The sequence below is a fragment of the Triticum urartu genome, chromosome 6A (assembly GCF_056163025.1).
Source record: "Triticum urartu cultivar PI428250 chromosome 6A, HENAU_Tu73, whole genome shotgun sequence".
Taxonomy (NCBI): Eukaryota; Viridiplantae; Streptophyta; class Magnoliopsida; order Poales; family Poaceae; genus Triticum; species Triticum urartu.
Window position 1 is genome coordinate 80,982,433 of NC_141878.1, and position 70,808 is coordinate 81,053,240.

The 70,808-nt window shown below is 45.2% G+C and overlaps 6 protein-coding genes across 14 annotated transcripts in view; 1 reads left to right on the forward strand and 5 right to left on the reverse strand.

Moving 5' to 3' along the window:
- Nucleotides 1–12,238: 12,238 nt before the first annotated feature.
- LOC125513116 (uncharacterized) lies at nt 12,239–17,000 on the forward strand. Of its 3 annotated transcripts, XM_048678159.2 has the most exons (8): nt 12,239–12,390; nt 12,586–12,687; nt 13,631–13,736; nt 14,512–14,697; nt 15,045–15,518; nt 15,633–15,716; nt 15,867–15,959; nt 16,632–17,000. In XM_048678159.2, the coding sequence occupies exons 2-7, from the start codon at nt 12,631–12,633 to the stop codon at nt 15,932–15,934; spliced, it is 975 nt and encodes a 324-aa protein (XP_048534116.1). In that variant the 5' UTR covers nt 12,239–12,390; nt 12,586–12,630; the 3' UTR covers nt 15,935–15,959; nt 16,632–17,000. The 3 variants fall into 3 exon arrangements, with proteins under 3 accessions (XP_048534116.1, XP_048534117.1, XP_048534118.1); XM_048678160.2 differs by lacking the exon at nt 15,867–15,959; XM_048678161.2 differs by lacking the exon at nt 12,586–12,687 and having other exon boundaries at nt 12,262–12,390.
- Nucleotides 17,001–27,454: 10,454 nt separating this feature from the next.
- On the reverse strand, nt 27,455–28,552 carry LOC125514338 (BTB/POZ and MATH domain-containing protein 1-like). The gene has a single exon (XM_048679647.2). The coding sequence runs from the start codon at nt 28,550–28,552 to the stop codon at nt 27,455–27,457; it is 1,098 nt and encodes a 365-aa protein (XP_048535604.2).
- Nucleotides 28,553–38,285: 9,733 nt separating this feature from the next.
- Nucleotides 38,286–48,058, reverse strand: LOC125516002 (peroxisome biogenesis protein 5-like). 6 transcript variants are annotated; one of them, XM_087526708.1, is made up of 13 exons: nt 47,804–48,058; nt 46,945–47,070; nt 46,718–46,871; nt 46,437–46,630; nt 45,937–46,227; nt 44,981–45,100; nt 44,098–44,238; nt 43,253–43,422; nt 42,786–43,029; nt 40,138–40,225; nt 39,641–39,756; nt 39,160–39,362; nt 38,286–38,465 (listed from the first exon to the last, which is right to left on the reverse strand). In XM_087526708.1, exons 1-11 carry the CDS (start codon nt 47,918–47,920, stop codon nt 39,734–39,736), a joined length of 1,668 nt encoding a protein of 555 aa, XP_087382834.1. In that variant the 5' UTR covers nt 47,921–48,058; the 3' UTR covers nt 38,286–38,465; nt 39,160–39,362; nt 39,641–39,733. The 6 variants fall into 6 exon arrangements, with proteins under 6 accessions (XP_087382834.1, XP_048537441.2, XP_087382833.1 ...); XM_048681484.2 differs by having other exon boundaries at nt 39,160–39,376; XM_087526707.1 differs by having other exon boundaries at nt 39,160–39,756.
- Nucleotides 48,059–54,945: 6,887 nt separating this feature from the next.
- LOC125514565 (cytomegalovirus UL139 protein) lies at nt 54,946–57,371 on the reverse strand. Of its 2 annotated transcripts, XM_087526709.1 has the most exons (2): nt 56,661–57,371; nt 54,946–55,706 (listed from the first exon to the last, which is right to left on the reverse strand). In XM_087526709.1, the coding sequence occupies exons 1-2, from the start codon at nt 57,276–57,278 to the stop codon at nt 55,668–55,670; spliced, it is 657 nt and encodes a 218-aa protein (XP_087382835.1). In that variant the 5' UTR covers nt 57,279–57,371; the 3' UTR covers nt 54,946–55,667. The 2 variants fall into 2 exon arrangements, with proteins under 2 accessions (XP_087382835.1, XP_048535860.1); XM_048679903.2 differs by lacking the exon at nt 54,946–55,706 and having other exon boundaries at nt 56,372–57,371.
- Nucleotides 57,372–60,372: 3,001 nt separating this feature from the next.
- Nucleotides 60,373–61,449, reverse strand: LOC125514598 (BTB/POZ and MATH domain-containing protein 2-like). The gene has a single exon (XM_048679933.2). It carries the CDS (start codon nt 61,432–61,434, stop codon nt 60,373–60,375), a length of 1,062 nt encoding a protein of 353 aa, XP_048535890.1. The 5' UTR covers nt 61,435–61,449.
- A 9,244-nt stretch (nt 61,450–70,693) lies between these two features.
- Nucleotides 70,694–70,808, reverse strand: part of LOC125513046 (BTB/POZ and MATH domain-containing protein 1-like) — a 6,402-nt gene continuing 6,287 nt past the window's right edge. The window contains exon 2 of the mRNA XM_087528666.1: nt 70,694–70,808. This exon is cut by the window's right edge and continues 413 nt beyond it. Within this exon, the coding sequence (XP_087384792.1) occupies nt 70,694–70,808 (115 nt within the window).

The following is a 70,808-nucleotide window of genomic DNA, read 5'->3' on the forward strand; positions in this document are numbered from 1 at the left end:
CCAAGTGAAAAAGGAAATAGCTTCAATTTAACAACATCATTATTGACATCTTTTTTCTTTTGCATATCACATAAATCAACGAAGTTATTCAGATCAGTAGCGGCATCTTCACTAGGAAGGCCGGCAAATTGATCTTTCATAACAAGATTCAACAAAGCAGTATTAATTTCACTAGGAAGTGCCACTCTACACGGTCATGAGCTTTCATCATGCCCAACTTGATTGCACATGAAAAGTTTTTCCCTTTCTTTCGTCTCTTCATCGTATGGACACTTTCAAATGCCACAAGCACATTATCCGTGATCAAACGACCTGGGACGAAAGCACTTTGCTCCTCGCTGATAATCTCATCCATGCATGGCCTCAGCCAATTGGTTATGACCTTGACAGTGATATTGTATAGAACTGGGCATAAAGCAATGGGACGATACTAGGAGATGTTCTGTGGATAACGTACCTTAGGAATAAGCGTGATAGCAGTATCATTTAGTCCAGCAGGTAGCTCACCACCATTAAGAAAATCAAGCACCGTCGAGACTATGTCATGCTTCAATAGCTCCCAGTGACGTTGATAGAAACCAGCTGTAAATCCATCCACCCCTGGTGCTTTGGATGTGGACATCTGAAATAAAGCTTCTTGAACCTCAGAGGCTTCGAATGGCTTACATAACATATCATTCATGGCTGGCGTGACCCGGTTTGATACATGCGCTAACAATTAATCGCTGTTGCTGTACCCTTGAGATGTATAAAGAGCCTAGTAAAAAACAAGGATCTCTTCCTTGTCCTCATCTCCAGATGCGCAAACAGAGCCATCTGATCACTGCAAATTGGCGATCTTATTTATATGTTTGCGTTGTCTAGCTTGCGCCTGGAAATAGGCTGTGTTGCGGTCTCCTTCGCGCAGCCAAGGGACATGTGACTGCTGCTTCAACCATATCTCCTCGAGTTTAAGCGCTTCTCAGAGCTTTGACATGGTAGTTGTTTCTTCCTATGAAGGCCCCTGTCCGACTGACTGGCAACGAAGCTGTCAAGTCGCTTTTGAAGCTGCCGGACTGTCCTTGTTAGGCATCCAAATTCTCAGACCCCCCAAGGCATGAGCTTGCGCTGCAGAGCCTCGAGGGCATTCATTACACCGTGCAGACCTGGTTGCCTGGCTTGTGCTCTCCAAGTTTCGGTAACCAGCTGATCGTAATCATTATGATATTGCCAAATATTCTCATAACGAAAAGGTTTTGAAGTATGTGAGTTGTTGTTGGGAGGTTGTTGTCGCAAATCCGCTAGTACAAAGCAATGACCCGACTCGATGGAGCAGACATGGCGCACTTTGACATACTCGAATTTTTGTCTGAATTCCTCATTAGCAAACACTCGGTCTAGCCGAGCTTTGACATTGGCATCACCAGATTGCCGGTTATCCCATGTGTAGGGGACACCAGACCAACCTAAATCCTGCAGCGCACATTCATCAGTGGCTTCACGAAATGCTCTCATTTGCCATTCCGGTCTCACGTCGGCCATCCCCTAGCTCCGTTGCCACCCTAACTTTGCTGCTATCTTGACCCCACAACTGCACCACCATTGGCACAAAATCCCTCCTCGCCGCCCATGACATGATTGTTGTCTTGGACGTTGTCACAATATGTCTTCCTCCCCCGGTCATACACTTTTCCTTCCCTACATTTGACAAAATGTCTGAGCTAATTGTTTTAATTCTTTTGTAGGTAAACCGGTGGATTCTTGGGATGGGGAGTTTCAAAACAATCAGCTTGGTGAATTCATTCAAAAAGAGTTCGTCATTTCGTCAGATGATTAGCTCATGATGATGATGAGCATTCATGAGGAAATGGAACATTTTTTGAACTTCAAGGATTCGATCAAAATACGGAGAATTGTACACCATGATAGGAACATTGGCGCAGAACTGCTCTACGACGACTACTTCCAACCCGAACGGGTTTTTTCGGCGTCGCTTTCGGATGCACAAACCCTTATTCTTGCGTGTGGTGGAGGGCGTGGAGACATATGACCCCTAGTCCAGTCTCCGAAAGGATTGTTGCGTACTCTCCTCTGTAGAAATGCACAAACCTCTCTGATAATGATTGCATTAGGTACCACCGCAGATGATGTTGGTGAGATGGTCCGGATCGGGGGAAGCACATGTCTCGAGGTCACCGTCAAGTTTGCCCGTGCTGTGGTAAAGGTGTTTGGAGCGGAGTACTCGAGAGAACCAATTGTTGAAGACACCGAAAGGTTAATGTCAATTGGAGCGTCAAGAGGTGTTTCAATCGGCTCAGTTGATTGCACGCTGCTACCTCTTGAGCTTGTGTTGGATTTCCCCGAAAAGGAAAGGATGATGCAGCAGAGTAGCGTAAGTATTTCCCTCAGTTTTTGAGAACCAAGGTATCAATCCAGTAGGAGGCCACGCTCAAGTCCCTCGTACCTGCACAAAACGATAGCTACTCGCAACCAACACGATTAGGGGTTTTCAATCCCTTCACGGTCACTTACGAGAGTGAGATCTGATAGATATAATATTTTTTGGTATTATTGGTATAGAGATGCAAAGTGAAAAGTAAAAGACAAAGTAAAAAGCAAATCAAGATTAAAGTGGAGGAGATTGATATGATGAGAATAGACCCGGGGGCCATAGGTTTCACTAGTGGCTTCTCTCAAGAGCATAAGTATTCTACGGTGGGTGAACAAATTACTGTTGAGCAATTGACAGAATTGAGCATAGTTATGAGAATATCTAGGCATGATCATGTATATAGGCATCATGTCCGTGACAAGTAGACCGAAACGATTCTGCATCTACTACTATTACTCCACTCATCGACCGCTATCCAGCATGCATCTAGAGTATTAAGTTAAAAACAAAGTAACGCTTTAAGCAAGATGACATGATGTAGAGAGATAAATTCATGCAATATGAAATAAACCCCATCTTGTTATCCTCGATGGCAATGATGCAATACGTGCCTTGCTGCCCCTTCTGTCACTGGGAAAGGACACCGGCCATGATGACGGCCCTCTCCGGCGGAGTTCCGGAACAGGCCCCAAGATGGGATCTCGTGGATACAGAAAGTTGCGGCGGTGGAATTATGTTTTTTGCTCCTGTTCTGATCGTTTGGGGGGTACGTAGGTATATATAGGAGGAAGGAGTACGTCGGTGGAGCACTAAGGGGCCCACGAGGCAGGGGGCGCCCTAGGGGGGTGGGCGCGCCCCCACCCTCGTGACCGCCTCTTTGACTCCTTGGAGTAGGGTCTAAGTCTCCTGGATCACGTTCGGTGAGAAAATCACGTTCCCGAAGGTTTTATTCCATTTGGACTCCGTTTGATATTCTGTTTCTCCGAAATACTGAAATAGGCAAAAAAACAGCAATTCTGGGCTGGGCCTCCGGTTAATAGGTTAGTCCCAAAAATAATATAAAAGTGGAAAATAAAGCCCAATATAGTCCAAAACAGTAGATAATATAGCATGGAGCAATCAAAAATTATATATACGTTGGAGACGTATCACACGCGCTGGCAATGGAAGAACTGCCCCCAAACATTTGCGCGGGATGCACCAAGGTCACGCCAAAGAGGCCACCATCATATTTGAAGAAGTCACATCAAAGGACTTGTGAATTTGGCATGCTTTCTTTGGCGTGCTTGGTTCTCACATTGATATCAATGTGCTCTAGCGATTTTCACTGTTTAAGAGACTTTCTGATGTGGATGTGATATCTACTACACAACCTTCTTCTTGTAGACGTTGTTGGGCCTCCAAGTGCAGAGGTTTGTACGACAGTAGCAAATTTCCCTCAAGTGGATGACCTAAGGTTTATGAATCCGTAGGAGGCGTAGGATGAAGATAGTATCTCTCAAGCAACCCTGCAACCAAATAACAAAGAGTCTCTTGTGTCCCCAACACACCCAATACAATGGTAAATTGTATAGGTGCACTAGTTCGGCGAAGAGATGGTGATGCAAGTGGTATATGGATGGTAGATAAAGGTTTTTGTAATCTGAAAATATAAAAACAACAAGGTAACTAATGATAAAAGTGAGCGTAAACGGTATTGCAATGCGTTGAAACAAGGCCTAGGGTTCATACTTTCACTAGTGCAAGTCCTCTCAACAATAATAACATAATTGGATCACATAACTAACCCTCAACATGCAACAAAGAGTCACTCCAAAGTCACTAATAGCGGGGAACAAACGAAGATATTATGGTAGGGTACAAAACCACCTCAAAGTTATCCTTTCTGATCGATCTATTCAAGAGTCCTTAGTAAAATAACATGAAGCTTTTCTTTCTGTTCAATCTATCATAGAGTTCGTACTAGAATAACCCCTTAAGACACAAATCAACCAAAACCCTAATGTCACCTAGATACTCCAATGTCACCTCAAGTATCCGTGGGTATGATTATACGATATGCATCACACAATCTCAGATTCATCTATTCAAACCAACACAAAGTACTTCAAAGAGTGCCCCAAAGATTCTACCGGAGAGTCAAGACGAAAACGTGTGCCAACCCCTATGCATAGGTTCATGGGCAGAACCCGCAAGTTGATCACCAAAACATACATCAAGTGGATCAATAAAATACCCCATTGTCACCACGGGTATCCCATGCAAGACATACATCAAGTGTTCTCAAATCCTTAAAGACTCAGTCCGATAAGATAACTTCAAAGGGAAAACTCAATCCATTACAAGAGAGTAGAGGGGGAGAAACATCATAAGATCCAACTATAATAGCAAAGCTCGCGATACATCAAGATCGTATCACCTCAAGAACACGAGAGAGAGAGAGAGAGATCAAACACATAGCTACTGGCACATACCCTCAGCCCCGAGGGTGAACTACTCCCTCCTCGTCATGGAGAGCGCCGGGATGATGAAGATGGCCACCGGTGAGGGTTCCCCCCTCCGGCAGGGTGCCGGAACGTGTCTAGATTGGTTTTCGGTGGCTACGGAGGCTTCTGGCGGCGGAACCCCCGATCTATTCTGCTCCTCGAAGTTTTTAGGGTATATGGGTATATATGGGAGGAAGAAGTACGTCGGTGGACCTCCGGGCTGTCCACGAAGTAGGGGGGCGCGCCCAGGGGGGTGGGCGCCCCCCCACCCTCGTGGGCAGCCCGGGACTCTCCTAGTCCATCTCCGATACTTCGTGGGCTTCTTCTGGTCCAAAAATAAGTTCCGTGAAGTTTCAGGTCAATTGGACTCCATTTGATTTTCCTTTTCTGTGATACTCTAAAACAAGGAAAAAAAACAGAAACTGGCACTGGGCTCTGGGTTAATAGGTTAGTCCCAAAAATAATATAAAAGTGTATAATAAAGCCCATAAACATCCAAAACAGATAATATAATAGCATGAAACAATCAAAAATTATAGATACGTTGGAGACGTATCAGCATCTCCAAGCTTAATTCCTGCTCGTCCTCGAGTAGGTAAATGATAAAAACAGAATTTTTGATGTGGAATGCTACCTAACATATTTATCAATGTAGTTCTCTTTATTGTGGCAAGAATATTCGGATCCATAAGATTCAAGACAAAAGTTTAATATTGACATAAAAACAATAATACTTCAAGCATACTAACAAAGCAATCATGTCTTCTCAAAATAACATGGCCAAAGAAAGCTATCCCTACAAAATCATATAGTCTGGCTATGCTCCATCTTCACCACACAATGTATTTAAATCATGCACAACCCCGATGACAAGCCAAGTAATTGTTTCATACTTTTGATGTTCTCAAACTTTTTCAATCTTCACGCAATATATGAGCGTGAGCCATGGATATAGCACTATATGTGGAATAGAAGGGTGGTTGTGGAAAAGACAAAAAGGGAGAAGATAGTCTCACATCAACTAGGCGTATCAACGGGCTATGAAGATGCCCATTATTAGATATCAATGTGAGTGAGTAGGGATTGCCATGCAACGGATGCACTAGAGCTATAAGTGTATGAAAGCTCAACAAAAGAAACTAGTGGGTGTGCATCCAACTTGCTGGCTCACGAAGACCTAGGGCATTTTGAGGAAGCCCATCATTGGAATATACAAGCCAAGTTCTATAATGAAAGATTCCCACTAGTATATGAAAGTAACGACATAGGATACTCTCTATCATGAAGATCATGGTGCTACTTTGAAGCACAAGTGTGGTAAAAGGATAGTAGCATTGCCCCTTCTCTCCTTTTCTCTCATTTTTTTTGTTTTTGTTTTTTTGGGCCTTCTCTTTTTTATGGCCTTTCTCTTTTTTTCGTCCGGAGTCTCATCCCAACTTGTGGGGGAATCATAGTCTCCATCATCCTTTCCTCACTGGGACAATGCTATAATAATGATGATCATCATACTTTTATTTACTTACAACTCAAGAATTACAACTCGATACTTAGAACAAGATATGGCTCTATATGAATGCCTCTGGCGGTGTACCGGGATGTGCAATGACTCATGAGTGACATGTATGAAAGAATTATGAACGGTGGCTTTGCCACAAATACAATGTCAACTACATGATCATGCAAAGCAATATGACAATGATGGAACGTGTCATAGTAACGGAAACGGTGGAAAGCTGCATGGCAATATATCTCGGAATGGCTATGGAAATGCCATAATAGGTAGGTATGGTGACTGTTTTTAGGAAGGTATATGGTGGGTTTATGATACCGGTGAAAGTTGCGCGGTACTAGAGAGGCTAGCAATGGTGGAAGGGTGAGAGTCTGTATAATCCATGGACTCAACATTAGTCATAAAGAACTCACATACTTATTATAAAAATTTATTAGTTATTGAAACAAAGTACTACGTGCATGCTCCTAGAGGGATAGATTGGTAGGAAAAGACCATCGCTCATCCCCGACCGCCACTCATAAGGGAGACAAACAATAAATAAATCATGCTCCGACTTCGTCACATAACGGTTTACCATACGTGCATGCTACGGGAATCACAGACTTCAACACAAGTATTTCTCAAATTCACAACTACTCAACAAGCATGACTCTAATATTACCATCCTCATATCTCAAAACAATCATCAAGTATCAAACTTCTCATAGTATTCAATGCACTCTATATGAAAGTTTTTATTATACCCATCTTGGATGCCCATCATATTAGAACTAAATTCATAACCAAAGAAAACTACCATGCTGTTCTAAAGACTCTCCAAATAATATAAGTGAAGCACGAGATTTCATCTATTTCTATAAAAATAAAACCACCACCGTGCTCTAAAAAGATATAAGTGAAGCACTAGAGCAACAACAAACTACTCCGAAAGATATAAGTGAAGATCAATGAGTAGTCGAATAATTATGCAACTATATGAAGACTCTCTAACATTTAAGAATTTCAGATCTTAGTATTTTATTCAAGCAGCAAGCAAAACTAAATAAAATAAAATGACGCTCCAAGCAAAACACATATCATGTGGTAAATAAAAATATAGCTCCAAGTAAAGTTACCGATGAACGAAGACGAGAGAGGGGATGCCATCCGGGGCATCCCCAAGCTTAGGCTTTTGGTTGTCCTTGAATATTACCTTGGGGTGACTTGGACATCCCCAAGCTTAGGCTCTTGCCACTCCTTATTCCATAATCCATCGAATCTTTACCCAAAACTTGAAAACTTCACAACACAAAACTTAACAGAAAACTCGTAAGCTCCGTTAGCGAAAGAAAACAAAACACCACTTCAAGGTACTGTAACGAACTCATTCTTTATTTATATTGGTGTTAAACCTACTGTATTCCAACTTCACTATGGTTTATAAACTCTTTTACTAGCCATAGATTCATTAAAATAAGCAAACAGCACACGAAAAACAGAATCTGTCAAAAAACAGAACAGTCTGTAGTAATCTGTAAGTAACGCAAACTTATGGAACCCCAAAAATTCTAAAATAAAATGATGGACGTGAGGAATTTATCTATTAATCATCTTCAAAAAGAATTAAATAAATAGCACTCTCCAATAAAAAATGGCAGCAATTCTCGTGAGCGCTAAAGTTTCTTTTTTTTACAGTAAGATCAACAAGACTTTCCCCAAGTCTTTCCAACGGTTCTACTTGGCACAAATACTAATTAAAACATAAAAACTCAATCATAACAGAGGCTAGATAATTTATTTATTACTAAACAGGAACAAAAAGCAAGGAACAAAAATAAAGTTGGGTTGCCTCCCAACAAGCGCTATCGTTTAACGCCCCTGGCTAGGCATGATGATTTCAACGATGCTCACATAAAAGATAAGAATTGTAACATAAAGAGAGAATCTTTAAGAATATTACTAGAACATTTAAGTCTAACCCACTTCCTATGCATAGGGATTTTGTGAGCAAACAACTTGTGGGAACAAGAATCAACTTGCATAGGAAAGCAAAACAAGCATAACTTCAAGATTTTAAGCATGTAGAGAGGAAACTTGATATTATTGCAATTCTTACAAGCATATGTTCCTCCCTCATAATAATTTTCAGTAGCATCATGAATGAATTCAACAATATAATCAGCACCTAAAGCATTCTTTTCATAATCTACAGGCATAGAAAATTTATTACTCTCCACATAAGCAAAATTCTTCTCATTCGGAATAGTAGTGGGAGCAAACTCAACAAAATAACTATCATGTGAGGCATAATCCAATTGAAAACTAAAATCATGATGACAAGTTTCATGGTTATTATTATTTTTAATAGCATACAAGTCATCACAATAATCATCATAGATAGCAACTTTGTTCTCATAATCAATTGGAACCTCTTCCAAGATAGTGGAATCATTACTAAATAAAGTCATGACCTCTCCAAATCCACTTCCATAATTATCACAATAAGATTCAACATCCTCCAAAATAGTGGGATCATGAGTTCCTAAAGTTGACACTCTTCCAAACCCACTTTCATCAATATAATCATCATAAATAGGTGGCATGCTATCATCATAATAAAATTGCTCATCAAAACTTGGGGGACAAAAATATCATCTTCATCAAACATAGCTTCCCCAAGCTTGTGGCTTTGCATATCATTAGCATCATAGATAGTCAAGGAATTCGTACTAACAACATTGCAATCATGCTCATCATTCAAAGATTTAGTGCCAAACATTCTAATGCATTCTTATTCTAGCACTTGAGCACAATTATCGAAATCCTTATTTTCATGATAGATATTAAAAAGACGAAGCATATGAGGTAACCTTAATTCCATTTTTTGTAGTTTTCTTTTATAAACTAAACTATTGCTAAAACAAGAAACAAAAAGATTCGATTACAAGATCTAAAGATATACCTTCAAGCGCTAACCTCCCCGGCAATGGCGCCAGAAAAGAGCTTGATGTCTACTACACAACCTTCTTCTTGTAGACGTTGTTGGGCCTCCAAGTGCAGAGGTTTATATGACAGTAGCAAATTTCCCTCAAGTGGATGACCTAAGATTTATCAATCCATAGGAGGCGTAGGATGAAGATGGTCTCTCTCAAGCAACCCTGCAACCAAATAACAAAGAGTCTCTTGTGTCCCCAACACACCCAATACAATGGTAAATTGTATAGGTGCACTAGTTCGGCTAAGAGATGGTGATACAAGTGGTATATGGATGGTAGATAAAGGTTTTTATAATCTGAAAATATAAAAACAGCAAGGTAACTAATGATAAAAGTGAGCGTAAACGGTATTGCAATGCGTTGAAACAAGGCCTAGGGTTCATACTTTCACTAGTGCAAGTCCTCTCAAGAATAATAACATAATTGGATCACATAACTATCCCTCAACATGCAACAAAGAGTCACTCCAAAGTCACTAATAGCGGAGAACAAACGAAGATATTATGGTAGGGTACAAAACCACCTCAAAGTTATCCTTTCTGATCGATCTATTCAAGAGTCCGTAGTAAAATAACATGAAGCTATTCTTTCCGTTCAATCTATCATAGAGTTCGTACTAGAATAACACCTTAAGACACAAATCAACCAAAACCCTAATGTCACCTAGATACTCCAATGTCACCTCAAGTATCTATGGGTATGATTATACGATGTGCATCACATAATCTCAGATTCATCTATTCAAACCAACACAAAGTACTTCAAAGAGTGCCCCAAAGATTCTACCGGAGAGTCAAGACGAAAACGTGTGCCAACCCCTATGCATAGGTTCATGGGCAGAACCCGCAAGTTGATCACCAAAACATACATCAAGTGGATCAATAAAATACCCCATTGTCACCACGGGTATCCCATGCAAGACATACATCAAGTGTTCTCAAATCCTTAAAGACTCAATCCGATAAGATAACTTCAAAGGGAAAACTCAATCCATTACAAGAGAGTAGAGGGGGAGAAACATCATAAGATCCAACTATAATAGCAAAGCTCGCGATACATCAAGATCGTATCACCTCAAGAACATGAGAGAGAGAGAGAGATCAAACACATAGCTACTGGCACATACCCTCAGCCCCGAGGGTGAACTACTCCCTCCTCGTCATGGAGAGCGCCGGGATGATGAAGATGGCCACCGGTGAGGGTTCCCCCCTCCGGCAGGGTGCCGGAACGGGTCTAGATTGGTTTTCGGTGGCTACGGAGGCTTCTGGCGGCGGAACTCCCTATCTATTCTGCTCTTCGAAGTTTTAGGGTATATAGGTATATATGGGAGGAAGAAGTACGTCGGTGGACCTCCGGACTGTCCACGAGGCAGGGGACGCGCCCAGGGGGGTGGGCGCGCCCCCACCCTCGTGGGCAGCCCGGGACTCTCCTGGTCCATCTCCGATACTCCGTGGGCTTCTTCTGGTCCAAAAATAAGTTCCCTGAAGTTTCAGGTCAATTGGACTCCGTTTGATTTTCCTTTTCTGCGATACTCTAAAACAAGGAAAAAAACAAAAACTGGCACTGGGCTCTGGGTTAATAGGTTAGTCCCAAAAATAATATAAAAGTGTATAATAAAACCCATAAACATCCAAAACAGATAATATAATAGCATGGAACAATAAAAAAATATGGATACGTTGGAGAGGTATCAGGATGCTCCGGCGTGCAACTACACCAACAACGAGCATAACTACAACATGGGGTACCACCTTGTCTGATGGTATCTATCCTCAGTGGACCGCATTTATCAAGACCATGTCCGATCCCCATGGTGACAAATAACGTCACTTTACAACAATGGAAGAAGCAGCCAAGAAGAATATGTAGAGAGCATTCGGAGTGCTCCATGCTTGTTGGAGTATTGTTTGTGAAGCTGCAGTGATGTGAGAATCAGATACATTGTGGGAACTGATGACGTTTTGTGTCATCTTGCACAACACGATTGCCGAGGATAAGGGTGAAGGGGCAAGCCAAACACATGATTTTGAGAATTCCGAAGTAAATGTCCTCCTCCCAGAACAAGATCTCAAGCATGTTGTGAAATTTCTAGAGACACATCAGAATCTTCGGGATCAAAAAGTGCACATGCAACTATTCAATGATCTTGTGGAGCATATGTGGGCCCACAATGAAAACCAAGGAATATAATGACTGTGCACTTGGAACAATTTTTAGGTTTGAACCATGTATTTTTTGCTATGAACAAATGTTGTTTGCGTGTGATATTCATGTGTATGATCGACGTGCATGTGTTTACATTTGAGGATTTGAAAATGAAAGACGTGAATGCAGTGGAGGACATTCGAGGGGTCGTCCGGTGCTGTTCGGGGTCACATCTGGAGGGGGTGGGGTGGGGGTCCGTGGACGTTTAATGAGGCGGATTTGCCTATGCTTTCACGAGATCCACCTTTATTATGTGCCAGCACGACGTGAAAAAATTTCTACTTCCATCTTTGCAATTTTAATTCCTTTTCTGCAGGAGGTTATATGTTTGCATGTTAATTAACATGTTATTAAAAACCCACTCGCAAACAAAAACCTTGGACATGCTTTTCTCCTGTTTTTCCATGCGAACATGCCATTCCTTGCGTTTCTCCCCAGTTTAACCATTCGACTTACAAGTCAATACCAACTCAAACAGAGCAGCTAAAATCAAAATTTCTAAACAGAAAAGCAAGCATATCGGACACAACAGTGTCAGATAACGTGTTCATGGGAGTGGACGGCGGCCCCACCCAACCCCAATCAGCCGAGCTGACCCGACCCGAGCCAAGTGGCCACCCAGCATCCTCCCACCACCATCCCATCCGCCTTTATTTAATATAAACAAAACCGGATAAGATCACGCATCCATCGATAACCCCAACGGGTTAACGAGCCGCAGCAAACAAGCAAGCGGACAAACGCCCCCGACCCCGCCCCCCCTCTCGCTCCTGCCGTCGCCCTCACCACCGTGATCCGATCATACACGCGCTTCCCTTCCCTTCCCGCGAGCAGGCCGAGGTACGTACGCACGGCAGCGCGAAGCTCCACCGCTCGCTCGACCGGCCCCCCCCGCGCGGCCGCTCGCCGGCGGCCGGCGGGGTGGAACGGCTCCTTTCTCGCCGCTGCTCCGCGCTCTCCTCGCTTGCCCTTCGAATCGGCGCTCTGCCTGCGCTCTGTTGATTAATTGTTTTTTTTATTGGGTTGGTGTCGCAGGTAAGGGGGGAGAATAGGAGGAGGGAGGCTAGGGCAGGAGGCGGCATGTCCGGGGGAGAGGAAGGCGAGCGGCGCAAGGTGTCGCGCGAGGACATACAGCTCGTGAGCCCCCGCCCCCCATGACCCCTCCCGGCCCTCGGTTTCCCTCTTCGCATGATTTTGTCCTCTCGCTGAACTGAATCCGAACAGCCTCTGTTTTTTTTTTCTCATTTTTTTTCTTCCGGAAAAGGTCTACTATTAGGTTGTGCGGTGCTTGCAGGCCGGGGTGATTAGAACTGCTTGCCGTTGCAGTTTTATTTCTTTCTTCTTGTCCGTGTGTTTGATTCTGATTACTGTTGGCCCTTGAGAATGGAAGGGGGTGGCTGTGTTGAAGCAAAGGTACAGGTGGGGGTAATAAATGGTAAAGGAAGCATGGAGGGGGGAATATGTGGCCCCCATTGTAGTCAACTAATAAACTGAAATGCAGACTAGGAAATTTCTTAACATGAATTACGATATCTAGTTGGTCGTCACCTACAGTTAGTCAGGTTAGTGCGTTATTATATTCTTCTTCCGAAGTCCTAATCATAGTTCATTAATGGGACGCATGCGATTTTCTTCAGAATTCGAAATTCATTGCACAGGATTGTGCTACTAACAGGGTTCTGTTTCCCTCCAAAGACATTTAAGTTTGAAGCAAGATGCTAACACTTCAAGACCCTAGTAGTTCGCACTGACTACACACTCTCGTCTTTCCATTTTATTTTATTTTTTGATTTTGATAAAATGTGTTCGATGTCATTTCCTACCTTGTGGTTGGCTATTTAATTACTGCCATTTTCACAGACCTATATCTGCCTTGTTATGTGTCTCCTATGTGTCTGAGTCTGTTTATCACATTGTATGCAGAGTCAATTGCGGTTACTGTATATGGCACTGTATGTGTTTGTTTGACATAAAGTTGTGACTGGAGTTTCTTTGCATCTATTTAAGATTCTTTGTTAGTTCTTTTGTGCATGCATATTTCCTTGAAGCAATGAGTTTTCATGCGGAAACTACTTTACAGGTCCAGAATCTCATCGAACGTTGTCTTCAGCTTTACATGAACCAGAAAGAAGTGGTTGAAACTCTATCTTTCCAGGCGAAAATAGAACCCAGCTTTACTGAGCTCGGTAATACTCGTGAACTCAGAAGTTCGCTTACTTCTTATGTTGCACTTTTGCTTGATTTCGTTGAGTGAGGCATCACAACTGGCAACACTTAATAGTTAGATCCCATGGACTCCTTTTTTTCCCCAACTTTTTACATAGCATACATGGTGCTTAGGATTGAAAGCACAGTTTTGTATTGTATTTGAATGCTGTATGTATATATTATGTAGTCCTAGCTTTATTGGCATGATGGTGTCAGCTTGTTAGTCTTTTTCCTTGTTTTGACTACCTTGTCACAGAATGAAAACATTACCAGCTCTATGTTTTTGTTAATATGATTGCAGAATGCAATGCCTTCATGATCTTTGCAGTTTCCCCATCCTTGAATAAAGTATAGCAACTTGAGCAAAATGTGCATTTTCTATAAAGTAGAAAAAATTTCACACCTTGACTCCATGAGGCTCTCTGATACCTAAAATTAATGACAGAGCCACGTAGGAGGCTTTCATGTGTCAAAGTAAATTCCATGCTGCGCGTTGAATCTAAACGGCCTTATCTTTTGAATTTAATGCCATTTCATTACAATTTAACATGATGAATGAATCCCGGCAATTAGCTTATGATGAAAGGAATATTTGTCTTTATCAGAATTTTGGAGAACATAGTGATTCTTTTCTGACATTGAGAACATAATGATTCTATTTTTGTTCATAAACAATTGAATCTTCATTTGGTGTCTTTACTGGTACATGTATGGATGATTTGGCCCTCTCTTTCTCATCCTTATTTCCTCCAGTCTGGCAGAAACTTGAAGAAGAGAACCCTGAGTTTTTTAAGGCATATTATGTGAGGTTGATGCTTAAGAATCAAATAAATGTGTTCAACAAGCTCCTTGCGCATCAGTGTCGTCTTATGAATAAAGATCCTTCTGGAGCACTTTCAATTACCCCTACTGCTCCTAATGGCTCTGACTCGAGCACATGTAAGTTTTTTTTCCCGAGTAGCTTTTATACAGCTAAGTTAACTGGGAGTCCACTTGCTATCTCCTAAAATTTTCCAGTGGCAGTGCAGTTAGATTAATATATTTAATATGTTGCCCATACAGAGCCAATGCAAACTCATTTTGTATAATTGTATGGTAGTTATCTCATCTCCAGTGATAGTTTGATAAAGATTCCTTTTATTCATTCATTACAGATCAAGATCACTATTTCTGGTTTTTGCAAGTCTTGATTCTTGATTTATGCATTAGTAGCTTGCTTTTAATTTTAGCTACGTCACAACCCTATTTTATTATGCTCTAAAGCAGTCTTTTTCTTACTTCCTCAGTGAACCAAAATACATGTTTTTTACAAGACACTACTAGCACTGCAATTCCAGATAGCTTCCTACACAATGGAAATTCTAGTGGTGTAATAAATGGCGCTCCTGCTACTGACCAGTTTATCTATGGTGGTAAAGTTGTCCATGGTCTTCCTAGTGGTATGGATGCTTCAGTTAGTCTACTATCAGCGCATAATTCGACTGGTGGACAGTTTAATGGAGACAATGGCACAACAATAAAGGCAGAGTCTAGCTTTTCGAGCAACCCAGAGTTTGCATTCTGCAACGAGAACACTTACCTAGAGCCTTGCCAATCAATTGGAGATGCCTCCGGTGGGTCCTTTAGTAGCTCTGAACTGAATGGGCAACCACTTGGTGGTACAATTCTTGACATGGATACATCATCATATGGTTTCTTGAGCCAGATTCCTCGCAATTTCAGTTTCTCAGATTTAACAGAGGATTTCAGTCATAGTACAGGTACTTCTGATTGACATTTCTGATATTTATTCTCTCTGTTTGCTTTCTTAAGTCCTGCTGTTACAATACTGTTATTATGTATTTGTGATACCTTTTTCTTTGGGTTCTCTGCAGAAATATTAGAAAATTATGGCAGATCCCCTTTCATCCCTTCTGAGACGAACAACTTCTCAGAGTCTACTGCTGGAGGACATACAGGTTAAACATCCTCCTTCGGTCCACATTCCTCGTTTTCATGCTCACCCACCCTAAATAAGGCAACAAGATAAACGAGTATTCGCTCTGAATTACAGCACTATGCATTGATGCAATGTTAGATCTAGCTAATGGTTCTCTTGCTATTGTCAGAAATAGGAAATATACGGCTAGATTCCATATCTGAGGGTGTTAGTTATGAAGATTTTGGAAGTGATTAATCAGCTTTTGATCATACTGCCTGAGGTAATTTCGTGACCAGAAATAGGTTTTAACAGCTGTTAGGTAAATTCACGAATAGATATATTTTCTTTTTTTCATGTAATTTCCTGGTCTTCGTGTGGATTTGATTGGCTGGGGACATGGCATAAATGGTTAACCTACAACTGACCTTGTCTCCCATGTCTAAGCTGAAATCTGTACTGGCACATTCAATGGATATCTTCCTCAGTAGAGAGAGGGTTGAAGTTATTGCCATTAGAATTAATCTGTGTAGAGAGAGTAGAGCGAGTATAGCTCAAGACGATTGTAGCTGAATGTGAGTTCACTACACCATCAGTCGTTACGCGGATGATATGACCTTTATATTAGGACTGAAAAAATAGCACATGACCTTTATATTAAAACTGTGAAAACCGGATGATATGACTAGTATCAAGAGTAAATGGCATGCTGTTAACTTGTAAGATTGCCATGGTTGAGTAACTTAAGATGGTACAAGGAAACTATTTCTTAATTGGGGACACATGGATATCATCTTTTGAGGACATGGTAGTGGTGTGTGGTGTGTGGCAACGCTCTCGCCAGAGGTGAATCCGTTGTTTGAACTTATATATTTTTTCATAGCCCAGCTGGCTAGCGAAGTTGACCAAGATCTTCACTGTTCTAACATATTTCGTCCTCCATTTATGTGTGCAGTTTGAGCAGTGATGCGCCATTTGTACAGTGTCCTTTGGGCAGGCAAACCTCTGTAATCATTTGCACTGAACACAGCTAATTTGCGGAAACTGTTCATCGTTGGACTTGCGGTTCTGTGCTGTAGTAGATTGGGATGCAAGAAGCCTATGTTCGCGTATCCTTGCTGATGGTATTGTAGAAGCCTTCTGTAACTGTTTCAGTTACTTGAGATAGCATTAGGTTTGGTTGGAGCCCCTCCGTATGGTGGTTGAGTTATCATCTGTGAGAACCTTGTATAAAGATTGTTCTTAACTGACGCACTTGTTCCACTTCCATTCGAACTGAAGATCATTAGTGACCTCCTTTTATGGTTGGTAAGTTTTATTTTCATGATTTTGCTATCCGATCGACGAGCTGCTGTTATGAAAATTGCGATATGTCTTTAGGTAGTATTACACTACTGGTCTATATTTCCCCTCTTTTTTCTTGAATACAAGAACGAGCATATCATATACTCCCCCGTCCCAAAATAAGTGACTCAACTTTGTACTAGCTTTGTACTAAAACTAGTACAAAATTGAGTCAGTTATTTTAAGACGGAAGGAGTATTAAAAAAGAGAGCGGGGAAGAAAACCCCTTCACCTTGTTGTGTTGCAGTTTACATGCAACACAACCCACCTCCACCATGATTAGGGCTCGTTTGGTTGTCCGGAATCCCTCAGCCCAGGGAAAGCCCATGACGCATTTGGTCGCTTGCCTGCCACGGGTTTTCCTCCCCTATCCGCATCGTTTCCATGGGAAAACAGTCCACACCTCTAGGGGCCGGGAAGAAATCCCTCGAGGCAATGGCAGCGGCACAACACTTGCTGATCCCCTTTGCTAGTGACCGAGAGCAGCGGATCCACCTTCCTCAAGCGATGATTCCCAAAGCGATGCAAGTTCCTCTGCCCTCCACGACGGCGATGACCCAGTGATTGTCTTTCTCTTGCCCTCGAGGCCCTGCTTCAAAGGTCTCCAATGGACAGCGACGATCCAACGGTGGTCCTCTTCCTCATTCGAGCAGGTTAGCCCTCTCCCCCATCCCCACTACCCACGTCGTCATGTTTCTCTAGTTCATGTCCTGTGGCTCCAGATGCACGAACATGAGCACCATCTCTTCCTCTTCTCCCGCAGAAAATATCTCCCTTTGCCCTTTGTGCCCAAACAACGACGGGGGTGTTTTCCCCTGGTGGCTCGGGGATCCCAAGTGAATAAGGAACCCCCCCCCCCCCCCCCCCCAATGGGGTCTACTGCCCAAGGTTTACCATCCCCAACAACCAAATGGGCCCTTCGAGTAACTATACCCTCTCTCATTTATCCACCTTGACAATGAGCCAAAGTAGTCCAACTCTCCCTTCAATATGCCTCCTTGCCTCTATGACCTTTCACCTCTCAATTGTGGTGGCAACTTTAAGTTGTAACAGGGTGGCTCCGTCAAACACTATGGCATTTCGATACTTCCACTGGGTCCAAAAAGGGTGAAGAATAAGTGGTCGAGCGGATCTTAAAAAGAGAGCCCGAGCTCACTATGATAGTTCATAGGCCAACAAGCCCATCAGCCATGTCTAGTCATCACTAGAGGGTTTTAAATTGTCTCAAAAAAAACTAGAGGGTTTTAAAGAACTCAAAAGTGATTTAGTTTCTAGACGTTCTGTTAATTACTAGGACCCATCTTTTTTTGTCTTTACTAATATTACGACTTTAGGCGAGGCAAGTTGTTTGGTGCATCTAATACCTTTAAATGAAAGTATTTTTTAATAATTTTTAAATTGATGTTATATAAATCTGGATCAAAGGGTATGTATGATTTTCTGAAAAAGTTCGACTGCCAGTACACTAATACGAATCTCTCACTCAACGCAAACTACTATCTGTGACACGATGCTGTGAGGACATATTATGGTAAAATTTATGTGGACATGTTCGTCAGACAATCTGTCTTTATTGCTAGACATCGATTTAGATTTTATCCATTGTAATACACGAAAAAAAAATACACATGTAAATCTCATTTTGTAGGTGTTGGCAAAATAAAAATAAAAATAGTTTGTGATTTGTGATCAGCTCTATTAGTTCTCCAAAATTTATGTTTGGTCTATTTAACTCGATGCACGATACTTTGTTCTCTAACTCTTACCCGTTCAGTTTATGGACATTTAGTGATGGAGATTAAGCATCTTTTAGTTAGTAGAGAGTTTATTTCGATGAAAATTTCGAGAGATCAAAACAGAAATCTATGGCTATATTTGCAGGCCACATGCATCTGGCAAGCCGTGCACAAATCATGGGGGAAGAGAGAAAAATATAAACCTACTATCTTGAAATAAAGACCTTTTCTCGCTATCATATTGATTCAGTGGTGAAAATGCCTGGATTGGAACCATGGCGTTTGTCTTGTTTTTATGGTGCAGCAGATAGGAGTATGAGGTATAAGACGTGGGATACTATGAAAATTCTACGGGGGGAGAATGCACTACCATGGGTGTGCATGGGAGATTTTAATGAAATTTTAAGGCCAGAAGAGCAAATGGGGCCAAATGAGCGTGATAGTGCTCAAATAGAAGGATTCAGAGAAGCAGTTGATGTTTGCGAGTTAGCGGACCTTGGCTACAAAGGGTTGGATTGGACTTTTGAGAAGAGAGTTGTGGGGGGAGAATACTGCAGGGTAAGACTTGATCGAGTGCTGGCTACGGCCAGTTGGTCAGCGTTATTCCCGTATGCCACGGTTGAACACCTAACTGCAGCAAAGTCAGATCATAGCCCAATATTATTGATCAATGAGATGGAGGCAAGCAACCAGAGAATCGCCCTTAAGAGGCCTTTTCGTTATGAATGCATGTGGGAGAGCGATGACAGGTTCGTGGATACACTTCAGGAGGCATGGGGCCGGGATCAGCCGGCGGAAACTATGGCGCAGCTTGCGGCCAAGTTGTCTTCGGTTGGGACCGCCCTGAAACAATGGGGCAAGCTGTCGTTTGGCTCAGTCAGACAGGAGTTGCGCAGGTTACGGCAACAGTTGACTCTGCTTAGAGAGGACCCGACGCGTGTTGGGCCGGGAGTGGAAGAGAAAAGGGTCTTGGATCGGATTGTTGAGCTGTCCTTTCGAGAGGAGACTGATGAGGCAGAGATCTCGCATGGACTGGTTATCTGCGGGGGACAGTAATACGCAATACTTTCAAAGGAAAGCGAGTGCTAGAAGGGCAAAGAACACCATAACACAGTTACAGAAAATAGATGGAACGACCACCTCTGATCCGGAGGAGATGGCTGAGATGACGAATGAATTTTATGAGAACTTATACAAATCATAAGGATGTATAGGCATAGAAGAAGTTCTGTCACATATTCCGGTAAGAGTTGATGGTAACATGAATGCAAGGCTCAATGCGCAGTATACAAAAGAGGAGGTTAAAGAGGCACTTTTTCAGATGTTCCCAACAAAAGCACCGGGGCCGGATAGTTTTCCGGCGCATTTCTTTCAGAGACATTGGGAACTATGTGGTGATGAGGTAACTGGCGTGATTATAAGATTGCTCAATGGAGAGGACTCACCGGAGGATATCAACCGCACGTTCATCGTTCTTATTCCCAAGATAGCTAGTCCAAAACTGTTAGCACAATTTCGGCCTATAAGTCTTTGCAACGTGATCTATAAGATTGCGTCAAAGGTCTTAGAAAATAGGCTGAAGATTATTCTCCCCGAGGTAATTTCTGAGGAGCAGTCCGCTTTTGTGCCTGGGCGTCTTATCACGGATAACTTCATAATAGCTTATGAGTGCCTACATTACATGAAGACCAGGAGAGTGAAGGCAAACCGTTTTGTGGCTCTGAAGTTGGATATGATGAAAGCATATGATAGACTTGAGTGGCGTTATTTGAAAGCAGTGATGCTCAAGATGGGTTTCAGCCCACGTTTTACAGATATGGTTATGAGGTGCGTGTCTTCAGTCACTTTCTCGGTTCTTTTTAATGGTGGCAGTCTTCATGATTTCAGGCCAACAAGGGGGATGAGACAAGGGGATCCCATATCCCCGTACCTATTCTTGTTAGCCGCGGAAGGCCTCTCGTGTCTGTTAAAAGCCCAAGGGGTGGGGGTCCGAGGACTGTCAGTGGAATAATGCTCCAGCAATCAACCATTTACTTTTTGCAGATGACAGTCTCTTGTTCTTTGAAGCTGATAGTGAGAGTGCTACACAAGTGCGAGATGTGTTGAGAATGTATTGTGATGCTTCGGGACAGCGTATCAACACTGACAAATCCTCTATATTTTTCAGTAAGGGTGTGCCAGAGGCCACACGAGATGAGGTAAAAGTAGTTCTAGATGTCCACAATGAATCACTGTCAGAGAAGTATCTTGGACTGCCGACTGATGTAGGTAAAAACAAGGAGGGAAGCTTTAAATATTTGAAAGACAGAATATGGAAGCATATCCAAGGTTGGATGGAAAAATGCTTATCTGCAGGGGGGGAAAGAGGTGCTTATAAAATCCATAGCGCAATCTATTCCGACCTACTCAATGTCGTGTTTCAAGTTGCCCCGAGGTCTGATTGAACACTTAAACAGTCTTCTGCGGAAGTTTTGGTGGGGCAGTAAAGGGGGTCAGAGGAAACCAGCATGGGTTTCTTGGAAGACAATGTGCAAACCAAAAAAACATGGGTGGAATTGGTTTCCGGGACGTCGAGCTGTTTAATTTGGCTTTATTGGCTCGGCAAGTGTGGCGACTTCTGCAGGATCCCGAATCATTGAGTGCTCGAGTTCTACGAGCGCGTTACTTCCCGGAAGGCAACATACTTGACGCTGCACTGGGCGCACATCCCTCCCAAGTATGGCGATCGTTGATGGAAGGAAAAGAATTGCTTGCTCTAGGGTTAATAAAGAGGATTGGATCGGGGACAGACACCCGCATATGGGAGGACAACTGGTTGCCGCGTGACTATAAGCTGAAGCTCATATGCACTATATCACCTGATCCACCACAGCTTGTATCAGAGTTAATTGATGCTACAACGCGCACATGGAACAAGCAGGTTTTGATTGAGCATTTCGTCAGCCCGGATGTGGATATCATAATGAATATACCACTAAGTCTCCGAGTGCAACGTGATTTCTGGGCATGGCACTATGATCGGAGAGGGGTTTTTACCATAAGGTCAGCATACAAGATGATTAGTGCCATCAAACATCAGAGAGAGGATTGGTTGGAACACAGGACGAGCCACTCAAATGTTAAGCCGAAAGTAAGGCTTGGTCTCAGCTATGGAAAGTTAAAGTCCCATCTAAAGTAAGGGTTTTTGTATAGAGACTAGCTCACATGTCGTTACCGACTGGTACAGTGCGCAATGAGCGAAACATGGCCACTTCTCCAGCTTGCGGGCTCTGCGATGAGGAGGAGGATTCATGGCGTCATTCCTTGTTTGAATGCCGGATGGCACGATGTGTTTGGGCGTTGGGAGATGAGGAGACCCTGGAGCATGTGATATCAAACAGGAGTGAAGATGCAAGGCTTTGGTTGTTTTGGCTATTTGACACGTTGAACCAACAGGACCTTGCTAGGATGCTCATCACCATGTGGGCGATCTGGTGGGCTAGGAGGAGAGCAATTCACGATGACGAATTCCAAAGCCCTCTTTCTACAATGTGTTTTGTGAACAGATACTTGGAGGACCTGGAGATCGCTGCCAAACGCGCTCCAGCGCGTCCCTCGCAGCCGGTGGTACAAAGGCAGCGCAGGTGGATCCCGCCGGGAGAGGAAGCAATGAAGATCAACGTAGACGGGGCTATCTCTCGCCAAGGAGGAACGGGTGCATTGGCTGCTGTGTGTCGGGACAAAGAAGGCAACTATCTGGGATCTTCAGCGGTGGTTTTTGAAGGATTAGTCGACGCCCCAAGCTTGGAAGCTCAAGCGTGCAACGAGGCGCTTGCCCTTGCTCAAGATCTATTGCTGGCACATGTGGTAATAGCCTCGGATTGCATGCAGGTTGTTTCGGATATTAAGGGGGCGGCGTCATCTTCCTCTTATGCTTTTGTAATTGAAGAGATTAAAACTAGAGTTACAGACTTTGTAGGAGTTAAATTTCGTTTTGAAAGTAGGGAGGCAAACTTTGAGGCCCATGCCTTGGCAAAGGCAGCCTCGTCTCTCCCTACGGGTCGCCATCTGTGGCTAGGGAACCCGCTAGACATTATATGTATTCCTCCGGTTTTGGCTGATCAATAAAATCCCTAGTTACACCTAAAAAAAACTATCTTAATTAACAAAATGAATTGATTAAATATTGGCAAACATGTAAAAGAAGCTTACTTTGTGGATTTTTTTTGACGCGTCAACGGCGGGCTTACGCCGGCGTGAACTTATATTGCCAAACCAAAGTTGTTACAGAAGAGAGTTACAGGAGGGGAGGGAAAGAAGGGCAGAAGAAGAACTAAAAAAAGATTACATAGGTCTAAATTCTCGCAGCCAGGTGGGACAACATAGTACTCCAGTCCCAGAGAAGCGACTGACGTTGTGTATTGCCACATCGGTGAGACCAGAGAGCAAGGTGGTCCGCCGCGGCCATGGCAATGTGGTGGATGCCCAGAGTTCCGTTGCAGAAGACTTTTGCATTGCGATGTTTCCAGGTGTTCCAAAGGATAGCAATTATCACCGTCGAGCGCACCTTATTAGTCATAGTGCCTCCCTAGATGCCCTCTAGGTCGTCCGGAGGCCCAACGCAAAGGTTGTCCAGCTCTTCCCAGAGAGGTCGGAGAAGAGTGCATCTAAGGAGAAGGTGGGCGATGCTCTCACGGGCACCACAAAAAGGGCAAGCATCAGAGGTTGCGATTTATTTGCGGAGTCGTCTCTCGTTGGTGTAGACGCGGTCCTTGTGGGCGAGCCAGAGGAAGATTCTGCATTTCTTAGGAGCGTAGTTCCTCCATATTGCCGCAACCATTGGGTCCGTTGTGGTGTCTTTCCAGACCGCCGAGTAGGCGAGTTTGGTGGAAATGCGTTTGCTCTCCCCCCTGCATATTCTTTTGTCTGGTACCTGTGTATCCAAGTTAACTGAGACTAAAAGAGCACGCAGAGCAACCAGTTCATTTTCCGCTGCGTGGGATAATCGAGGAGCCAGGTCTAGGTTTAGTTTCATGGAAGCAAGCACCCGAGCTGTGGAGGCGGCCTGTCTGGTTGAATGTGAAAAGAGATTGAGGAAGTACAAGCTAGAGAAGTTTGGGTGTTGGGGACCCAAAGGTCGTGCCAGAAAGAGGTGGTAGTTCCATTGCCCACGGTTACAGAGGTGATTGCCCGGAAGAATTCCAAGCCTTTGAGAATATCGCGCCAAACCGGAGTAGCCGAGGGGTTGTAGGGTTCTAGGTCATGGTGGGGGACCATACATACTTGTTAATGATATAGCTAGAAGCGGTAGGGAGGCCAGACTCATGGAGAGTGGAGAGGTGTTTGAGAAGCAAGCAGAGGTTCATGTGTTTGAGGGACGAGAAACCTAGCACCCCCTTCGAGAAGGGGGTACATACGAGGTCCCAGGCCACTTTGCATTGCCCGCCCGTGGTAGTGTCTTGCCCAGAGTAGAAGAAGGCCCTACATCGTTTGTCAATCTCCTGTAGTGTTCCTGCCGAAAGAAGAAGCGCACTCGTTGCGTAGATCAGCAAAGCCCGAAGAGCAGCACGGACGAGGATTGCTCTACCCGCTAACGCGAGGAGGAGACCTCGCCAGCCGGCTAGATGCCGGTCAATTTTATCGATGAGGAAGAAAAAGGCATAGATGTTTAGCTTAGAGGTTGACAGGGGTAGACCTAGATAAGAACGAGGAAGGATGCAACAAGACAGCCTAGAATCATCGCTAGGTTAGAAGAGTGTGTTGGGTCGATGTGAATGGGGGCAAATGTGCTTTTGTGGAAATTGATGTGCAGACCGGTGGCTTCAGAGAATTGACCAAGAATGCATTTTAGGTGGTTTAGCTGCTCCTCGATGGCCGGGAGAACAATCAAGGTGTCGCCCTGCGTATTGGAGAACCAGACAGGGGAGAGAGTCATCGAGCGGGTGAGTGAACTGACCCGAATCGAAGTCCTGGATGATCAAGCGTTGCAAAACATCGGCGACAATGATGAAATGATAAGGAGATAACGAGTCACCCTGTCGCAAGCCTTTCTTGCAATTGAACCAAGGGCCCAGTTTACCATTTAGCAGAATTGCTGATGTGCTGGACATGTTGAGACATGAGATCCAACGCTCCCAAAGCAAAGGGAAGCCCTTGGCGTGAAGAATGGTAGTTAAGGCGTCCCAAGAAACTGAGTCAAACGCCTTTTGGAAGTCTAATTTTAAAACAATGGCTGGGACCTTACGTTTGTGGCAAGTCTGAACAATGTCCGCTGCAAGCAGGAAATTTTCTGCAATGCCCCTGCCTCGGATGAACCCCGTTTGCCCATAGTGGATAAGGTCAAGCATAAGATCCTGGGTCCTATTTGCTAGGCACTTGGAGGCTAGTTTGATGGCGCAATTTTGCAGGGAGACTGGCCTGAAATTTTCAGGCTGGTTGGCGCCCAATTTCTTTTGAAGCAGGATGATGAAAGCTTTATTGATACGGCGGAGATCCGCCGAGCAGTTGTGGATGTGGGGGTGATGGAGCCAACAAGGTTTTTGAAAAACCCCAAGAGAATACGTTCTTTGTCCACATGCAAGGTGAAAGAGGAACCAACCACCGAGAGAGATTTTATCTGATTCTTGCGGTGCCGAACGGACGCACAGACATGAAGGTAGGAGGAGTTTTCTTCACCGACGACGCAATCCCGAATCTTAGCACGCCGCCTCCAGTACATGGCAAGATCCGCGTTAATTCTGTGGAGGGAAAGTTTGACGGCCATCCTAAGGCGAAGTTCAAGGGCCGAGAGGGGGTGAAATTCTTCGAGCTTGTTGAGAAGATTAATCGTAGTGTGGCAATTCTTTGCCCAAATGGAGGGTATCCGAGAGTTCACGGACCACTTTTTGGCCATGTTACGCGTGCGTTTTAGGCGGAGAGCAAGCATGCCAATCGAGCCCCTATGACCATACCACAAGTTGACACTAAGCCAATTTGCCGCAACTTGCTCTTTGAAATGAGGGTTAGACAGGAGGGCGTTGTTTAGTCTGAAAATAGAGGATTTGGGAATTTGGGTCGCGGCAGAAAGATTGATCTGGACATGATCCGAGGTTGATCTAGTGGTCAAGGTGAGAGAGTTGTCCGGGGATTTTTGGGCCCAAGCCACATTAATGAGTGCGCGGTCTAGCCGAACCAGGACGGGCACATCTTATTGGTTAGACCACGTGAAAAGACGATCGAGAAGAGAAGAGGGAGGTCTTGAAGCTGCATAGATTGGATAGATGAGGAAAACATAAGGGCCTCATTACTGTTGAAGTTGGAAGATGATTTGTCGGAGGGACGAAGGGTTGAAGTCGCCTATGATCGTCCAGGGGCCCGAGATAGTCAAGGAGAGGTCGAAAATAGAGTCAAGGAAGGCACGTTTGTTAGCAGAATCGCAAGGGCCGTAGACGTTAGTGACCATGAAGGAAAGATCATCAGTTTTAGACTCGAAGGAGCAGGATAGGTAAAACTGGTCTTTAATAACCTTAGTGCAGTCCCAGATATTGCAATTCCAGGCCGTAAGGATTCCTCTGGAGGCGCCACAGGATGGGAGAAAGTGAAGCTCCCGTAGGTTAGGGGGCAAAAAAGTCATGGCCTTGAACCGGTCTACGTCCTGAAGCTTGGTTTCCTGGCAGCAAATGATGGAGCAAGAGGTCGCGGCGATGCCGGCTTTGACATCAGTGCACTTCTTGTGTCTACCTAGGCCTCTCACATTCCAAGAAGATAAGACAAGGTTCTTAATCATTGGACCGGTTCAATACAACATGGTAGGTACTAAGATGACAGTAGATTAATAAGGCGGTGGCACCGTCGGTTACATGACATGGAAACTGATAAGAAGAAGAAAGCGAAAAAGAGAAGGATACATATGCTTCCTCAATACAACGTAGGGGGAGAAAGCATGAGCTAGCTTGAGAACGAAAAGGAAAAAAGGGAAAGAACTCTAGAGGGTAGGCTGGCCCGCACGCCCTGCAGCAAAAGCAACCAAGCCTAAGATAGCTTGCAATTCTGCAATGAAGAATATTGTGCACTGATGAAATGTGATGCTATTTCAGAACTACAAAACATATACAACCCTCATACTTGAAAGATACACCTCTCCATTATTATTTTCCTCTTCCAGAAGTATTCTGTAACTTTGCATGACATAATGTAACTTCTACACTCTGAACCTGCCAACATGAGCATTTTATGAAGATGGCAATGCACCACCATTACACCAGAGAGCAAAAACTCTTAACCTAGAAATCAAAGAATCTGCAATAAAAGTATCACATATCAAATCTTCTGTACAACAATTATTTCCACTCCATTTTCCCAAGATATCCACTCCTAAAGATAATCATGCCTATCAATACAGAAATTATGGGCAGCAACATATCAACAACAAAAAATCGGGGATTAAAACCAGATATCAAAAGAGCTGTAAGACAAGAGATTGTGAGTTGGAGTTAAGACAAAGAGTGTGGTTTTCGGTAGGTCGCGTTACATGCTACAAAAGATAGGGAGTAGAAGAGAGGCAATTAAAAAGGACATGTGCATGGTGCATAGTGAATGAAAATTTAGTATTTTATACAAACTCTGGCCAAAGAGTATTTTGTACACCTCTCCATTATTACTTGACATAAGGAAGAAATATGACACTCGGAGGGCTCTCTGCGGATCGTAGCGGTGTGGTGGTACGAAGGGGGCGAAGCAATCACATCTTGCCTATAACTTCATCGAGAATATCGCACACAATAAGTGGGTGATTTTTCTGTAATTGCTCAAATCCCTTGGTTTTTTTAATGTCTCGCAACCTATGACGGTCTTTTGCCATATACTTGAGACAACAATCCTTGAGCTGCTGACAATTGTATTGCTGTGCCAGGTCCAAAGTGAAGCACACTGAATCGGCATCTATCGCGTTGCTCAGCTTGCTCGCGCACATCAGTTTCAGTCTTTCCACCGCGTATCGGTCAGCCACGACGAGCAGATGTTGCGCCATGCTTGTGGCCTCTTTCGTGGTCTCCTCCATGAAGTCAGGCAGGCAATCCGTGTACATGTAATGGATGAGGGCCTCGAAAACCTTGGCATCCATATCCTTGATGCAGATGCTGCTTTGCTTGCTCTCCTTCATTGAGCCACCCAGTTGTGCGCGGAAGACCGGCGACCGGGCACCCAACAGGCAGGCATGCACCTTGAAACTCTTGGCTTTTCTGCGAGGACCCCTGAGACTCGTGGAGGAACCAATCTTGACAGTCAGGTCTGCCTTGAGGCCGCTCTCCAGAAGATAGCCGAGATCTGTGCCCAAGTTGGAGGGCGGCACGATGATCTGACCCTCGTTCAGACGGGCGTAGTTGTCGATGAATTCGGAGACCTCGACGGTGCACTTGATCACCAGGCAGTCATCCTTGAGGCACCCGGACGCGGCCAGATCGGCTTTACTGACGAATCTAGCGTAACCCCAGCCGCCAATTTCGCTGGACAAGAACTTTCTAGGCCCGACGCTTCGTTTGTTCTTCTCCCCCGTAGATGGAGATGCAGGATCCTGGAGGCAGAAGAAGCCGGACGCCATGACCTCGTCGGGGCTCAACAGCCTGAGGTATACGGAGGTGCTGTCCGCGACTCCCCTCTCGCCGTTTGGGTAGTAGCGGATGCACCAGTTGGCGCCGCCAACGCGGAAGGTCGACGTGAGATGGGTTTGGCCTGCGACCAAGGAGTGCCCCACGACCTCGAATAGGTGCCCGCCGGTGTGGACGACCACCGTTGAGGAGGTCTTGCAGGTTGCCATGGCCGCCGCCGCCGCCGATGGCATGATCAAGTGGTTCCTCAAGGACCAAGTACATCGATCTCCATTTATTAGAGGGAATCGATCTCCATATATATATATATATCGTTAGCTATTACTAAGCCTTTAATTACACTCGCATTGTTGAAAATTAACCCAGATAACGTGCCGGTTGAATCGGTGATTGATTGGGAGCGCATAATCAACGGTATCTATATAATGATCTTGATTCCTGAATCCTGATACGACACAATATATAATTACGCTCGCATTGTTGAAAATTAACCCGGATAACGTGCCGGTTGAATCGGTGATTGATTGGGAGCGCATAATCAACGGTATCTATATAATGATCTTGATTCCTGAATCCTGATACGACACAATATATAATTACGCTCGCATTGTTGAAAATTAACCCAGATAACGTGCCAGTTGAATCGGTGATTGATTGGGAGCGCATAATCAACGGTATCTATATAATGATCTTGATTCCTGAATCCTGATACGACACAATATATCGAGCATGTCAAGTTTCAAGTGCACCTAGATCTTTAAAAAAAAAGGGTGCACCACGATGATTTGACCGTTTGAGGGCCAAGTATTGTACTACCACTACTAGAAGAACACCCGTGCGTTGCAACGGGGCCACATTAACTTTAAGAGTTCAATATCAGTTATGTTAATATTACATTTAATATTTTCATACATATCAAGTAACATTGGCGATATTTTTTACCATCAAATTTTCACACACACTCTCTCCCTCCCTCTTCCTCACTCTCTCTTCTGGTTAAACTAATGCGGGAAGAGACTGGGTTAACTATACCACATTAACCGCCGTCCGCCATGGCATTTGCAGGGGTAGCCACCGAGCTCCTCGGATTGACCCCGTGGCACATGCCCGCTCCTATGTGCGTCCATGTCCGAGCCTGCTGCTCTTCTTCCGCGCCCGCGGGGCCACTCCCTCTCCATGCCCACGCCTGTGCCACACCGCGTCGATCGCGCCCGCCACTGCTCTCGCGCTCGCCGCAGCCACCGCACCACTGTGACCCGCGCGACTCACACCCTGGCCACGCGCCACACTCTCGCTAGTTGCGCTCGCCCCGTCTGCTGCCGCCTATCCCTTCGCTTGCCCCGCAGTCGCGCCCCTGCCTCGCGCCCCCTCCTGTCACGGCCATCTTCTGCCGGCCGCCCCCTCAGCCACGCCGGCCGCTTGCCTCGCTTGCTGCGTGCTGCTTCCTACTACTATGCGCTGCTCTACCGCAGGTACGCTGCTGCGCCATGTCCTCGACACCGCCGTGGACAAACATGGCGGAGGGATTGTCAATGGAGTACGAGGAGGAGGTGGCGGAGAAGGTGTGGAGAGGCAGGAGATCTGGGGTGGCGTCAGCTGGCTGTGGTGGAGGGATTTATACGAGAAGGAGCCGGAGCGGAAGGAGAGGTCACAATTGGAAAGAATCGCAAAAAAAATCATAACCTGAAGATCTCATTCCAAAAAAATGCTAATATCGATGGGGCAAATTTGATAAATTTGACCTGTGAACGAAATCAAATCACAGAATGAACTGCTCGTAAAACTATTTCACGCGGCTAACCTTTTTGTGTGACGCCCGACACGAAGGCGTCACACTACATTGTGCAACGCCTCACAGTTAGGCGCTACACGCCTGGCCAACGTTGCACCCCAAACTGTCTAAAAATTGCTAAGTCATTGTGCAGAGCCTACGAGCTAGGCGCTGCACTGTATAGTGTGGCGCCTAGCTCTTAGGCGCTGCACTAGTGGTTGCACTACAAAATGAAGCAACCACTAGTGCAACGCCTAGAAGCTAGGCGCTACACTGTATAGTGTGGCGCCTAGCTCTCAGGCGCTGCACACTGACTTAGTAATTTTCGGATCACATGGATGCGACGCTGGCCAGGCGTGTAGCGCCTATCTGCGAGGCGTTGCACAGTGTAGTGTGACGCCTTCGTGTCGGGCGTCACACAAAAAGGTCAGCCGCGTAAAATAGTTTCACGGACAGTTCATTCTGTGATTTGATTTCGTCCATAGGTCAAATTTGTCAATTTTGCCTATCGATGGAGGGTTGATTTCCTTCTATAGATGAAAAACATAGGAAATATTGGTTGTTATCAAGGAAAGGTAAAATTTTAGGCAAGTTAGGATTTTGAACTAATTTCTATGCAAATGGTGTTTTATTGTTTGGTAACGTGATATCAGTACCTGCCCGTTTGTGACATGTCTGATTAGGAAAGTTTGCAAATGTTAAGAAACTATTTATTGGGAGGAAAGTTTGTGACGTGTCTGTTATTTGTTTCCTGAAAATCTGTTATTTGTTTCCTAAGATAAATTGAACCAATAAAAGGAATTGATTGATTTGCATAATTTAAGGAAGTTAGATCCGTGATTTGTTATACGTTAGGAAAGTTTTGCTTGTACTCCCTCCGTTCGAAAATACTTGTCATCAAAATGGATGAAAATGGATGTATTTAGAACTAAAATATATCTAGATACATCCCCTTTTATTCATTTTGATGACAAGTTTTTTCGGACGGAGGGAGTAATAAAGAATGGAGAGAAAAATAAACCGGTGAACTAGGGTGGGAGGGGGTGGTGGGAGAAGAGACGAAAAAAATCAGCGAAAATAAACCGTGAAGACTATTCACCAACTGCTTCATTAAAAATAAAGACTGGAAAAATCGTCGTTCTCGAGTTCTTTGCAGTTTGCTGAGTACCAGAACACGGGATCACGGGAAAAGGAGTGTTCGTCAGGTTTGCCTCTTGGCGAACAACAGGACACGGCACATGGGAGATACTACTAGCCCCATCTTGGACGTACTCGGCAAACATGAAAAAACTCGGCTTATGCGCAATATGCCAAGAACATATTCGAAGGAAGCAGGCAAATAGGTGCCACGTGGCACGGCCATTTATAGCGGATGGCTCCGTGACGGTGGAGAACCATTGCCGAGAAACTTGCCAAAAGAACTCCGCTTAGTCGTAATATGCCGAGAATGAAATCGAAGGCACCCGGCAAACAGAGGCCATGTGGCATAGCTGATGGGCCCATGACCGTGGGCAACCTTTGCCAAGAACCCGACGGAAGATACTCAGCAAACTATGCGGTTTTTAAGAGCATCTTCAACAGTGGCTGTAAAAAACACGTGCAGGACGGTTTCGCGCGCTCCAGCGGCGGCAGGAAACTCAGGCGCGCGGGAAAAGATTACGCGCGCGCATGAAAAAGCGGCCGGGCGCACACTAGTTTTGATGTGCGGCGTCCGGCGCGCTTTATAAATGCAGCACCCGCCACGCGCCATTCCACCGCTCTCCACCTGGCCACTCTCCCTCTACCGCTCTCTCCCCGCTCTATCTCGCCTTGCCACCGCCGCGCCGCCGGGAAGTTTCGGGCTACCGCGGCGTCCGTGCGGGCCCCTCCGGTGCCTTCTTCGCCGAGATCCAGTCCGGAGAGATGCGCCTCGGCCTCGGCACTTTCGACACCGCCCACGAAGCCGCCCGCACTTACGACGCGGTCGCGTGGCGCCTCCGGCGGCCTCGTAGGGACATGAACTTCCCCGACGTGTCGATGCGGGAGCGAGCGCAGGAGCTCGCGCCTCCCCCACGGCTTATCACCGACGAGGATCGTCGTGACAACCGAAGGTGGGAGCGCCGTCTCGGCCTCGCCAGATGGACGAGGAAGCTATAGCGATGTGGCACGAACGCTTCCCGCAAGACATCATCAACGAGCATCAGTTGTACGCGCAAAGGAGGGCGGAGCGAGCCGCCTATCGTGAGGACAAGAATACGCGGAAGGCGGCCACTCAATTCAACATCGACCTAGGAGCAGCGTCGTCCTTGGACTCCAACGACGATCGGTACCTTGACGCCTTCATTGAGACGTCGGAGGAGGACATCACCAAGGCGGAGTTGTAGTCGGAGGAGGAGGACGACGAGGAGTAGTTGAACTATCTTTTTTTATCTATCTAGGCTATGAACTATCTATGTATCGTTTTATCTATCCAGTACCTTTTTATTTATCTATCTATGCCTATCATATCGAGTCGGAGTCGAATGTGTATCGAGTCGGAGTAGAAGGAGAAGACGCGAGTAGTAAAAATATAGCGCGTCTGCTGGAGCGGTGTGCGCGTGCAATGTTTTGCAGCGGCCGCTGGAGCCAGCGCTCTGCGGCGCGCAAAAACTGGCTATGGAGGCGTTGAACGTTTTTTTAGCGCGCCGCGTGTTGCGCGCCTGTTGAAGATGCTCTAAGCCACAACTCACATAATTCTATTGATCGGGGCAGGTCGTGGCTCGTCCCCTTCACGGAGGTTGTGCGAAAACATGACCTTCTCCCACGAGGGATCTAGCTTTGTAGGGGGGTGCGTCTGGTTTATGAAGGGGGTGTGGGGCCCGTTCCTTCGTTGACCTCGAAACTTTTTCTGCGCTCATATGGTTCCGGTCTAAGACATGTGTCAGGACCTAAGCTTTTTGGAGGGCCGCCAACCATATTTCGTGCATTTCCCGCATTTTCAAGGGTTTATGCCAGAAATTCAAGAACGGGGTAGCGTCCACATGAAATCATGGACCAAAATGGCTGGGAGTCCCTGACGCAGTCTTCGGTCCAGGCCCAGGCCCTGCGCACACAACCGAGAGGGTGGGCCCCATGGGGGTGGGGGCATGAGGAGGCCATCGACGCGCGTATGTTGCCGTTTAAATCTCTGAAAATTCACGGGAGCCCGGAAATTGACGGGGCCTGGTGCGGCGTCTTCACACGGCCCCTGGAGGCCATGGTAAAAATCTGAGGTTGTTTCAAATACGCCTTCACGGAGGTTGGGTGAAAACGTGACCTTTCCCCACGAGGGATCTACTCCAAGTCGAGAGAAATCAGATCGGGTGGAGTTGGATGAAGAACTTATTTGTCCTAGTTGTGATCATTCTTAGTGTAATGCTTGTGTGGTCGATGTAACACAAATGGGTGATATTGAGATTTTTAGTGACTACCCTAGACTTGTTTTGATGCTTTAGTTAGTTTGATGAAGAACTTGGAACTTGTTATGATGCTTTAATTAGCTTGGTGAAGAACTTGGAACTTGTTATGATTCTTTAGTTAGTTTGGCGAAGAATTTGGGACTTGTTATGATTCCTGTGCATTTGCTATGTTGATGTATGTATATGTTTTTTGTTGCAGGGCTGATGCAGAAACAAATGAAACTGAACATATGATTCAATATTTGTCGAATACACAACTTGGTAAACACTAATTTCCAAGAACGAAGCTCGGCAAATAGTCCACGTGTCTGTTCTGGTAGCCTTGTCAGAACTTTGCCGAGTACACATAAGGAGGTCTCGACAAACCTTGGTCGTTGGGGCTTGCCTGGGCACGTGACCACCAAGTGGGAGTACTCGGTAAAGACCAAGTTAGCCGAGATCAAGCGGGCCATTCTCGGCAAACTATGGCAGCCACATGGCTCGCTGCTAGCCTTCCAAATTCGCCGAGTCCCCTACCTTGGCTCTCGCCAAAAACGCCTACCACGTGGCAGCCGCCGTCTCCATAAGGCCCCTCAAGCTACTTTACTTTTTTGTGTTGAGTCCTTCATGTAGTGCTTGGCAAAGATTTTGCCGAGTCCCCGACGGACGGCTACTTTGCCGGCAGGTTTCGGGCCGAGTACCCTTAGCTGAGAACTACACTCGGGAAACTTTCTGCCAAGTGCGAAACAGCTTTCATGCGAGTTTTCCTGGTACTCGGGAAACTCAAAAACTCCAGTAGTGAATGGTACTTTCAGCAGGCAATATCGGTCTTGTCATAAGGCTCTCGAAATTGAACTACTGAGGATGATGGAAGGAATTGCACTATCTGGCCTTAATCTCCCTATCATACTAGAATCAGATTGCATGTAGGTGGTAAGACGTGTCCAGTGCGTCAGCACCGGTAGATCACGTAATGGGTCCATATCATACAAGAAATTAACGCCCTTATATATATATATAACTATACATGCCACTTGTGTAGTTAATATTACTCACATACAAGAAATATCACTTGTGTCTTTCACGTCTACAGGATGCAGACGGGACCTTTTGGTTAAAAAAAGGCATTTGTCCCACTTTATAGATAAATGCACAGCCCAGAATACAACAACCATACAACAGAAAGTAAAAAGAAAACGACAAAGATACATGATACCGAACGAGCCACTAACAAGATTCGAGTGCACCAAGAACAAGCTTGGGCATCGAGGCCCTCGTTGAACCAAGCTCCTGTTTGGTAGTAGCCCTCCGCCAGAGGAAAACCATGCTTTGTCAATTCCCATTAGGCCAACCATAGTTTGTCCGCAATCAGTGCATGCCTCTGAAGATGGCCCCCTACCCTCTCGTCCTGGACCGAAGGACATCGCGCCGTCGACGGGCAGAGCCGCTCACCCCAAACTCATATATATGACCTGGACCAACAGGTTTCCGGGGAGAGGACGACGAACATGGCTCCCTCACCTTGCAAAGCAACACCCTTTACATTGCCACCGCCTTCAACAAGGATCATCGTCAACCGGAAGCAGACGAGGGGGAGCACCTCTGATCCCGACAGTCACTCTCCAAGAACGAAGCCTCGACCAACACTCCACTGTCCCAAGGTAGCGCCTTTAAGAAGTAAAACGACGCAAGAGCGATGTCGCCATCCAATACGGGGAATTTGGGTATTCACCCCGAACTTGGAGGTGAGGACAGAGCCGGATTTCGATACAACCTACAGGCAGGGGAATGGCGCCTAAAGTGCCACCGACATCATGGCCGTTGCAGCCGGCCAAGAGATTCCCCCAATCCGTAGCCTCCAGCACCTCAACCCTAGCTAGCCACCGGATCTGACCAACCATAGGTTGCCAACATTGTGGGCCGGCAGGAAAGGAAGTGGATGGAGGGAGAGACAACCTTCTCCAGATCCGCTCCAAGGACAGACGAGGAGGTCCCAGGAGTAGACGCCAACCTGTTGCCCGCATAGCCAAGAGCGGAGCACCCCCGCATCTGCGCCCACCACCGGCCACTAGTATGAGGCGCCACCCGACCGTGGCCGCCACCACGTCTCCTGGTGCTCCACGCACAGACCACCACCACCACGGAGCCCACCGCCGCCAGGCGCCGTCCCCACCACCACCGCCCATCGCAGCACCGTCGGGCCGCAGCCCGACGACACTAGCCCGCGCCGGCCGCCATCGGGAAGGGGAAGGGAGGCCCCGTCGGCAACGACATTGACAGGGCTTCGTCCGTCCACGCGTGCCAACAACTGCAATGAGAGAGGGGAAGGGAAAGAGGTGAGCTAAGCCAGCGACTAGGGTTTCCCCTCAAGTGGGCTTCACGAACATTACATGAGGCCCAGGCTTCGGAGCTTCCTATACACTCACTTCGCTTTCGGGTCTTAAGAAAAAGACCGGCCTTGTACAGCTTCAAATAGGAAGCAGCAGTTCCTCGAGGGCAGTCAGTTGTAACTAGAACTAAACTTGCCTAGAAAGGATGAATTTCACAGCTTGTATGCTACAGCATTATGTGACGATTCACTATTTCGAACTCTTTTAATTTCTATCCACTTCATTCACTGCTACTCAATATAAAATAACTGGACCATAATAAAACTTATCATGCAAACACTGAGCTAAACTTCAGTTCCCTCCACATTTTCTCATCCGGGCTTGGGACCGGCAAAGGCAGTGTTAAACTGCAACAGTACAAAACACAAATTACAAACGCTACAGCCAATCATTCTGCAAAAAACATACAAGCCACACTCACCAAGTCAATATTCACACACGCGCGCGCAATGGCACACAACAATATTCACACACACACACACACACACACACACAATGACACACAACAATATTCACACACAATATTCTCGAAAATAGGAAGGTAGAGCCCTATTATCTTCATCACTACGTACAGAAAAAGCTTCTGCAGTTACAAGACGACATATGAACAGATACGTTGTCCCAAAAATCCAGGATGTAAGGAAAATGCAATCGGCGGGAATTATCAAATCAGTGTTTAACTAGTTGTCAATTAAATTAGAAGTTCCCCAGCAAACAAAGAATATGTAACTGAAGATTCCGCAATAGTGATCAAATTAGTCAGTCTATAGTTGTCAATTAAATTAGAAGTTCCCCAGCAAACAAAGAATATGCAACTGAAGATTCCGTAATAAAGATTAAATTAGTCAGTGAACTGTCAGAAGACTGCAAGATTGTGTTGAAAGATGCTTTGTGTGTTAAAATCCAGATGGACGAAGTACAAAATAAACTGGCATATGTACAAAGCATAGTGATCGAATTAGCCAAGTGAACAGTCAGAGGATCACAAGATGTGTGGACAGATGCAACTGAAGATTCCATGATCCAGATTCCACTGAAGAAGCACCAATGAGAAGAACATTCTCTTCCATAAGCAACAAACCAGAATCATATTTAGCGAAGATGACACTAATCAAAGATATGAGAAAGGTAGAATGTTCAAGGAAAACTATTTGTTCAAGAGGCACCAATGAGAAGAACCTTCCCTTCTGAAAAATCAATTTGATAAGCAACAAACCAAAATCATGACACTAATCAAAGACATGAGAAAAGTAGAATGTTCAAGGCAAACTATTAGTTCAGAACCCTCAACTCTGCATTATTTTAGTTTATAACAACAATTCCTAACACCTCTCTGCATATAAGTCATCAACATTACCCAGCTACAAGTAAGGTAAAATCATCATAAAAGAAATTCGTCCATGTTCACATGTAGATAAAAGGAAGCGAATCGGACATACCCAAGTGAGATTCTCAAGTACTGCCAGGCATTGCCCTCTTTTGGATTCATGGAAACCACCCTTACATAGTACCGAATGGAATCTTCGTACAGACCGTGCATAGAAAGCAACTTAGAAAACAATCTTGCAACAGGGGTTATATGTGAATAACTGTTATATATTATCACAATGAATTTCTGTGCTGAGTTATCACACCATTGGATAAAGATAGATTTCAGGGCCACAAATAGCTAACCTCCCCGCTCGCTCCCGTCCCAACCTCTCCCGTTAGGGTTTCCCCGCCGCCGCCGCCGCCCTAGCCCCCTCCCGCCACCGGCACGTGCGCCCCGGCCCGCCCCGCTCCCCTCTCCCCCCTCCTCCCCGTCCCGCCCCTGCGCCGTCTCCCCGGGAGGCGGACTGGGGCGGCGCGCGCCCCTTTCCCCCTCGTCCCTCACCCTCCTTCCTGCCCTCCCGCCGCCGCCGGCGGTCGCCCCCGGATCTGGCCGGGTGGTGTCGGTGGCGGCGGGTCTTCCAGTACCCGCGCATGCTCCTCCTGCCCGGGGCGATCTCCGGTGGATGCAGCGGTCGCGAGGCTTCTTCGTTTTTTGTCGATCCACCGTTGTCGGCATTTGTTTCTCTTGTATTTTCTCTTTCATTTCTTTTGGGCGTGACTGTGCTGCTTCCGCCCCAGCACCTATCGTTGGTTGTCTCGGTTGGTTGCTTTGTATACAAAGCAGGGGGAAACCCTTTTTCGGTAAAGATAGATTTCAATGTTCATCGTTATAGTAAGTTAGGTAAATGAGTAGTTCACATTATAACCGTCTGCGCTTAATCAACATTATTCACTAGGTGACATTCATTGTACAAAAAGTGCCCAGAATTTTTACAATACTGAGAGAGCATGATAATAAGACAACCATTTCAATACTAAAAGTGAAAGAACATAAACTCACTTATGTAATGATGACAAGCATGTTAATGGACCAGTGGAGTAATGTTAACTCAATATAAGGTTTCTTATTTCGCAGTCGCAGGGTATTTGCGAAAAATGCAATTATACAGTCAACAACATGATCGAGTGATCATTGTGATACACAAGAATTACCTGGTTTAGCATAGCTATTTCTCATATTAGCCCATGCACCGACGTAGTTGGGCTTCAAATCTAGAGCCTGAAATAACAAGCAACAATTTGGGGTTACTTCCAGGAATTTTTTAGTATACCACAATCAACATCTAAAGTAATACGCCAAAGACCTGGGGAACTCTTTAGTATACCCGTATTTTCTGTAATGAGCGCTAAGATGGTTTCGATCAGTCATCCACTTTATAGTTTATTTATACTAATAAAATAAGTGAAGGATGCAAATAAACATGTATTTGTAGGATCAGACACCAAATCAATGGGATTACACTGCATCAAATAATTTGATTATGATGCAAGAAGCACTTGGGATGTAGCATACATTCAGCAGGAAACACAATCTTGGTGTCAATCACACAGAAACTTATCCACATTCCACAGAGAGGGATTTAGCTGCCCCAATCCCAATGCTTGTGATATGCGACATTACTTTCCATACGCCAATCAGTGTATTAGTTGATCATTTCAAAAAAAAATTAGTTCCAACATGTATAGAGACACTATATTATAAAACTATTTTTGTCAGACAAGAATCATGCTGCTAGCTTTTGCAGTTTGCACCGCAAATACAACTGCCAGAGCATTCCTTAAAAAGGAATAACCAGAGTCTGTGATAGAGACAAAGTGCTATACTTCTTAAACCAAGCATATAAATATACTTAAAAAACAGAACGAAGCTTTCACCAAAGTTGAAGTTCAAGCACGTTCCAAAAAATAATTACCTGCTGGTATGCCAGTACGGCATCAGCATTCTGGATGCTGTTTGCTTGGGTCGCACTGAGCTTGTTCCAGAGAGAATAGTCTTGTGGTTTCAGCTGTAGTGCCGTCTTGAATGAAGCTATAGCTTTATCTTATTCTCTTGATAAGTTGTACAAGACACCCAGAACTATGTGGACATCAGCATCCTCAGGCGACATCTGAGCAGCTTCATTAAACAATCTAACAACATGGTGAGAGGTACGCATCAAAAAAAAACATGGTGAGAGGTAGGTTGTTTAGTATCCTAAACTAATAAACTTTAGTAAGATCAGAAAACAGATTGTACAGACACATGATTACAGTTAATAATATCTCATAGAAAGGTACAATAAACTGAGACAGTTATACAGAATACCATTTGGAAGCTGGAGATGGAAAGGGTTTAACAAGTTAAAATTGTTTGTTTGATACACCATCATTATGAATTAGATATCCCTCACTTACATCTGGACCATATGGTGAATCAGTTTGGTGGGGAGGGGCGAGACCTCCGTACTTTGGATGATTCTGGAATCTGGAGCCACCTCGAAAGATATCTTAATGCTTTTCCTGTTCCAACTCTGCAGTGATCATATAAGATAAATAGTTCCTCTCATGATGGTATACACAAATATTGAAATATAACAACCGGAAGTAGGGCTATTTCGACAAATTTCCTGCTTTAACAGAAATTCAAAATATATTAGAACATGTTATGAGCACAACTATTGCAGCATTATTACACACTGGGGAGGAGGAGGATTGGAGCATTGGGAAGTTTTTCTAACTGTAAATGAAAATTGAAAAACCTGGAAGATGGCTTAGTTTTTACAATTGAAACTAGCTTGCACAATGCAGATACCTGTTACCTTCCAATCCTACCTTCTACCACTTCATTTCTTATAAGAGCAACTCCAGCAGATTAAGCAGGTCACTGAAATGCTCACATAAATAACACTCACCGTTTGTGTGACGACTGACACCAAGAGCAAGAAGAACTTCCAAGTTGGTAGGATTGGCCTCCTGGGCACGCAGCATTGCAGCAATGGCCTGAAAGCAAGGAAATAAATTAATAATAGCAGACTCTTTTAGCAAAGAAGAAGCATGGAGCCCATCCCGCATACCCCAAGATTCTTAGAACTAACATTCGTTATTTATTTTGTATATATGAATATCTAATTCTTGTGAGGTAAACTACATTAGAGAATGGTTCACATCATTAGTCACGAGAATTAGCATATTGCTTTGGCCTTTCAGACAAGATAAAACAATATTCCTTGAAAATGATCTAAACTCGGTAATGAACAAATATGATGCATCCAATACATCCATGCTGGACTACCATAGTGACAATAATCCGTTCAACATATGCCAAACATGTAGTATATAATACTTGGTATAGGGATGAAAAAGGAGCGGAATCTTTCCGTCTGGTCCGCAGAAAAACGGAAAAAAAAATGTGGAATTGGAAATCTTGGGCAACGGAATTTCTTAGGCAGAAAGGGAAACAAAAACGGTACAACATTTTTCGGCAGAGCAGACACGAAAATGAAATATCTGTTTCCATAAATACGGAAATTTCCGTTATTACCATGGCTGTGTGTGGCCCAATAATCGAGCAGGCAACAATGAACAAGCACACATGCAATGTGTGGGCCACCGGAATGTAAATACAACCTTAACCTAATCCTCTGTCCCTAATTGACAAAGGACAGAGCAGGCGAGCACGCTGCCGTGGGGCCATCCAATCATCCCGAGCCCACACGCTGCCACCCATCCATCCTTGCTGCGGTGCGATGGCAAGCAGAGCGCCTCCACCACCATCGTCTGTCGCGGGCTCACTGCCCTCCTCCGTTGACGTCGATGCCCTATGCCGATAGGGGTGGAAACGGATTGGATAGTGCCCTTCCCACTTCCGTTTTCATATTTCAAAAACAAAGATGAATGCTGAATACGAATACGGAGCGGATGTTACTCGAATATGGATACGGATCAGGTGTTTTCTCAATTCAGAACCGATGCAAATATCTTATAATTTAGTGCCATATTAGGTAAAAGAAATAAGTCAACAATTATGTGACCTAAGATGATCGACTCGCACCATACGATAAATCAATGATAGACGATCGACTCGCACCATACGATAAATCAATGATAGACCAGTAGACGGAGAAACACTGTTGAAGTATATGGGGAATGCCCAACCTTCTCCATCAATTCGGACTTTTGGAGCAACTGGTTGGTGCATGAAGCATGGTATGCTATCAGAGACAGAGGTCTCGAGTTCGAGTCCTGGCTAGTGTGATTGTTTTCTACAATTGCTGCTCGCTCCCTTCCACATTTGAGGCACGCAGCAAGACAGAGAGACTGCACATGAGTGGGGGTGTTGAAGTATATGTGGAATGCCCAACCTTCTCCATCAGTTTGGACTTTTGGAGCAACTGGTTGGTGCGTGAAACCCAATACATACCACTATAATGCATAATAGTTTCTAAGTTGAATCATACAAAAAAAAGTAAGATTCAACAACTTTTTAGGCCTTTAGAGCATCTCCAATACGTGCCCATAAGGCACCAAATTATGGTTGGAGCAAAATTTGCAACACCTAAAAGTGCTTTTTTACAACACCAAAAACCTCCTTCCGAGTGCTTTTTTACAACACCAAATTGTGCGGTCCCGAGTGGTCCCCCTGGTGTTGCAAAAATCGCAACACTTGGTGTGGGTGTTGTATATTTGGAGTAAAACTTTTGCATATATGGCACCTGTTGGAGCAGCGTTTTCCCCTCGTGATTAAAAAGTGATCCTGCACTATTTTAGGGCACCTATTGGAGATGCTCTTATGTTGGATACTCGCCCCCCGTTTCTTTTTTACTCTGCGTATAAAATTTGTCTGAAGTCAAACTACGTAAAGTTTGACCAAATTTATCTTAAAAATATCGACATTTACAATACAAAAGTTCTATAGTATGAAAATTAATTTCATGATGCATCTACTAATATTGATTTCATATTCTGAATATTGATATTTTTCTAATATAGTTGGTCAAACTTTACGAAGTTTGACTTCAAACAAATTTTATACGCAGACTAAAAAGAAATGGAGGGAATACTTAGCATATAGGGCTAGAATTGTTTAAATTGGCTAACTTTTTTTTCGGATACGGATATATCCAATTCCATATCCAAATTTTTCAAAATCCCATACAACATTTGTATTTGTAAAAAGAATCCAGATATTTCCAATACCCATTTTCATTTTAGTTCGGATGCCAATGTTGACTTGCAATATATGGTTTTCTTGAATATGACTATCGGATATTTCAAATTTTCCACCGCCACTTTCCACCCTTCTATGCCGGTAAACCTTTCTCACACCGATGCGCCACTCCTGCATAGTTTAAGGGTTCTTTTTCCTCCAGCGATAGTGTACACGTCCATACCGTATTCGCTCCATACCTCCTTCGGGTATCTGTATTTGTTTCTGCTCCCACTAAAAAATATGAAAACAAATGTGATATCACTCAATTCCAGCTGTTTCCGCTCCACTTTTATCCCTGACTCGGCATATGAACATCAGAACATCACTAAAATTAATGAGAGGCACAATTACCTGCTGGTCATCATCATTTTCGGCATGTGTTACTCCAAGCAACCTCGAACCTTCAGCATTATCAGGGTTCTTTAAAACTTCAGCCTCCAGAGGAAGAGCAGCTTCACTTAAGAGGCCCTTCCGAAAGAGTTCCTGCTCTTCCTGCATTGGATTAGGGTGACCAACATATGGGTTCATCTCAGAAGAAACATAAACCCCTCGAGAAGAGCCAGAACTTTTGGAAGCTGACAGTTGGTTCTGAAACCTACAAACAATGTACAATAATAGTTAATGATAAGCTGTAAACAGAACGTAACCAATCAATGGTAAAAACAAATGACTTCTCAATGAATATTAACCAAACCCTAAGTTCTTTTAGTAATCTGACAGAGAGATTGGTCAGATAACATATCAAGAAAGAAGCAACAGAGGTCGGCTCAACCTTAATACTATTAGCAAAGACAGAAAAACAAGAGACTTGTACTTACTCATCTGCCCATGGATCAGCAGAGCTCTCACCAAAAGCTCCTCCACTGAACTCCTCTGCCCAATCATCCACATTCAATTTGGAGAACTCATCGACCCACTTCTCTTTGAGCCCACCCTGATTCTGTTCACTAGAGAACTCACTAACCCAACTATCGGACCCTTGTGAAAGCTGTAGAACAAATATTAGTGAGGCAAAATCATCAGTGTCCAGCACATGTAAGTGTGAAAGAAGGGACATCGATGTACTATTCCTAAATAGCTACAACCCACTACCTATTTTTCCCACACATGCAAGCATGCCACATGAGCAAGTCCTGCATGCAAGTCATAAATTACATGTTTTTCACATTATTCTATGCATGCAGGGCTGCCACATCATCAATTTGTGCATGTTAGTTATAAGTTATCTTTTCATTAGATTTTGTATTGACAGTATACGTTTTGGGCGATTGCAGCATACCTACATATTTCATCCTTCACATTTTTTGTTAGAAATGATGTTCTGTTAACTGGAATCCACTTTTTATTCTCTTTTTATATGCTTCATGTTTTTTCACCTTTTTAAGATAACATTTGCTTTCCATTAGTTTTAGATGTTTTTTAAGCAACTATTTATGCATATTCTAACAAGATTCCTGTAGCAACATTTGGGGCATCATCTAGTGTTCCTAAATGATAATACCATTATTACACCACTGTTCCTTTTTTACATTGCCTGGAAAAACTAGAACCCCATTTGAGCATGGCATGCATTAATTTACACACATCCAGCTCTCAGATGAAAACTAAACCCCATTTAGCACACCATACAATTATTTAAATGCATCCAGCTCTCTGGTATTACCTCTTCATGCACAAACTGATCTGCCCAAGAATTTGCATTAGCATTATCCTGTGTTTGAAATTCATCAGCCCAGTCACTGGATTGAGATGCTGAACCTTGTTTTACTTGGTTATCTTCTATAATAAGTTCACCACGGCTCATCTTTGAAACAAAAGGAAAAAGAAAGTGTCATCAGGTGCTTAAGGTTGCAAACTTAAGTGACAAATTCTAAGGATGAAGCACTAGTAGAGATGATCCTATAGTATAATATAAGGTTGCAAAAAATACAGTTGATTAACTTAATGTAAATAAACAATATTATTATTGGTGAAAGATACAGACTTAAGAAAGAGTTCTCATGATCCAATATCTACAAAATTTGAGTTTGAACCATGAAATGTAATAGGCGGTATCCGTAGAATATCTAGCAGAACATATATAATAAATAAATAGGATTTCATATCACCCCAATTGCCACTAAAAAAAAGTGTTTTTGACATAAACAGAAACATTGGACACGTGTGCGGTATAACACGATATATCAATAGTGTGTCGTACACCAAATACAAAACTTATTCACAATATATGTTTGTTCATTTCTGCATATCCAATAGAGGTTCTTCTCTATCAGTTTGGAAAGCAAGATCCTATTTAGGAGGTTTGGTCTGACTTTTGGAGGATTCATTGAGATACTTTAGGCATGTTGGACCTAATCTAGAACATTTAGGTTTAGCCTAACATATCAAGATGCAAATGCAATCACATCAATACATGAGTAGGATATTTCCTTATGAAGAAGAAAAATAAATTATGATGAGCTGTTGTTCAAGCAAATTTTCACTGTGGGTAAAAACAATGTGCAAGCAAAATAGAGTTACATGTACAACCAGGCCATTATAAATACCTGGAATTTTGGGTCATTGTTACTTGATAATGTTTCTGCAAGCATACGGGATTGCTGCATAGCTGCGAGATTCACCATGTTCGCTCCTCCCATCTGACCCATGGCCATCTGAGACTGATGCTGATACAGCATAAAGTACATAGCATAATTTAAGCCATGTATCCCACAAATGAACATGCTAGTGCAGAAGGAAACCAAATTATGATGAGTATGCAGATTTCCATACAAATTACAAGGCTTTGTTTTTTTTTCACTTTATAAGCCAACTAAAACTAGTTAATATTTAACAGATATATTGAAAGAATGTGATCCTTTGTCACCTCATGTTCTAGAATAACTACATTTAGTAAAAGTAAGAATTCTATGTTTACATAAGACTGTCTAAAATAAACACACATACATATATAAAGAATATCTTAAACTTTATTTCTAAATACAGCATACAATTACTCATAGCTACCATAATATCTCGATCAATGGGTAGGGTAGTGAAACTATCAGATTACAGCTGGGTAATGGCATACCAAACCCACATATCCTTTTCTCAAACAAACTTTCTTATTGGATTGTGTTTCCTGTTGGATATTGGCAAAATGGCAATTTACTCACAAAAATGGAAAACATAATTTTCTAATGTTTACGAGAAAATTCCAGTAGAAACAGAACAAACTCAAGAATACTACAGCGCATGGTGCAGATACAAATGAAATCCAGAATTGCATTTGGATACATAGATAGCCAGATATCATCATTTATTTGGCAATCAGATTATCCAGATAAAACGGTATCAATTGCACATAGTTATACTGGCCTAGAAGCTAAACAGTATCTTCAGCATGGCTGAACTTGGTTCTAGGATGTGTTGTCTGCTCATATGATTAGTATAAACAATGAAAAAACATGCTTCACAATTGATGGTTGTGAAAACGTCAAACATGCTTTTAGAAGGCTCTGACCTGTTCAAACTCAGAGGCCCATCCATTGGGACCATATTGCTGCACAAAAGAGTGCGCCCAACCCTCAGGGTTATTATTTTGCTTGCCAAACTCAGTGATCCAGCCCTCAGGGTTATTATTTTGCTTGCCAAACTCAGTAATCCAATTATTTGCAGCATTGTGCATTGGGCCAGATCTCAAAGCACTTTGGGATTGATTCCAGTACTCCTCCATCTCTGGGTACGGCCCATGCAGGGGATTTTTCATTCGATCACTATTGTCAATATCAAGAGAATGCAGCAATGTATTTACCTGATATACGGATAAAAGTGTTACATTCAAGAATGTTCATCTAGTAAACATTCATCAACGAAACATAGGCAGCACATGGAACTTAGAATGTCAAGCAAGTCAACAGGAAACTACTGAGCTAAGCTAATGGAGAAAGGACAGAAATAAGTGTTGTGAGCAAATTTGTATGATCCATGGCTATTCCAGTCACAGATGTAAGAAAAGTTAACCTGTGCTTGTATATATTCTTCAGGTTGATCGGCCAAAATATGGTGTGCCATTATGAAGCTGCGATCACGTATACATTGCTTGTCGGCTTCGGACAAACCAAGAGCTGGTACTGGGACAGCTTGAAATGGCACACCAGCTCGGCCACTTAGAATAAAAGAATGCAGAACACCAGATAAGACCCTTTGTGGTGGACCTGGAACAGAAGTTAGGAGTCATTGCAATGTGTGGTTAATAGACAACCATTCACAGTAGACAGAAATGCTAAGACACAGAAATCTACCATCCAAGGCCGGTCCCAAGGTAGGGCCTGCATTGTTATAAATTTGCTCAAACTCTGCAAAGTTTGCTTCTGGCCCTCCAAATGCAGAATGCCCCGGAGGGCGAAAAGATTCAACCCAATCATTAGCAGGACCCCCACGACTGAAGTCGGCACCCTGCAAGTGTTCAACAACAGTTAGGAATGGCCAAACGGGACACAAAAAGAAAGTTTTGGAGAATCACCATTACCCATGCAAATGGTCGTTGATCTTGCTTGAACTCATTCTCAGAGCCAGGGAGAGTAGACAGTGGAGCTCCGCTATAATCAGACGTAGTTGGAACATTAACTGAGGCTCCAGGAAGTCCCCTTAGTGACTGCACAAAAGAAAATGTTATAACCAATATTTTCTTGGACTTCAGCTACAATTTTTCAATGCATTTTGATGTTAAATATCCCACATTTCCAATTTAATCCACACAAATTCTTATAAATGAACATGGAAACTGGTAGGAGACAAAAAAAATATTTATTCACATATACCTAATGACTGGTATGTTCAGAATAAGGTCAATCAGAGATTCTCAGATAAGTTAATTCACAGAGCACTTGAACTTAAACCGGTGAAATGAGTGTGCTAAATGTTAGAATCCTAGCACGATGAGCTCTTTTAACCCTTTACTCTCTTTTTTAAAACAAGATAACAGCATAGGAATAGAGAAGCCTACCGATACTATAGCGAACTTGGTAGCTTGTACTTTACAAAGCACTGACTCAAGTATCTCGCCCAGCACTTCCGAGCATGGTTCCAGAGTAAGGTAAAAGGGAACAGACACTGAACCTTGAACCAATAATAGCTCTGGCCCGTCTAGTCAGTCTAAATCAATACACCAAGCAATTGGAGACATGCGACAGTACAACCCACGAATCAACCATATTCTTCAGCGCATCTAGACCGCGCGGGATACAGCACTGGCTTCGCGTAACGGAAGCGGCATATGAGCACAGAAGATCTAAAGGGCGCCTATTGATCCAGGCCACCGCAGATGCAGAGGGCAAGCCCTTAAGCTCGAGAGTCCTGACCGACGGGGCGACGGACTTAGGGTTTACCTCCGCTTTGTTGGACTGGCCGAGGAGGGTGTTGGCGAGGGCGCCGAATGGGTTGGAGGAGGACGCCCCGTCCGGGGCGCAGTTGTTCTGGCCGGTGATGAGGTGGCGCGTCCCCATGTCCGCAGAAGGCCCCCGCGGGCGCCGGAAGGACGCGCTGGCGCTGCTCCGATCGCCGGCGGCGAGAGGCGTTCAGCGGGAGGAGATGGGGAGTGAGGAGGAGGAGTCGCGTTGCGTGCGTCCCGGTGGCCTGGCGGGCCCTTTAGGGCGGATTTACAGTGCACGCAAAAAAACCAGCCCCGCCAGATACCGAATAAACCGCCCGGCCTGGCCCAGCCCGGCCCGGCCCAGCCTGTAAAATTTAGAGCGGCCCATAAACCGCCCTCGATTCCCTCATATATACCGGGGTGACCGGCGTTTAGGGTTCACGTCTTCTTTTACCCCTTTCCCCTTCCGCCGCATTTCTTTACCTCCGGCGGTAAATCCTCATTCCACCTGTCGTGATTAACCGTGCACACGGGCAACCAAAGCTCGCCCCGATGTCAAGCTCCGGTTGCGAGAGGGGTGGCCAAGGGGGCCATGGCGGCTCGCCGCCGCGCAAGCGCCGCAACAACGACGAGGCCGGGAGCTCCTCCCTCAGCCCGCCGGTGAAGGAGTCGCGCAAGGAGCAGCCGTGGAAGCGTGGCGCGCTGTCCCGCAGCTTCGCCGGGCGGGCGCGGAGCAACTTCGATCGCCTCAACTGGATCTTCTCGCCTGCGCACAAGCGACTCCGGGCGGCGGAGCGCGCGTTGTTCGACACGAAGAAGGCGGCCATCGCCGAAGACGAAGCGGCATTGAAGGAGGAGTATGACCTGGCCCTGGCGTCCGTCCTCTCCAACTCGTCGATGGAGTACCATCTCGACGTCAAGAAGTCTGGTGATGATGATTGTGCGGAGATTTAGGTCTTTATTATGTTTAGCTAGTATGAACGAACTCCGACAATGTAATGTCTGGCGCGAACTGTTAGTTTAAATTATGTCGTATGTGTTATCGGATCTGTTCTTTCTCGCCGTCCACGGTACTGTAATGCTAAAGATTCTCTAAGCTCTTGTGGACCCGATAAGGCCAGGACACGTGAGAGAATTATTTTCTGTGAGCGTATGGATGGTTGGAACTTTTTTTTTGTTCACACATGAGAAAACGCAGGGAACAATGTTTTTTTCCTTTTAAAAAATTCCAAATTTCAGGTTGGTTGAAGACTTGAAGTCTTTCCTATTCTAGTCCAAAGGTTCTTTCTTTTTTTCATTCATGAAAACAGGAAATGTTTTTCTTCTCTTTACAAAAAATCAAATTTCAAGTTGGTTGAAGACTTCCTATTTTTAGTCCAAAAAAGAGGGTCTTCCTATTTTTCTCTCGCATTGCAGTGTGAAAGCACTGGAATTCCCTCGAGTGCACTTATCAGCGAAGTGCTTAGGATTTTCTTTGTACAAAATGTGCCATGTGAGGTTGAACTATCGATGTTAGAGGTCAGCGCAGAAGGGCTCGAACCGGATGTGCAAGAGGTTGTCGACGGAGCAGTGGGCCATGGTGGAGAAGGACGACCTCACTGTACAAGTCAATGGCGCCGGCACTATGGAGAAGGAGGAGATCATGACCGCAAGAGCAGATCAGGGGAAAATAAGGGAAAATTCACAGCCTATGTGGCAATGTACAATCATCACTAAAATGGGAAAATGAATGGGGTGATTTGTGCCACAAATTTGCTTAATTTGCATTAAAATGTGGGAAAAACTGTTAAATGGGTTAATTTCTATCACAAACATGAAACTAGAGGTAAAAATAAAATTCACTCTTTTCTACTATGTTAAAATATCTACGGCGGACCCCTAAAACGGACATGATATTTGTCCGTAGACCGATTCGGATGGTTTCAGAACATGGGGATAGGAGTCAGTTATCCAACTTATATCTCAAATGTCCATTTCTATTAACTTAATAGGAAAAAGAAAATAGTTTAGCAACTTTCCACCGTGGCTAGCAACCTTCTGCCAAAGCACTTGGCAACCTTCAACCAAAGCACTAAACCATCTGCCATTGAAGCACAAAAAGTTTTAGCAACCTTCCGCCAAAGCTAGTAATATTTGGCTAGCAACCACCTTGAAGCATTTGAAGCTTCAAATAGTTTAGCACCTACCGCCAAAGTTAGTGCTGGTGACCGTGTGCTTAATGACTTCCGTTAAACATGCTCACAACCGGCAGCAGCATTTGGCCAAACGCAAACTAATCATCTTCCGGACAAAGAGGAGAGAGAGGTACGGGGTGGCTTTTGATTGGCCAGGCCAATGTCCAGACTCCCGCAAAGCCTTCCTTATTTGCTTTTGGTTTGCGGGATTTCGAACAGATGGACCAGTTCGCGGGTAGACGCGTGACGACGTTGGATGGCAAAGTGCGTATGGAAAGCTCAGTTCAGACATTTGCGAACGATCTGGGAGTCCGATTTGGAGATGCTCTAAAGCCGTTCTCACTTTCAACATGAAACATGGCTTGTCAATATAGTATTTTTAGTCTTTTATACCTTCACCATAGCTACAAAATCTTGCATGGCAAACATCTCCTCCCATGTAAGAGCATCTACAGTCGGGCGCCTCAAAGCCCCCTCAAATGATCGGACGGACGGCCCGATCACTGGACGGTAAAAAAAACCCGATCCGGATGGGCGCCACAAACGCCTGGGCTGACCGGCAACCCTCGTACCCAGCTCAAATCTGGGGCAGATATGGGGAAGCCCAGGCGCGTCCGCCACGTCGAACTAACATGAGCCCCACAAGAAAACACTTCGAGATCCCGACGATCCGGAGCTCGTCTTCTTTGACGGACCGATGATGTCGCTTGTTAGCGCTCTGGCGCGCCGCGCAAGGCCCCTAGCCCAGCTATTTAAGGCGGACGCCGGCACCGAAACCCTACCTATCCACATTTCCTCTCCTCCCTTTTACCGCTTCTACTTTCCAATCGCCGTCCATGTCCACATTTCACTGCCCCTCCGCCACCACAATCAAGTGTCCATGCCACACGCTGACGAGTTAGGAGCTACCCTTATCTAATGCCGAAGCACCGACCACAACCCCATGAGCAGATCCAGGCAACACGCGAAGCCCGAACCGCTGTGTGGCTACCTCCGGACACGGTGGATCCGAAGGAGGAGGAGGATGAGGATGACGTAGAGTAGGAGGAGGACGCGGGCGACGCCCGATCTATTTGCGGAGCAACATGCAATCCTCGATTCCCTTCAGTCGGAGGCGAAGGCGAAGGCCAACCGCCGTATCCACCAGGCGGAGCAGGAAGCGGGCGTCAATGACACACTTTCCTATATGGATGAGTAGGAGGGGAACCGGAGCCCTCCTACGCGCCCATAACTCGGCGCCCGACACGGAGATTGTGGCATCTCCGATGACGAAGCATAGTTAGGCTAGTGTGATTTGCATAGTACATAGGATTTATTGTGCGTGCTTTGTATGGATCTAAAGGATGAAATATGAGGTACTCAGATGCAGGGGAGAAAGTATGAGGTGTGACCGATTACTGCGTGCGGACGCGTCCGGTCGCGCCCACGAGTGTTGAGGGGTCAGATTTGGTGTCACGGTTGTAGATGCTCAAACCTCCAAACCGTTCTAGAGCTTTTTCTCCATGTATGCATTCCTATATACAACAAAAGAATAAAAGAGAGGAGAGTACTGCTATAAATTGCTCGTTCTATGCTTCTATTCCTGGCTCTCCTCTCTAGATATCCATGCATACCGCAAGAATGTGGACGTTGTCCTGCCAAGAGTGCAACTAAATGCACACCAAGAGGTCGCTTCGTTTTCTTGCATGATGCATTGTTTTCCTCTTAATATATTATAGAAGTGTATGCTCTGGTCAATACAATCCAAATACCGATCTGATGAAAAAGACTAGGCAATACATTTATATGTCAACATATATAAAACAAAGCGGCATAAATTTCAAGTGTATTATTTTTGTTTGTGGCGCGATGAAGATGTATTCTAGAGGACCAGCGAAGTGTTTCCAATGTGCCATTAAATTTCTTTCAAGGAAACAATTTTTTTCTCTAGCAGAATTATTTATCACTGAAACTACATTGGTTTAAAACAAAAGCAACTATTCCTTCCAAAAAAAAACTATAATATGATGCTTCGTTGTGATGATGGTCGTGCTTCTTTCTCATTGTGAGCATCGTCACGTGGTGAGTGACATCAATAAGAAGTTGCATGGACGGAGCCAGGCTGTAACAACGATGCGCCATTAGCCAAGGTCCTCGTTGACAACAAAGTAGATCAGCTGAGGATGCGAGGCATGGTTTCATGGAGCCAGATCCGTGAGCTCCCGTTGCTTGATGATCCTCCCTGATGCATGTTGTGCATACATGTTAAGATTGCATCACGTCCATCTACTAAGGGGACGACATCCCGACGTGGCGGATCATGGAGTATACCCTTTTGTGACTTGTAACTAATAGATTTTATTGACCAAATCAGTGGTCAATTATTTTGATGAAACACATGCGAGACTTATAAGATGTGTATATCTATGTGATATATAATTTATGCAGCTCACTAGTAGGAACCGCCTAAACAACTCAAGTATTCCAATCGGTTCTTCAACCGAATAGTCTAAACCGCCGAGATAGATGTTATTGGAGACTGTGTAGAAACCGGCCATGGTATTATGAGTATTAGCGACCGTTGGCTAGATATGGTAAGTGAGACCGCCCAGAAGCTGTGTAGCAAACCGCCTCTAAAGTCGTGTTCTCTCTACTAGTGCTTCATCCTTAGAATTTGTCACTTAAGTTTGCATGAGTGCTTAATGTACAAAGAAAGGCAAAGTATAATAATATAATGTTGTATAATAGGATGAGGAAAATAGAATAGGATTAACTATGATGAGTTTGTCTTTAGCCATGGAGTGCAAGCACAAAGAAAAATAAATATGTCAATCAGGTACTCCTTCCGTTTCAATAGACTTGGCCAAACTTAAAAATGTTTGACTTAGGGCGTATCTATAACTTCAAGAATTTTGGAAGAGAGGGAATAGGAAAGGAAAACCAAAGTTATGATATATGATTCATATGAATGTGTTGAAATAGACTTCTCCCAATCTCTTCTCAAAGATTGCAGTGTCACTTCTTGCATATCACGGTGGCGAAGTAATTACAGCCTGTTGATTCAGTTTGTCAATGACTTCATCGAGAATATCACACACGACAAGTGGGTGGTTCTTCTTCAATTGCTCAAATCCCTCGGTTCTTTTTATGTCTCGCGGCCGTTTGGGTAGTATAGACGATAGCCCAGTCGTGGCAGCCGGCGCGGAAAGTCTCGGACGTGAGGATGGTGTTGCTTCCTGTGACCCCGGGAGTGGCCGACGACCTTGAACAGATGCTCGCCGGTGTGGACGACCACCGTTGACGAGGTCTTGCTGGTTATCGTGGTGGCCTCCGCCGCCGATGCCGGCATGATCGAGAGCTTCCCAGAAAAAGAAATCGAGAAGGATATCGATCTCCACTTTTTTTCTTTTGTACTTATATTGTAGGGAATCGATATCCATAGATCTTGGAGTTTTTGTACTAGGCCTGGGATACAAGTACAACAGCCCAACACGGCCGAGGTAGGTCCCAGGCAGAAAGGGCCCAGTCAGCGTGTCGACCTAGCCACGCACGTACGGACTCATCATCTCGCATCGCACGACGCACGGAGCTACTTATTTATACTCTTCTCTTAATTTTCTCACGTAATTTTAGTTTGTGTAAGCATATGTATGATTAAATATGTGGAAAACTGCTACAACCACTAACCACACCGGAACTTATTATGCGTCCATGTAGATCAGTGTATGCAAAAGAAAATTGAATTGAAATTAAAACTGAAGACAAAAGATCTTTTTCAACGGTTTTCTGTAGTTATGGGAGGCACAAATAAAGCAAGCAATTGATTTGGTACTTTTTATATCCACGTACTATTCTTTGTACTTTGATATATTTATTTATTTTGCCAGATCGTTAAGCATTGAGTTAAAATTCTTGATTTATTGAGCAATTAATTTTCTTTTGCGGGAATTAAACTTTGTTTTACCCTGCGGAAAAATTTAAACTCTGTTTTGTATGTTTTTGTATGGGGTATATTTTTTGAAATGTTATGATGTATTTCTTGGATAGTTATAGTGCTAAAGTTTTTTCATTTTGCTGAGAAAAAATTGGTCCAGGGTTTGCTTAAATCTTGACTCCGCCACTGCATATATGCATTGTTGGGTTATCAAGGTACATGCATGTAGAAACAACCAGCCTCTTGTTCGTCGTCTCGGTCGCCAGCGAGCTAGCCATCCTCTCCAACTTGTCCAGCTTGCCGTCCTGGTGGCATTTCCGGTCTCCAGATTATGCATACTGGATACATGGATTTCGCATCTTCATCTTGGGTCAGCCTGATTTACCCAATGGGTCAGCGAGGCCATAATTTTTTTTATGAAATCGGCGGACCCATGGCCTCACATAGCCACGAGGCCAGGTCTGGGTCGGCCCATTCCCATCTTGGCGCACGCCCACAGGATCACTTCAACATCATCCGTGCATGGTAAATTCCAGGACAACACCGTTAATTGTCTTGCGCTATACCACGAGTGAACTAGGACGAACTGATGTCTACTTTGAATGCTCGTGTAATCGCTACACATTACAAATTTTGAGCGAAAAACTAATTAGTTGTTCATATGTTGTAATGAGAACATAAATATTGTAGTGGTTCAATAACAAGCATGTCAAATATACCTTTAGAATCCTTGTACACATCAAACATCATTGTCGACCCTTTTTTATTGTTATAAATCACTCTTCTTTTTCTTGCTCCTCCCTCCTCCACCCCTATATTTGCCTCCCCAATCGAAGCTCGGCAGCACCATCAATGGCACATCCAGCTCACAATCCCCTAGCCAACCGGCACCCACACTTCGAATTTGAAAGACATAACAATGCAGTTTTGTTAGAACCTCTATGGTACTCATGCTTCCCAGGATCTCTACCATACCGCACATCTTTTGTAAGAACGACCAAAAACATCAAACAGATCATCCATACAGCCACAACAACTACTGTGAAAGTAAACCAAATTTCATTATGCTTTCTGGTAATCATTCCATCAGTGGCATTGCTAGGCCCTCCTCGAGGAAGCTACTTGCTTCTCCAATTTCAGAAAAACAATACAGTGAGCAAATGGCATGCTCTCTATTTCACATAATGTCATGCCGAAATGCAACAATATGATCTAATAACTCAATCAAGCAGGTAGCCATGCCCTGCGTCCATCATCGATTGACCACTCCCTCACATAGTTGTTTCACTTGGAGATACCACCAATTGTTGATGCACTGTTCCATTACCTTCTTTCCACCAAGAAATAAGCATATCCATATTAGCAACAGCCTAAATCAAAGTTATGGACTCTTAGCTAAATGTACCATCGACTTGTGATGGATCCAATGGTTGTATTGGAAAAGTTGAAATTAAAGAAACTTCTCTCTCTCTTATAAAGTGTTAGGATTAATTGTAATTAACATACACCATTGCCATTATCATCACCCCAAGCTGTTCAAGATGTGCTTCTGAAGAGCACGATAAAGTGAAATATTAGCATATGCAGTAAAGTATTATTTGCCGTATGCATTGCTGACATTGCTTCTAAAGAGCATAATAAAGCTCAGATACGAAACCAACATAAACCAGTTTATGACTGGAATGCATATATTGGCCATAAAATTTCAATACCTATTAACAATTTTGAGGTGAGGAAAGCAACCAGGTATTGAAATATAGCAATTGTCATTATTCTACTGGCAACCAGTGGAACTAAATTAGCAAGCAAGAAAATAAGCCAGAAAGCATTCCCTGCATAGAGAATACATCATAATAAGTCAGAGTAAATAACCCTGGTGTAATTCATGATACAAGCCAATTAAAAAGAGAAAACCCAATGTATATAATCACAAATAGAATATTCACAATAGCATAGGGGAGAACCTCTAATGGGGTTCATTAAGAAGAAAATGGCAGCACTAGCTACATATATTCAGGCACATCCAACTTACTTGGAATTGATGAAAATAAGATATGTTAAGAACTCAGACGACTTTCGGTTTGCAATGAGGAAAACATCTTGTCCTACATATGCCAGGACAACGGAAGTAAGAACAAGAAGAACCAAGGAAATTGCTTCACACACGACAGTCTCCGGACGACCTACAAACGATGCTCCCTCCCCAACAGCGCTCTTGCGAGCATGCTCGCTGTTGGCATTGCGACGGCGTCGATGTGCAGGCGTCGTGTGTATAGCAGCGCCGAAGAACCAATGCAACAAGTAAAACATCTTAGTCTAGAGAGAGAAGCCGAGGAAGCACTAAGCTGCTGTGGCCTCAATGATGGGTTAGCTGTTGATCATCTAGCGTTTGAATTACAACAAGTTATCTACAATATTTGGTCTCAGACCCGCACGCCGCTGGCACAGCGAGTGGCAAAGATTGAAATCCCAAGAATTTCGGTGTTCTAAACAAGACTGAAATAAAAAGCATGCATCTGCCTGTAGACATTTACAGTTCGTTTCATCAGTAGTAGGGGTGCAAGCGGCAGCCCGCTTCGTCCCACGAAACTCATCCATTAGCTCAAAATTTGCTCAGCATTTGCCTAGAACCAACACTACATTGTACTACTATGTTATGGTCCGCTAGCCCGCGACGCTTGCATCCTTAATCCGTAGCGATTGAGCTAGCTAATGAAGGCCGTTTAGCTTGGAGTACCACATACAGTACTACGTAGTCAGTTTTGTGCCCCCTTTTGATCCCTAACCTGTGACGACGCGAAGGCTTTCTGGAGCTGCTGCCGAAGCAGTGCTCTGAACTGGCGGGCTTGAGCCAGGGTCTCATCCAGCTTCGCCTTCTTGGCCATGAGGTCGGCCTTCCTGGCTTCCGCAGCCCCGATCCCGGCGTCGTCCGAGCGCAACCCGCCGCTCTGCAGCTCCTGCAGGGCCGCCTGCAGTTGAGACACAGAGGCCTTGAGCCTCTGCACTTCCTGACGAGCTCCCGCCTCGAACTGCTGCGACATTGCCCGGAACTCCTCCATCTCCTTCCTCTTGGACTCGTAGAAGCGGTCCCACTCCTCCGCCTTCCGCTGCGCCTCCTCGATCTCGCCGTTGGTCGAGCTGATGTCGCGGGCGACGGCGAGGCGGCGCGCGTTGGCGGCGTCGATGCCGGCGCGGGCGGCGAGGGCGCGGGAGGCGAGGTCCGCGGCGCGGCGCTCGAGGAGGAGGCGGCGCCGCTCGAGGCGGCGGGCGGCGGCGGCCTTGGCGGCGAGGAGGCGGGTCTTGGCGGCCAGGATCTCCTTCTCGGCTTGGAGACGGGTCATGCAGTGGTTGCGCGCGTCCTCCATCTTCCGGACGCGCTCCTCGAAAGCGGACGACAGCTCCATCGCGCAGCCGGCGCGGCGGCCGCCGCCGGCGAGCCCGAGTTGGTGCGGGAGGTGAGATTCGCTACAGGGGAAGGGCCAAGCGGTTCAGGAAGAGGTCTCCATCACGAAGTCACTCACGCCGCGCCTTGGCCTCCAATACCAGCCGCTCATTCTACATCCAACGTTCAGGATTCACACGAGCACTTAATATTCAGTGTACAATCTGTAGCATATCACTGAAATTTTGAAAACACTGAAAATATGAACGAAATAACATTGAAATTCGTAAGCATTTGGCATTCATACAACTCAATAGTATTACACCGAAATTTTCAAGCACTTGACATTGACAGTGTAAATTGTAAAGCATATCATTCGAACTCTTCTTCTTCTTTCATGGCATATCATTGGAACTCTTCTTTTTTTTTCATGATATATCATTCGAATTCTGTGGCAACAAGCACTGCCAATGAGCAATCATCCAATTATGTTACGTAATAGGCCATTTCATTCAAACACTTAGTCCGCAAAATACTATAGTTAGCCCCTAAATACCGCAAAAACATATAGTTTTCTTAAAAAAAACTATAGTTAACGCCCGAAGTGCCATGTAACCAGGCTCCCCCGCTAGAGTTCCTCCCCAGCTCCACCCATGTCGCCGCCGGCTGTCCCAGCCCCTCTAGGGCCCCGCCCGCCGGTCACGCGCGCCAGGTCCCGCCCCCGCCCTTGCGCCGCCTCCCCAAGAGGTGGTCGGGATGGGGCGCGTCCCTCCCCTAGGCCCAAAGATGATGAAGTGTTATGTACTCGACGTTTGCATGACACCACTAGAGGAATAACAACACAACATATCATCAAAACATTAAATGGTATTCAACTTCACATGATTACTAGCAACAGGACTTCACACATGTCCTCGAGAACTAATGGATCTACTCAGAAGACATCATATGGATCATGATTAGTGGGTATAAATATTTGATAAACAATCTTCACATAAATATTTTTCATCAATAAATATCATATGCATCAATACAAGATGTAATCAACACATGCAAGTACTCCTAGTAAAATGTCAATGGGAGGTCTAATACAATGATTGAACAAAAGGGATGAACTAGGGGAGATGAGATAGTGCTGGTGAAGATGTTGATGAAGATGATGATCCCAATGATGAACGAAGTGTTGGTGATGATGATGACTTTGATTTCCCCCTCCTGAAGAAAAGTTTCCTCGAGAGAATCACTCTGTCGGAGAGCAAAAGTTTTCTGCTTAGTTTCCCCCTCAGAGATGATGACATAAAGTCTTGAAGATTTTATGTGATTTTTCGAGGGTAAATGGGATTTTATGACCAAAGTGGAAACACCTTGCGGTCGTGGTGGAGACGCAGCCGGTGAAGAGCAGCTCGGCCTCCCCGTATAGGAAGTAGGCTTGTAGTAGCAAGACGAGTGTGGCAGGTGGCCTTGCAGCACGAGGCGGGCGGTGTTGGGGCAGATGGGGGTTGCTGGCGGCTGTGGTTCCTCTAGTACCTGAGGCGGCGAAGAAAGCCCACAAACACCAGCAAGAACTCCTCCGAAAGTCGGCGAGGGGCGGGGGATTTGTGTTGATGCTGCGGGTCTATTGTGCAGCCAGAAAAATGGGCGGTGGTGGCTATGGGGGGGGGGGGGGGGAGGTGCATGCTGCATAGGGAAGGGGCTATGTTCCACCGACGCGCAAGTCAGGTGGAGGACAAAGAGAGCGCCCGCATGCATTCGTGTGCTGTCCATTTCAACGCAAATGCAACCCAAATTTGGGCTAAAAATGGGTTGACGGCGAATGAAAAATGTACGCCCGTCCGTTTGCAGTCGCGTGTTGGGCTGCGATTTGTGTCCATTTCACCCCAAATGGACGCGGCCAGACCAAATGGGGTCACCCGTTGAAATTGGCCTAAGGATATTGCTTTGAGACCAGTTCTGCTACATGTCATCTGCAGGAGATGGTCTCACCGTTGGGGCTGTACGACCCGGTCGTACAGGAATTTTTATGCATGTGGCAATTGGAGGTGGGTCCATCGAACTCCTATGTGGTTGAAACTTTGAAAGGCGGGGTTAGTACAAATTCATGGATGCCTTTCAATAAATAAAATTTATTCAGAAAGAAAAAAAAAGCATGTTTCAAACATAAATTAATATGGATAGGAAAGAATATACTTTAGACATAAATTCTACTCCTTTTAATCCAAAATAAGTGTCACACTTCTAAATTAAGGTTAAATATACGTCTAGTTCAAAACTGCTACACTTATTATGGATTGAAGGGAGTACTAGGTGAGTAAAATATTAAGTTCAAGCATAAAATTTATTCAAAGTGTATAGTTTGCATTAAAGTATGAGGGTCAGGGCATCTCCAACTATCTTCACCAAACCGAATGCCCACAAATATCCAAGGACACTCAGATGTGTTGGGGAGAGGATTTGACTCATTTTGAGCCAAAGGAGAGAACCAACATCTACTGAGGAAGCTTGGGGAGAGCTCTTATAAATACCTCTCAAACCCTAGCTGTCGCTGTCAAATTCATCATTTGTCAAATTCATCATTATCTACAATACGATGGCTTCCTGACTGTCTACTATAACAAGTTTGCTCGGCTCCGGCGAGTGACGGGCGATGACGGCAGGCACGGTTGACTGCTTTAGTCGTCGCTGGATGGTCTATGAATATGGGAGTAATTTTTATTATGTCTGATATTTGATGAACTGTCATGATTGAAGATGGATATATCAAAAGTTTCTCGAAAAAAAGTATGTACATCAAGTAAAATATTATTGATCACGATACCGGGATGTAGCACACATATATGAGGAGAGGGAGTAAGCTTGTATGTAAAGAACCAACTTTTATATTTAATCACCATACACTGCATTATACTAGTTGTAGTCTTGTAAAATAAACACTCTTACCAGAAAATAAGACACAAGCCATGGAAGATGCTTTAAAGTAGTGCGTCAAGGACATTCACACAGCCCAATTAGACAAACCAAATTCATGATACACCAGTAAATACATAGAGATCAACAAGCTAGTATGTGCTTCTGCTTTCAAGATGTATCGTCACTTGATTCATGTCAATATGACATGACTAAGTTGCCAGTAAGGCAATAACTTGTCCAAGAATATCGAATGCGACCTGTGGTTGGTTTCGCTTTAGTTCAGCAAACCCCTCGGTGTTTATGATTTCTTGTAATCTCTTGCCGTTTCTTGTCATATACCTGAGACAGCAACCCTTGAGCTGCTGACAATGGTATTGCTCTGCAAGATCCAAGGTGAAACCCACCGTGTTGATATCCAGCGCCTTGCTCAACCTCATCTCGCGTATCAGCTTTAGTCTTTCCATTGCGTAACGATCAGCCGCGACGAGCAGATGCTGCACCATGTTTGTGGTCTCTTCCGTCGCCTCATCCATAGACTCTGGCAGACGATCATTGTACATGTAATGCAGCACAATCTCGAAAACCTTTGCATTTATGTCCTTGATGAGGATGCTGCTTCCTCTGCTCTCCATCATGGTGCCGCACAGCTTGGCTCGGAAGACGGGCGATCGCGCAGCGAGTACGCACGCGTGCACCTTGAATCTCTTGAACCAGCCGATCTTGATGGTCAAGTCCGCCTTGAGGCCGCTGTCTAGAAGATTAGCTAGATCTTTGCTTAGGTCTGCGGGTGGCACGATGACGCTGTCGTTATCGTCGCCCTCCAGTCGGTCGTCCATCAGTATTGGGACCTCGACGGTGCACTTGATCACGAGATAGTCATCCTTGAGGCACCCGGACGCGGCCAAGTCGGCTTTACTCACGAACTTGTCGGTACCCCTGACCAACGAAGTGGACGAGAACTTCGGGGTGTGCAAACTGATTTTGTGCTTCTCCCCTGTCGCCGGCGCCGCGGGGTCCTGAAGGCAGAAGGAATAGTAGGCCGTGACCTTATCCTCGCCGGCATTCATCAGCTTAAGGAAAATCGAACTGAACTGGTCGTCGACAACGCTAGTGTTGCCGTTCGGGTAGTACAGGATAGCCCAGTCGTGATCAGCAACGCGGAAAGTGTCGGAAGTGAGCTTAATCTTGCCCGTGATGGTGGAGTGGCCGACGACCTTGAACAGGTGCACGCCGGCGTGAACCACCACCGTTGAGGAGGACTTGGTTACCATGGCGGCCGGCCGGCGGACTTGTAGCGAAGAGGTTTCGAGAAACAAAATCGATCTAAACGAATCGATGGGCAGACAGAGCCACGGACGTACATCGATCGATGTTTTTAATTGCGCGTATATTTGTCGGAGATTCACCCGGATGCTGGTACTTGTTAATCGCTACGGATGTGTTTCCTGCGCCGGTCTCTTGCTTATCACAGACGTGAGGAGGGCAACAGAACGGTCTTTTTTTTTAAGAAAGCACTAGGGACACAGGCGTTCATATATATGCGCATACACTCATCTCTATAAAAACACACACGCAGACCCTACCTTTATAAGCACATACGATAGATTGACGGGCATATCATCTTGAGATTGACAAGATCAACACATATGCCTTATAGTCGACAAAAACGTCTCCTCCCACTGAACGAGCATCGCCAAAATTTTATAATAAATCCAGAAATAATGCGAGCATCAATACTTGAACCCGGATGAGCTGGGGTTATCACTGTCTTTCTAACCATCCAACCACATGTTGGTTCGCCAAAACGGTCCATTATGCTCGATACTAGTCACCTTATTGGTGTCGCTAATGACAAACCTACTTATGGAAGAAAGTTTAAAGTTTAACGCATGTTGGCTTGCTGAGGAGACAGTAGAGGAGGTAGTGAAGACAGCCTAGCTGAGGCCACCACCCTCCCCCTCGCGTCGTCCTCCTCGGGCGGCTCATGGGCGAAACCCTAGCCGCCGTGCAAGCCCCTCCTCCTGGCTCTCTCCTCCCCCGCCGCCGCCGTCGGCCCTCGCCGGTCTGGCCCCCACGGTGGTTGGTAGCGGCGGGGCTTCCCCTCGCGCCATCCTCGCTTGCGATCCCCCTCCACGCTCCCTAACCCTCGCTCTGGTCTCCGTCTATCCCCTTTCTGCGCGGCGCTCTTCCCCAACTCTAGACTCGGCGGCTCCCATTGGACGCTCGAGAGGCTGCCCTTTCCGCTGGATCCGGCACTGGTGCTGGTTCCGATGGCAGCGCCTGCTCGTTCCGGCTTTCCCCCATTGGGCATGGCTCACGGCCCTGCACCTATTGAAGCTCGCTATAGCCGTGTTCAAGTCGCCGGATCCTATGCTCTAGCAGTTGGTGGTCATCAATTTCGGCCACAGACGCACTTTTGTTCTCCCGGGGCTATATGGTGGCTGTGGAGGTGTCCTGGGTGGTTGTGGCGGGGTTGTTGGCTGGCGGTGGATGTGATGTGTCGGCTCTACGACGAGCGGCGACCATGGGTGCTAGTCTGTGATTTCGGCCTTGTGGGCGGCGAGGTTGCGGCAGACGTGTACCGTGATGGTAGGGTGCCCCGTCGGTTGGCGTTCCTGCTTCTGATGAAGATCTCTGTTCCTCTCAGTTGGCTTGCGCCCCTCAGATCTGATCTATGGCCGTATGGACGTAGTGTGGAGCGGGATCGGGGGAAACCCTTGTTCATCGGCGCGGCCACGACATAGACGGCACCATTGTTTGGTGTCGGGTCCCTCCTTGGAGGCCTTGTTGAGGTCCCCTCCCACCGGTCACCTTCCCTTCTTGTGGTGAAATCTCTGGTTCCCCCTGTGGACCGTGGTGGCGTGCTGTCGTCTCATCCCTTCCAGGAGGCATCGTACGGGATGCGTGGAAGCAAGGTTGGCGCTTGCTGCTTGTTTGAGGGCGGATGGTAGCGTCTTCCTGTGCATCTTCTTTCGCTGGTCTTCTTGTTGCACTATCATTCTTCGAGTCTTGTTTGGATGTGTGGTTGGTTGTGCTCGGTGGTGAGGTCACGGGAGCCCTACGGTTGTGGTTCAAACTCTGATTTCTCATGTCCGGGATGCTATGTTGGTTTTGTCAATGCGGCTCTCGGTGAGCTTTCTACCTTCCGACGTTACGACGTCCTTCGAGCCAGGGCAAGAGGATTGTGGTCCTCCTCGGAGGTTGAATCGAATGGCGTGCCGGCAGGTTCTGCGGGAGTAGGCGATGGCCACCGTTGCTGGTGCTTCTTGTTGTTCTCACCTTGATGCTGGTGTAGCTGTTGTCCTAGATGTTTGGACTTGGCAATTCAGGCCGGGCTCCTTCTTCCACTTTTTTATTGCTATTGTTGTTAGGCTATGAGTTGTTCTAGCACTTTGTATCTCTATCGTTTTATTGTTTTCTTCCTTTGTAAGCTGTTAGTTTGTAATCCTGGTTGGTTGATGACTTTGTTAATTCAAAGCCGGGCTAGGTTCGAACCTTCCCTCGGGCTCGCCCGTCGCCTTTTTTTTAAAGACAGTCTGGCTGAGGAGACCATGGAGGATGGTGATCATGGACGACGAAGGAGAGGAGACAACACCAAAGACATGAGATTTGGGACTAATTGTTGGAATCAAAGGCCAACTCCGACGGGCGACCCCAAACGGATGTTCGTTTTGTCCAGATTTTTTCCATTTAGGTCGGGCAAATGGACACCATCTGACCGGTTTTGGGAGTGCGGTGCTAGTGCGCCCAACGCAGCCGACGCATTTGGTCTGGCTAGCCGACGACCAAATTTAGACAATTTTTTAACTAAAAAAACATTGCATATACTCCTCGTGTTCCTAAATATTGGTCCTTTTACATATTGCAGTACGAACTACATACGGAACAAAATGAGTGAATCTACACTCTAAGGCATGTTCTAATCTCCTCCAGCTTCTATCTTCTAAAAATTCTGGAGTGAATCTGTCCCGACGGTTTAGGTCATAGAAGCTGGAAACGAGAAGTTGAGCTGGGCCGTAATGCAAATTAGAGAAGCCAGGGAAATCCAGCTCCACGAAAGCAAGAAGTGGGAGTTGAGAGTATTTACAACGATGTTGCCACCGCCTAAGAAAACGATTCGTTATCTTCCCCCTCAAAACAGAAAATGAATCGCTAGAGGAGCGGCTCCCTCTCTCGTACATAGGGCTGGCCGAACTGGGCTGGTTCCAGACGGCCCGTTATGGCGCTTAGGCAGGCCAGCGACGCTGCCAGCCCATGCTAGCGATGGAGAAGTGTAGCGATGCTGCCGAACGGAATGACTTCGCTACATGGAGCAAGAAGCTGCGCTAAGAAGCTGGATTCGTGGAGTTTGGAGAAGCTGGAGGAGATCAGAACATGCCCTAAAATATGTCTGCATGCAATTCCTATTGAAATCCCTAAAAAGCCTTATATTCAGAAACGAAGATAATAGTTTACAACCAAATAAATCAAGTAGTATCATAAGAATAAATAGTTTCACAACCGAATAAACAACACAAAGTTTACAACCAAATTTAAATTGTCACGAATACATTGAAAGAAAATAAACCGATACATATACTAGTTTTTTTGTTTTTGTAAGAAAACTTCCAATCTATTCATCTTCAATCATGGCGGTACAATGAATATCAGAAATAATAAAAACTACATCCAGATCCGCAGACCACCTAGCGATGACTACAAACACTGTTGCCTGCCGAAGGCATGCCATCATCATCGCCCCTCCCTTGTCAGAGTTAGGAAAATTTTGTTGTAGTAGATAATTGGGAAGTCGTCGTGGTAAGCCCCATAGGACCAGCGTAGTAGAACAGCGACTGCCGCCGATGTAGAGTAGCGTAGATCGAAAGGATCCAACCGAAAGACACACAAACACAGATGAACTACGACCGGGTCCGAGGAAGTCCACCAAGGACAGATCTGCCGGAGACACACCTCGACACGCCCACCGACGATGCTAGACGCACCACCGGGACGAGGGCTAGGTCGGGAGAAACTTATTCCATCATCAGGGAGCCGATGTCGTCTCATCTTCCTAAGCATGGCACAAACCCTAAGAAAAATCGAAGGAACATCTAAAACAGAGCCCTCCCGTTGGTAAGGCCCAGGATCCACCGCGCTGTGATGACCCTAAGGCCATCAGAGACGAGGCGGACCGGCAGCGACGTTGGCGGGAGGCAGAGAAACCCTAGGATTTCCTTAGGGGAGGAGGTGTCCGCGTAGGCTTCTAACGATACATCTAGTTGTCAATGTGATTTCACATGTGCTCAACCAAGTCATTTTGGAGTTGCATATGAGTATGCCAATCAAGCATTTCATGATGAATTGGGTAAACTGCTCAAACCCTTGGTCGTAGATGCTATTATCACGCTCATCCTCCACGATCATATTGTGCATGATCTGACAAGCAGTCATCACCTCCCAAACCTTGTCGGTGCTTCATGTCAGTGCAGGGTGTCGAATGATATGCCATCGAGATTGAAGCACACCAAAATCACGCTCCACGTCCTTCCTAGCACTCTCTTGTGCTTGGGCAAATCGTTTTTTCTTCTCTCCTTCTGGATTGGATATTGTCTTCACAACAGTTGACCACTGCTAATAAATATCATCAGCTAGGTAGTATCCCTTGTTGTAATGGTGGCCATTGATCCCAAAGTTTACCTCTAGGCAGTGGCCTTCTGCAAGCCTTGCGAGCACTGAAAAACGCTGGAGCACGTTCATGTCATTATGAGAACCAGCCATGTCGAAAAGAGAGTGCCATATCCAAAGATCTTGTGAAGCCACTGCTTCTAGCTAGTATGATAGTGCAAACTTTCGCAAGCCTCTTGTACCGCCCCTGCCAAGCACATGAACAGTTCTACAATCTATGCTGCCAAGCATTCCGGAAAGCCTCTATCTGCATTGATTGCCAACAACCGGGTTGTACCTCCGACATTTGACTCTCTCGGGTACTCAATGTCAAACACTGCTAGCACGGCCTTGCAGAACCTGTACATTGAAGTGGGGCATGTGGACTCACTCATGTAGGCGTACTCATCCATAAGATCACTCGGAATTCCGTATGCAAGCGTACAAATAGCCACAGTGCATTTCTGATAAGAGGAGAAACCAACCTTGCCAAGGGCATCCTTCTTGCACTCAAAGTAATTATCATATGCTACCACTCCTTCTCGAATACGATTGAACACATGCCTCGCCATCCGAAAGCGAAGTTGGAAAAGATGGGGTTTGAAGAGCGGGGAATCCTCAAAGTAATCGGCATAGAGCAGGGCATGCCCGCTTTGTCTATTGTGTTTCAACACTGGAGCATGGCCCGGGATTGATCCTCTGAACCTAGGTCACCGCCTGGCAATGTGGTCATTGACGATCATGTTGGAAATATGCCCTAGAGGCAATAATAAATTGATTATTATTATATTTCCTTGTTCATGATAATCGTTTATTATCCATGCTATAATTGTATTGATAGGAAACTCAGATACATGTGTGGATACATAGACAACACCATGTCCCTAGTGAGCCTCTAGTTGACTAGCTCGTTGATCAATAGATGGTTACGGTTTCCTGACCATGAACATTGGATGTCGTTGATAACGGGATCACATCATTAGGAGAATGATGTGATGGACAAGACCCAATCCTGAGCCTAGCACAAAGGTCGTGTAGTTCGTATGCTAAAGCTTTTCTAATGTCAAGTATCATTTCCTTAGACCATGAGATTGTGCAACTCCCGGATACCGTAGGAATGCTTTGGGTGTATCAAACGTCACAACGTAACTGGGTGACTATAAAGGTGCACTACAGGTATCTCCGAAAGTGTCTGTTGGGTTGGCACGAATCGAGACTGGGATTTGTCACTCCGTGTAAACGGAGAGGTATCTCTGGGCCCACTCGGTAGGACATCATCATAATGTGCACAATGTGATCAAGGAGTTGATCACGGGATGATGTGTTACGGAACGAGTAAAGAGACTTGCGGGTAACGAGATTGAACAAGGTATCGGGATACCGACGATCGAATCTCGGGCAAGTATCGTACTGCTAGACAAAGGGAATTGTATACGGGATTGATTAAGTCCTTGACATCGTGGTTCATCCGATGAGATCATCGTGGAATGTGGGAGCCAACATGGGTATCCAGATCCCGCTGTTGGTTATTGACCGGAGAACGTCTCGGTCATGTCTGCATGTCTTCCGAACCCGTAGGGTCTACACACTTAAGGTTCGATGACGCTAGGGTTGTAAAGGAAGTTTGTATGTGGTTACCGAATGTTGTTCGGAGTCCCGGATGAGATCCCGGACGTCACGAGGAGTTCCGGAATGGTCCGGAGGTAAAGATTTATATATGGGAAGTCCTGTTTTGGTCACCGGAAGAGTTTCGGGGTTTATCGGTAACGTACCGGGACCACCGGGAGGGTCCCGGGGGTCCACCAAGTGGGGCCACCAGCCCCGGGGGGGCACATGGGCTGTAGGGAGTGTTCCTTGGCCTAAATGGGCCAAGGGCACCAGCCCCACTAAGGCCCATGCGCCTAAGAGATGGAGAGGGGGCAAACCCTAATGGGATATGGGCCTTAGGGCCCATATTGGTGCGCCTCCCTCTCCCATCCCCTCTTGGCCGCCCCCTTGCTCCCCATCTAGGGCTGCCGCCCCCTAGGGGTGGGAACCCTAGAGGGGGCGCAGCCCCTCCCCTTCCCCTATATATATGAGGCCTAGGGCTGCCCATAACACACGCGATTCGATCTCTCGTTGGTGCAGCCCTGCATCTCTCTCTCCCTCCTCTTCTGTGGTGCTTGGCGAAGCCCTGCAGGATTGCCACGCTTCTCCACCACCACCATGCCGTTGTGCTGCTGCTGGATGGAGTCTTCCTCAACCTCTCCCTCTCTCCTTGCTGGATCAAGGCGTGGGAGACGTCACCGGGCTGTACGTGTGTTGAACGCGGAGGTGCCATCCGTTCGGCACTAGGATCTCCGATGATTTGGATCACGACGAGTACGACTCCATCAACCCCGTTCACTTGAACGCTTCCGCTTAGCGATCTACAAGGGTATGTAGATGCACTCTCCTTCCCCTCGTTGCTGGTCTCTCCATAGATAGATCTTGGTGACACGTAGGAAAATTTTGAATTTCTGCTACGTTCCCTAACAGATCAATGCAGCAACCACAAGCTCTTCGCCATCCGGTGACAAGTCATCCGATGAACAAACGAAGTTGTTAAAAAAATACTCGTCCCCATTATCCATGGTAACTTGCGAGCAAAGTGGCGAACACCTTGCGGTTGTGGTGGAGACGCGGCCGGTGAAGAGCACCTCAGCCTCCCCGTACGAAGTAGGCTTGTAGTAGCGGAGACGAGTGCGGCAGGTGGCCTTGCAGCGCGAGGCGGGCGGTGTTGGGGCAGATGGGGGTTGCTGGCGGCCGTGGTTCCTCTAGTACCCGAGGCTGTGAAGAAAGCCCACAAACACCAGCAAGAACTCCTCCAAAAGCCGGCGAGGGGCGAGGGATTTGTGTAGATGTTGTGGGGCTATTGTGCAGCCAGAAAAATGGGTGGTGGTGGCTATGGCGGAGGGTGGCGGGGGGAGGTGCATGCCGCATAGAGAAGGAGGTATGTTCCACTGACATGCAGGTCACGTGGAGGACAAAGAGAGCGCCCGCGTGCATTCGTTCGCTGTCCATTTCAATGCAAACGCGACCCAATTTTGGGCTGAAAATGGGCCGAGGGCGGACAAAAAATGTACGCTCGTCCGTTCGCGGGCGCATATTGGCCCGCGATTTGTGTCCATTTCATTCCAAACGGACGTGGCCAGACCAAATGGAGTGACCCGTTGAAGTTGACCTAAGGATATTGCTTTGAGATCAGTTATGCTACATGTCAGTTTGCGGGAGATGGTCTCACCGTGGGGGCTGTACGACCCGGTCGTACAAGAATTTTATGCATGTGGCAATTGGAGGTGGGTCCACCCAACTCCTGTGTGGCTGAAACTTTAAAAGGCGGGGTTAGTAAAAATTTATGGATGCCTTTCCAATAAACAAAATTTATTCAGAAAGAAAAAGCATATTTCAAACATAAAATTAATATGGATAGGAAAGAATATACTTTATACATAAATTCTACTCCTTTTAATCCAAAATAAGTGTCACACTTTTGAACTAAGGTTAAATATATGTCTAGTTCAAAACTGCTACACTTATTATGAATCGAAGGGAGTACTAGGTGAGGAAAATATTAAGTTCAAACATAAAATATATTCAAAGTGCATAGTTCGAATTAAAGTTTGAGGGTCAGGGCATCTGCAACTATCTTCACCAAACCGAATGCCCACAAATATCCATAGACACTCTGATGTGTTGGGGAGAGGATTTGACTCATTTTGAGCCCTTGGATCAAAGGAGAGAACCAACATCTACTGAGGAAGCCTGGGGAGAGCTCTTATAAATACCTCTCAAACCCTAGTTGTTGCTATAAATCCATCATTATCTACAATATGATGACTTCCTGACTGTCTACTACAACAAGTTTGCTCGGCTCCGGCTAGTGTTGGGCGATGACGGTAGGCACGCTTCACTGCTCTAGTCGTCGCTGGGTGGTCTATGAATTGAGGAATAATTTTTATTATGTTTGATTTTTGTTGAACTGTCATGATTGAAGATGGATATATCAAAAGTTTCTTGAAAAAAAAGTATGTACATCAAGTAAAATATTATTGATCACGAAAAAGGTTAAGATACCGGGATGTAGCACACATCTATGAGGAGAGGGAGTAATTAAGCTTGTCGTCGTAAAGTACCAACTTTTATATTTAATCACCATACACTGTATTATACTGGTTGTAGTCTTATAAAATAAACACTCTTACCAGAAAATAAGATACAAGCCATAGAAGCTGCTTTAAAGTAGTGCGTCAAGGACATTCGCACATCCCAATTAGACAAACCAAATTCATGATACACCAGTAAATACATAGAGTTGAACCTAGTATTATGTGCTTCTGCTTTCAAGATGTATCGTCACTTGATTCATGTCGATATGACATGACTATGTTGCCAGTAAGGCAATAACTTGTCCAAGAATATCGAATGCGGCCTATGAATATGGGAGTAATTTTTATCATGTCTGATATTCGATGAACTGTCATGATTGAAGATGGATATATCAAAAGTTTTTCGAAAAAAAGTATGTACATCAAGTAAAATATTATTGATCACGAAAAAGGTCAAGATACCGGGATGTAGCACACATATATGAGGAGAGGGAGTAAGCTTGTATGTAAAGAACCAACTTTTATATTTTATCACCATACACTGTATTATACTAGTTGTAGTCTTTTAAAATAAACACTCTTACCAGAAAATAAGATACAAGCCATGGAAGATGCTTTAAAGTAGTGGGTCAAGGACATTCACACAGCCCAATTAGACAAACCAAATTCATGACACACCAGTAAATACATAGAGATCAAGCTGGTATATGCTTCTGCTTTCAAGATGTATTGTCACTTGATTCATGTTGATATGACATGACTAAGTTGCCAGTAAGGCAATAACTTGTCCAAGAATATCGAATGCAGCCTGTGGGTGGTTTCGCTTTAGTTGAGCAAACCCCTCGCTGTTTATGATTTCTTGTAATCTCTTGCTG

Excerpts from the sequence above, each read along its gene's own strand:
- LOC125513116 (XM_048678159.2), top strand. The coding sequence starts at position 12,631 with ATGTCCGGGGGAGAGGAAGGCGAGCGGCGCAAGGTGTCGCGCGAGGAC. Across the intron at positions 12,688-13,630 it reads CGCGCGAGGACATACAGCTC|GTCCAGAATCTCATCGAACG; the intron begins GTGAGCCCCCGC and ends ACTACTTTACAG. Across the intron at positions 15,519-15,632 it reads GGATTTCAGTCATAGTACAG|AAATATTAGAAAATTATGGC; the intron begins GTACTTCTGATT and ends GGTTCTCTGCAG.
- LOC125516002 (XM_087526706.1), bottom strand. The coding sequence starts at position 47,920 with ATGGGGACGCGCCACCTCATCACCGGCCAGAACAACTGCGCCCCGGAC. Across the intron at positions 47,071-47,803 it reads GCCAGTCCAACAAAGCGGAG|TCACTAAGGGGACTTCCTGG; the intron begins GTAAACCCTAAG and ends TCTTTTGTGCAG. Across the intron at positions 45,101-45,936 it reads GGGCCTCTGAGTTTGAACAG|CATCAGTCTCAGATGGCCAT; the intron begins GTCAGAGCCTTC and ends ATGCTGTATCAG.
- LOC125514565 (XM_087526709.1), bottom strand. The coding sequence starts at position 57,278 with ATGGAGCTGTCGTCCGCTTTCGAGGAGCGCGTCCGGAAGATGGAGGAC. Across the intron at positions 55,707-56,660 it reads AAGCCTTCGCGTCGTCACAG|GGAATGCTTTCTGGCTTATT; the intron begins GTTAGGGATCAA and ends TTCTCTATGCAG.
- LOC125514338 (XM_048679647.2), bottom strand. The coding sequence starts at position 28,552 with ATGCCATCGGCGGCGGCGGCGGCCATGGCAACCTGCAAGACCTCCTCA.
- LOC125514598 (XM_048679933.2), bottom strand. The coding sequence starts at position 61,434 with ATGGTAACCAAGTCCTCCTCAACGGTGGTGGTTCACGCCGGCGTGCAC.